A 72,089-nucleotide genomic window follows, 5' to 3' on the forward strand; every position below is an offset into this window, starting at 1 on the left:
ACTTGGAATACTAAATTTAATGATTAAATTATATAAAAGACTTAGAATATAATTATATTTTATTATTAAAAGTTGAGATTTCTTTTTTGGTTAGTTACATGAATAGCTTGTTGATACAATTGAAAAGGTTGCCTGTCGTAGTTTGAAATATGCCCTTTATGTGATAAGCGACTAACGAAGAAGGAATTACTTTTGTTTTCTTTGGATATTTTTGTGTGTGTATGTAAGGTGTTAATTTGATATAATGGACATATTTTTTTAAAGTGCGTTTAATTCAAATATGTGAATTTAGATAGTTGGTAACCACTGCCATCTTAAGTAGTAGTTGTTTATGATATTGTGAAATGAAGTTTCTAAGTTTTCTAATATTTAACTCTTTCGTTTAGCATTTCTTTTTGCAACATAAATCTTTAATACATGTAAGTCAAGACCAAAAAGTATAGTTATCGTATCGCATTATCGAAATCAAACTTAAAAATATCGAACCAAATAAAATTAATTAGGAATGACAATAGTACAATATTATTAAAAAGTAAAAATCGAAACTATTGAATCAAAACTTTTAAATCGTACTGTATCATACTATGAACACCTCTATTTCTAATTGTGTTGGATGGTCAAGGACAAATTAGTCTTTTAACTCAATAAAGAGGCAGTTCACCACAGGGAGGAAATATGAAAGGAGATGCGGAAAAATTGAGGTCCCTTTGGGGGCACCCAATAGAAAAAAGAGATAATAGCACTTCTGGTCCTTAAGTTATTGGTAAAATCTGATTGTAATTCTTCAGGATATTAATTGAGCACATTTCATTTAATTAATTGAAATGTGCACTTTTGATCCTTTTGTTTGTGAATATTCACAAATTCATCTTAGTTATTAAATATTTCACCACTTACTTATTCATGTGTTATGTCAAGTTTGTATTGTTACTTTATATTCTACAATAATATAGTTCCAAGAATTCCCAATGTAACATATTTCTCATATAAAAGGACCAAAAATATATATTGTATTTATTCATCACTCTTGAATAGGATACATGTTACAAGACCAAACTGATATTTGTTTCCATGTTTCCTTTGCACTTAAAAGGTCTTTCTTTTGGGGGAGAATCCAACTTTCTTCGTAACAATATTTATGCACGGTAATATATTATTTTACTCGTTAATTTAAATCTCACCCATCAACTATATTATTTTGTTCATTATGAATGCGACTTGATCGATCTTGCAATATCGTATCAAGCTGGTAAAATGCATGTTCCCTAAATAACCATAATTAGATATGTTCATATAAGTACATGGAAGGACGTATTAGTTCTACTTAATTACTACATTTCATAGGGTTTCTATGAAAAAAGCATTATCTCAAGAGATTAGTTGTCGTATGTGAGAGAGCTAGCAAAACGAAAATGAATGTATAACATGTTTTTTTTTTACATATATGACTCTCATTTAAGCATACTTTGAGGGCCTTAAGCAAGCAAAAGTTGATCATTGCTATAAAGTCAGACCTCTATAATAATTGTTTACCCGTAAAATTGTACAGTTGAATTTATACGTGATTTCTAGACAAGTAAATTAATTCGATCCTGAAATAACAAGATAATTGACGAAATGACAGAAATAAAGACTCTAGTAGTGAAGCCTCCGGGCGCAACAGTAATAAGAACAAGAACAGAAAATAAGAAGGTAAAATTGATTAGAGCTTTGAGTAGATTGTAATATTAGTTTGCCAGAAAATTCGTGTCCTTACAATGATAACATAGCTCACTATTTATAACTGCATCTAGGAAAGGAGGTCCTAGGATCGTGCCCTTCTTTAATGTCAATTATGAGGGCCATTGATGAAGATGTGACGGTGAGCATAAATGCCAAACTCCTTGTAACGGGCAACGTACTTAATGTTGTGGAATATTCTCCATTAAATGCTACTTGGCGAAGAGTATTTATTGCATCCTTATGAGCGTTATTCTTTCCTATGACAGATGGGACTGTTACCTTCGATTTTGGCTATCCCCGGTCTTAGGTTTTACGTGTCCCTCTTTTGGGCGACCACGTAGCATAACATACTTTACCCTATACATATAGTCCATCTGCTTTCTAGTGACATAATTTTGTGTCACCGAAAAGTTGGTAGAAATACTCTTTTGGCGGGAATTACTATGATCCCCTCTGAAGGCTTCTGACGGTTGATTAGACGCACGTCTCTCCGCATTTAATGCCCCGAACATGCGTCATCTCACGATTCAGCATAACTTTTACCGATTATCGAGGTAGTGATGGTCATGAATTTAGCCGCTAAAACTTTTACTTATACACATCAACCTTCTCCCCTTATATATCATAATTTTCCAAGTTTTCTAAAAGATTTCTTATTGTTAATAAACCTTTATTTAACTCCCTTCAAACAAAAAAACTTTCCTTTCATCCAAATGGCTTCTTCTTAAAAGAACGTTAGCTTTTCAAAGGGCAAGAACAAAGCCGAGGATGCTGCTCCTCCAACGGTGGATTCCATCATTCCTAGAAGTCTTGTTACAACAAAAGACTTCGAAGAGAAATTCCCTTTGGCTCTCCCTCGCACATGGGTTGTTGGCAGATATCCTTCTTCCATCCGTTCTTCCAGTATTCCTGTTGTGAAGGAAGACTGCCATTTCCATGATTTGGATATTGTTGCTCCTGAACTATCGAATCGAGTGACCCTTCCCAATGAGGGTTTTACATATTTTTACATGTATCCATTTACTTTAGGTGTGTTCTCTTTGAGTGGAGAGCTTGACTCCGTTATTGCAGAGTTCTGCATCCGCTATCAGGTATGTTTAGCACAAGTAAGTCCTTTTGTGTGGAGGACAATTGACTATCTTCGACGCTTGTGCCAAGAGACGTGAGAGGAGCTATCTTAAGCTCATGTGATGAATCTTTATTCCCCCAAAATCTTCCGCGAGGGAATGATAAATTTCAGCAAACGTGGCCACCATGCTCTGTTATCTAGCATGGATGATGATAACGACCGTGGGTAGATGGAACATTTTGTTGCAGTTGCCACCAACAACATCATTCCGACAACGACTTCATCCTTTTCGAAAGCATGGAACCGCACTCGTAAGCTCCTTGTTTAATATTTCTTTTATTAGGTATTCTTCTATACCCGTATTGATCCTCCATCTTTCGCATGTTTCAACAACTCGATGGGTCCCACCGAAGGTTGAAGGCTTGGACCAGTGGGTCCAGAAGATCTTGGATGCCACTACGCCTGAAACCCGCACGTGGAAAGAACTGGCCCTTAAATACGAGTGGAAGGCCAAAAACCATGGTAACTCAGACTCACCTTGTATCAATATTTTATGTGAAGAAATTGATTGACCCCTTCTATCTTTTCTCTGAAATCAGGTCTACCCATGGGCTCTATGATGGTAGGATATAATCTCGTATTGTAGTCGCTTATTGCACTCTAATTTGTTACATTTTAATTGAGCTTGAGCTTTAATCGCTAGTGTCCTGCACTAATTGTGTATTTTATGCCTTGTAGGAGAATTTCGAACAATCTAAATGTTATGGAGCTAATTTGAGCTATTTGGAGCTTTGAAATCTGAGTAAAAGCCCAAGGGATTAAGTCGGGATTGCGTTCAGGGGTCGAATACCACGTCTGGATGTCAAAATCAAAGTAAAAAGCCGGACTCTGAGAAAAGTATACACCCGCGGCGCGTGGGGCAGCGCGTGGGGCGGCGCGCCGCGCCTGTACATTATCCGGCTTCCCGATAGATTTTAACTCTCTAAACCTTCCCACTAACGTCCTGCGTGGCGCGTCGCCCCATGCGGCGCGCCTATGTAATTTTTACAAAGTACTTTCCTATTTCGCGCAAGATAAGGTATTTTCATCTGTGGACGACCCTACTTGGTATATAAGACCTAAGGAGGCTAGAGAAAAGGTGGAGAAGCGAAAGAACAAGGGATTCATCATTTAATCCTCACTCAAGATAAAAGTTTGGATCGTTTTATATTTTTCTTTATATTTGTGATGAATTATTCTATATCTATGGAGTAGTTCTCTTTAGGGATTGATGAATTTGGTGTATTGATATTTGTTTATGGATATTGACTTTAGTTTTTATGCATTGAATCGTTTTGGGTGTTTTAATTATTGCATATATATTCACATGTTCATGTAATCGAGAGAGGCATAACTTGTGATATCTTTGCATTATCTTGTGGGTTAAGTTCATTAATTCTTCTTAGTAATCAAAAGAGGCTAGTTGAATTATTGATTAAACCTAGTTAGGATGATAATCAGAAGAGGTTCTCCTAAAGACCAATCCACTACGAATTCTTGCATATCTTCACCGAGCTTAAATTGGTTCATATTGTGAGGTTGAGACTTAATCGAGAGAGGAGTTTTTACAAAACGTTTGAACTAATAATTGAGTGAATTCGAGAGAATCACTTGACATTAGAAGTGAATTAACTAGAGTTAAATTCCAGACATTTATCCTGCACCTATCCAATCAACCCCTATTTTCTCTCATTGATATCTTCTTTGCTTACGTTTGTTGCAATTGTCATAGTCAATTAGCTCTAGATTCTTAGTTAGTTTTAGTTTTAATCACATAATTCTCAATTATTGATCATCTTGGATAGAAACCAAGCTATAAACTATGAAAATATTGTTTAACTCCAATCCATGTAGATACGATATTATATTATACTATATTCGACTAGCGAGCATATTTAACTCCAAGCTATATTATTTTATTTTCCCTTTTTTACATTTGGTGTTCTTTGATTGTGCGCAGGCTACAGGTTAGATTGGTGCATAACTTGATCGTCTGGGAAGGAAGTGCTACCATACGAACCAGAAATCGAGAAACAACTACGACAGTTGAGGAAGGAAAGAAATCTCTCGGGGGATATAGAGAAGGTTGGGAAATCCTCAACCAAAGAAATTATGGCTAGAGATGATGATAATGTTTATTTGGCTGCAAGAGAGGCAGTCCAACAACGATAAAAAGTTGCACGAGATGCGGAGGAAGATGCTCTTTGAAATGCACAACTTGTCTATGAAGAGGAGAGGGCTCGGAGAATTGTTCAGAATCGACCCTTGGTTGCAGAACAATTTGGAAATATACCTCCCGAGGCGGGGAGACCACTTGGTGATTATGCTAGACCGGTCTACAACTAAGGATTGTCAAGTATTAGACCACCTCCAGTTGCAGTGAACAATTTCGAATAGAAGTAAGGGTTGCTCCAAACTTTTCAAAATTGTTGGGTCTTCATAGGGAAGCCAAACGAAGATCCAAATACACATCTGATGGACTTCGAGGAGATTATGAACACCTTCTAATACAATGGTGTTTCACAAGATACAGCTTACTTAAGGGCATTCCCATTTACACTCAAAGATGATGCAAAGCAGTGGCTTAGAAGCTTGCCCCAGGGATCAGTTAGAACATGGGAGGAGATGACCAGAAAATTCCTTGATAAATATTTCTCCTCAGCAAAGATGGGCAAATTTAGAAGAGAAATTCATAACTTCTGCCAGAAAGACTGAAATTGTGTTTGAAGCATGGGAGAGGTTCAAGGAATTAGTTCGAAAGTGTCAACATAGCGGAATTGAACTCTGGATGTAACTCCAGGATTTTTGGGATGGTTTGACACCAGCCACACGTAGAACATTGAGTAATGCAGCTGGAGGCCCTTTGATGAAAAAGACACCATAGGAGATAGTCACTATTCTCGATGAATTGTCTGAAGATGCAAATTAGTGGCCCTCTGAAAGTGCTGAAAGAAGAAGGGCGAATGGTGTTCACCAGGTTGATTCTAACACATCTGTGCAGGTACAGCTTGATGCCATGGCGAAAGAGATAAGGAAGTTGACCTTAGCTTCAATACAAAGTGAGAATAACACAGTTGTGATATATGTGGAAGAGGGCACCCTACTCATGAGTGTCAGGCCTCAACTGAGGAAGTAAATGTTGTGGGGAATTATAACTTCAATGCAATGGGTCTGAAGTACCCCGGGTTTTCATGGAGTTCACCTGGGGGTACTGCAAATGCATAGAAAAAAATAACTCTATATTCCAGGGACAAGGAGCTCCAGGCTTCCAAAATCAATAAAGGCATCAGTTTCAACCTCAACAATCCAATCAACCTGGGATAGAAGATCTGATGAAGTCCTTTATTGTCAAGACAGATGAGAGGTTAGATGCTCATGGTACAACTATCAAAGAACTTGGCACAGGGCTGCGAAACTTGAAGAAGCAAGTGGGACAAATTGCCACCATATTGTCTGAAAGGATCCTAGGTACTTTGCCAACCGATACTGAAAGAAACCACAAGAAAACGGTAAATATTATAACTCTAAGAAGTGGACAAGTAGTGAAAGAGCCCACCCCTATCCAAAGAGAGGTGGTACCTAAAAAATAAAGTGGGGAGCAACTAAAAACTGAAGTTGATAAGAAGAATAAAGGCAAGAAGGGAACTGAGAAAAAGAAGAAGGAGGAGAATTAAAGAGGGATGAATCTTAAGAGAGCAAGCACATGCCTGCTTTACCTTTTCCCCAAAAGATTTATAGAGAGAAGTTGGACAAGCAATTTGAGAGATTTCTAAATATGCTGAGACGGGTTAATGTAAACTTGCCATTCACAGAAGTACTTTCACAAATGACAGCTTATGCTAAGTTTTTGAAGGAAATCCTGACAAAGAAGAGAAAAATCGAGGAGACATCAGTAGCCAAGCTCATAGAGCATTGTAGTGCTATCTTGCAAAACAAACTCCCACAAAAGTGTGAAGATCTAAGGAGTTTTATTATACCTTGCTCTTTAGGCACTATTAGTTTTGATAAGTCTTTATGTGATTTTGGTGCCTCAGTTAATTTAATGCCTTTGTCTATTTATAGGAAGCTAGAGAATGAGATTGGAGAGATAAGGTCTGCACCAATATATTTGTAGTTGGAATACCAAACAACTATAATACCCTAGGGGATAGTGGACGATGTCTTAGTTCGGGTAGATAATTCGTATTTTCAGTAGACTTTATAGTGGTGAAGATGGAGGAGAACAAGGAGATACCCCTAATCTTAGGAAGACCATTCTTAGCAACAGATAGAGCAATTTAAGATATACATGATAGAAAGCTCATGCTTAATGTGGGTGAAGAGACGGTGACTTTCAAGATGAATGTAGAAACGGGGGTGAGAAAAGAGAAGACAGCTACAAGTGTTGAGTGGAAGGTGAAGGGTTCAAAAGAGAAGTCTGCAGTGAAAGAAAAGTGTGGGGTGTACCCCTAGAAGGCCGAGAAGAAGTTGTCTGCATGGATGTGTGCATTGGTTCGGGACATGCCACAACTTAAAGTGTGGGGTAGTGAAAATTGTATGTTGTATGTATCTGTGTTAGTAATTTAGTTTTGTTGTTTTAGTAGTAAGAGATAGAAAAATGAGAAAAAAAACATAAAACTTTAAAATTTTCGACTTTTCCAGGCGATGGGTATCATTCGACGGGTTTTTTGAGGGATTAAAGTCGAAAGAAAAGGACAAAAAAGATTTCCTTTTGTTAGGTAGTGTAATAATTCCCCCTTGGTTTTTCTTTGTGCCACGGTTCTTTTTCAAGGGTTTTGTTTGAACCGAGAGTAGTTAGTTTTTGATTTTTTAGAATAGTAGGAAACCTTGTGTATGATTTAAATTGGAAGCAATGTCTCTTGAATTTATTATGCCTTGAAAATAGTGAGTGTTTTAGTTGTGACGCTTAGGCTCAATTTTTTACTCTTGTATAAGTACCTTAAATTATATGATCTTAACTTTGCTTAACTGCTTTGACTAGAGTGTCTTGATGAGTTCGATCATGAGTGAATCATGTGTATGTGAGGTTTTGGTGTGTTTTATGCATTGCATTTGCTGTCTAGAACTTGCCATGTATGTTTGCGCGAAATAGTAGTTTTGTTCAGTTTGGGAAGTGATATAGGCATTTCTTTGTTAAGCCAGTTATATGCTTTTACCCACCTAATTGTTATGTATCGTATTTAACCCCTTTGAGCATGTAATCTTGTTTCTTTGGCAACCACATTACAAGCCTTACCCATTTATTTTGAATTGGCCATCTATTTGAACCTTTAACCTCTCGTGAGCACTTAAATTTATTATGAACTTTGTAAAAGTTGAAGTGTGGGGTGGTTGATTTGGCTTTTGAGTGGAACTAATGAAATAAGGATAAAGGTGCATTGTATTGAAAAAGTAAGAGCCACTTGAATTAAAAAAGAAAAAAAATAAGTATTTGATTGTGAAAAATATTCCATGATAGTGGTAAATCTTGATGTAATTGTGCTTAAAGAAGTTGGGAGCTAATGTATATTGATGTAAAGGCGGAGTTATGGTTTGAAATAAGTGTGGGGTTTTGAACAATAAAATGTATGTACTAAAGTGCTTAAGGAGGTGGAGTCACTCTTATATCTAAATGTATCATACCCATCCCGCAACCTACATTATAATCTATTAAAGTCCTACTTGATCCTTGACTGAATGAACTCAATTAGTAGAGTAGTACACTATGAGCAAGCCTCTGGTTCATCATTTGTGGCATATGAATGTTGTTTCTGAGAGTGAGTGAATTCCTTCTATCTTGAGTTCCTAATTGTTCTTAGTTTCTATGGAGTGTGGAACAACTTTCTACTGTGGTGAGGGCACTTGCTTCATGAAGGAAAGGTAATATCGTTGACCTCTGTATTAGAGTAAGTGAGCGGGTTATAAATAATGCGTGGTTCTTTTGAGTCAAATTTTGAGGCTATGATGTTACGTCATTGTGCTTAATCTATTTTAAATATTCTTAGTTTGATGAGTTATGAGAGTTGTTTAAAAAGGTCGTGTCTATATGAAGTGTATTTTGATTGCTCGAGGACGAGCAATGGTTTAAGTGTAGGGTGTTGATGGTAGGATATAATCTCGCATTTTAGTCGCTTATTGCACACTAATTTATTGCACTTTAATTGAGTTTGAGCTTTAATCGCTAGTGTTCTGCACTAATTGTGTATTTTATGCCTTGTAGGAGAATTCCGAGCTATGTAAATGTATGGAGCTAATTTGAGCTATTTGGAGCTTTAAAGTCTGAGTAAAATCCTAAGGGATTAAGCCGGGATCGCGTTCGGGGATCGAATACCACATCTGGATGTCAAAATCAAAGCAAAAAGCCGGACTCTGAGAAAAGTGTACACCCGCGGCGCGTGGGGCACCGCGCATGTACATTATCCGGCTGCCCGACAGATTTTAACTCTCTTAACTTTCCCACTAATGCCCCACGTGGCGCGTCGCCCCATGCGGCGCGCCTGTGCAATTATTACAGAGTATTTTCCTATTTCGTGCAGGAGAAGGTATTTTCATCTGGGCCTGATCCTACTTGGTATATATACATGGAAAAACGTTATTTTTGGGAATTCTGACACATCTAAAACCAAAGGAGGCTAGAGAAAATGTAGATAAGTGAAAGCATAAGGGATTCATTATTCAATCCTCACTCAAGACAAGAGTTTGGATCGTTTTATGTTTTTCTTTATATTTGTGATGAATTACTCCATATCTATGGAGTAGTTCTCTTTAGGGATTGATGAATTTGGTGTATTGATATTTGTTTATGGATATTAACTCTAGTTTTTATGCATTGAATCGTTTTGGGTGTTTTAATTGTTGCATCTTATTCACATAATCATGTAATCGAGCGAGGCATAACTTGTGATTTCTTTGCATTATCTTGTGGGTTGAGTTCATTAATTCTTCTTAGTAATCAAAAGAGGCTAGTTGAATTATTAATTAAACCTAGTTAGGAGAATAATCGGAAGAGATTCTCCTAAAGATCAATCCACTACGAATTCTTGCATATCTTCACCGAGCTTAAATTAGTTCATATTGTGAGGTTGAGACTTAATCAAGAGAGGAGTTTCTACTAAACGTTTGAACTAATAATTGAGTGAATTCGAGAGACTCACTTGAACATTATAAGTGAATTAACTAGATTTAAATCCGAGACATTTATCTTGCACCTATCCAATCAACCCCTATTTTCTCATATTGATATCTTCCTTGCTTACTTTTGTTGCGATTGTCATAGTCAATTAGCTCTAGATTCTTAGTTAATTTTAGTTTTAATCACATAATTCTCAACTGTTGATCATCTTGGATAGAAACCAAGCTATAGACTACGAAAATACTGTTTAACTTCAATCCCTATGGATACGATATTATATTATACTATATTCGACTAGGAGCATATTTAAGTGTGTGTTTTGCGCTCGTCACTCTGTTGTTGTCTGTAAGGATGACATTTTGGCTAATCTTGTTGATGCGGCGAGGCTGCTTCAGGAGGCGCTTACTCGAACAGGTATCTCCGGGCCTGCTTCGGGCACAATATTTCTTTACGAAGTCCCCGGCCGGAGGACAAACAACCAAAAAGAAGACGCTCCTCCGCGACCGGGGAAAATAATAAGAGGGCGAAGACTGTTGCCCCCGAGTCGTCTCTGATAGTTGTGGTGACTAGCCCTCCTCCCGGGCCAATCATAGATATTGTGATGATCAACAGCGATGGAGAAGCTAGTGATGGGGGAGCTTCTCTACATAGAAGGTGATGATCCTTATCAACTCAACAGAATGCTCAACCTGTCGAGTTAGTTACACCATCTGAGGACGATGTCTTAGCGATCTGGGGGAATATGATATGGTGAAAAATGCCAACTCTCGCTTTCGTGTCCCAGTCGCCTCGCCCGATATTTTGGGGCTGAGTACCGGGTCCCTTCCGTCTTCAGCTGATGAGCAACCAACAACTAGTACTGCGTTTGCTGCAATTGCTTCTCACTCTTCAAATCCATCTTCACCAACACCAGTAACTGCTACATCATTTCCACCTTCATCCATTCTTCCACCAACAACTGCTACATCATTATCACCGGTTGCACCTAACCACGAAGAAAGTGTTCCTCTTTTCCAGTCCCCAGTTCATTGGAATTTGGGGTAAAATTATGCTGCCCCTTCTGAAGATCCACAAAGGAGGAGAAATGTTACTCTTTCGGTCTCTACCGGATGCAACTTACTATCCCGGCCGGTGGGGCTTGTGAATTATCTGAAGCCTTTGGCTTCAGAGAAAGATTGGGAAGATATTGAGGAACTCTCGGGAGAGTGTTTGTTGAACAACGCCATGCACAACATTGTAGCGGTACATTCCTTTCTTCATTTATTATTTCTTCTATTTTTGCCTGAACATATCCTGAGTTTTGCCTTTCTTGCTTTGTAGGACAATTGTTTTGCTTCCGAGAGCCTTCAGAGGTTGATTCGTGAGAAGGAAGAAATTACCTCCGTACGGGATCAGTTTTTGGAAGCACGGGAGCAAAGTGTCGCTCGTCTCTCAGAACTAGAAGCCAAAGCCACTGAGGTCGTTGTATTGGAGGCTTGTTTGCAGCAAAGTGAGTAAGAAGTGGAAACCCTTAGCCAAGAGATTGCCCTACTGAGGGTTCAATTTGAAGAGGCTAAGGCCAAATGGATTGAAGTTCATAACGTCGTTCTTGCTGCATCCGATCATGAGGCTGCCTCCGCTGAAAGATTGACTAACTTAGAAGTAGCCTTGAACTCCAAAACTAAAGAACTTGCTGTTATGGGGGCGAAACATACCCAGCTGGAGGAGAAGTATATGAAAACTATCGAGCATAATAGGCTCTTTGGTTCAACTGTCCGCGGCCTTGATGTTATCCTCAGATCCATTAGATCCGTCCGGGAAAGCCTTTTTTGCCAAGGTAACCCAACTCAAAGAAGAACTTAAGCGCCGAGCGGCTTCCCTCGTCGTTGAGAAAACTTATGCTATGTACAGCATAAGGATAAAAACCTTGGAAGAGGCCAAAGCTGGTATCATTGACTTTGATATTGAAATTGCTAAGGCCCGTGAGCTTAAGTTGGCTGCTAGAAATGGTCTCCCGGTAGAGCCTGCTCGGTATGCCCATAAAACTCCAGGTAATTCCTTAGGCCAATTACCTTTAGCCGCTTCTAACCTTTTCTTGAGGTTTTGTATAATCACTTTGTTCATTGACTCCGCTTGACCATTTGCGCTCGGATGGTAGGGTGAAGATATGATCCTCTTTATTTTTAAATCTTTGAGGAACTTTATGACTTTTGCACCGATAAATTATGGTCCATTATCGTATGCTATCTCTTTTGGTATTCCGAACCTACAAATTATATTTTCCCACAAGAAATCCACCATTTCGCGCTCATCGCTCTTCTAATAAGGACCTGCTTCCACCCACTTAGAAAAATAGTCAGTCAAAATCAAAATAAATCTTACCTTTTCAGGGACCGTCGTCAATGGCCTGACGATGTCCATCCCCCATTTCATGAACGGCCACGGGGACAAAACAGAATGCAACGGTTCTGCCAGTTGATGTACCAGTGGTGCGTAGCGTTGGCACTTATCACACTTTCGTACAAAGTCTTTGGCATATTGTTCCATGCGGGGCCAATAATATCCTGCCCTTACCAATTTCAGCACTAAGGAATCTGCCCGAATGATTTCCGCATATCCTTTCATGGACTTATCGCATAACATAGTTAGCTTCGGATGCCCCCCAAGTATCGGGCCAGCAGGCCTTGGAAAGATTTTCTATATAGTTGGCCTATCTTGAAGCTATATCAAACTACTTTGGCGCGCAACGCCCGGGACGCTTTGGAGTCTTCGGGCAACTTCCTGTGCTCGAGATAATCGATGATTTTATTCCTTCATTCCTAGACCAAATTAGTTGCATTTACCTCATAGTAGCTATCTGTATCCAGGACCGAGATCATCAGTTGTACTACCTTTTCGGACTCTGATCCCTTTATTTCTGTCAATGATCCAAGGTTATCCAATGTGTCCGCTTCTACTTTATCTTCCCTTGGGATATGAGTAATTTACCACTCCCAAAATCGCGCCAACAAAGCCTGGATCTTTACCACATATGGTTGCATGCGCTTCTCTTTGGTTTCGAAAATCCCGTAAACCTGATTTACCACCAACTGTGAGTCGCATTTGATTTCGATGACTCAGAATCAAGTCCCCGAGACAATTCGACCCCCTGCAATCAAAGCCTCATACTCTACTTTATTGTTAGTTAAAGGGACCATTATAATGGCTTACCTTAGGGTTTCCCCCAAAGGCGTGATTAATACTATACCAAGCCCGGACCCTTTTACGTTAGAAGCTCCATCCATAAATAAGGTCCAAACCCCCAATATCGATTCTGACACCATTACTGCCTCTTTGGTTGCCAGAGACAGTAATCCCAGGCTAAAATCAGCCAAGACTTGTGACTTAATTGCAGTCCTTGGTTTATATTCTATGTCTAACTCACTCATTTCGACGGCCCATTTGGCCAATCTACCCAAGATCTAGGGTTTGTGAAGGATGTTCCGCAAGGGAAAAGTGGTCACCACGGTTATCGGGTGACATTGGAAGTAGGGCCTCAACTTCCGAGACGTGACTACGAGAGCTAAGGTCAGTTTCTCCAAATGGGGGTAGCGAGTTTTTGCTCCCATTAAATTTTTACTAAAGTAATAAATAGGAGATTGCGTACCTTCAACCTCACGGACTAAAACTGCACTTACTGCGACTTTCGAGACCGCGAGGTAGACTAACAGTGTTTCACCTTCTTTTGGTTTCGAAAGCAACGGAGGGCTTGGCAAGTACTTTTTAAAATCTCTCAACGCCTACTGGCACTCCGGGGTCCATTCGAAATTATTTTTCTTTTTGTGTAGTGCAAAGAAATAGTGACATTTTTCTAATGACCGGGAAATGAACTTGCTCAAAGCTACCAATCTCCTCGTGAGCCTTTGGAATTCCTTCACACTTGATAGTTGGTCCGGAATATCTTCGATGGCCTTGATCTTATCGGGGTTTACCTCAATTCCCCTTTGCGATACCAGAAATCCCATAAACTTACCAGAGCTTACCCCGATTGTGCATTTCTCGGGGTTAAGTTTCGTAGTATGCTTCCTTAGGATGTCAAAAGTTTCTTGCAGATGTTTAAGGTGATCACCCGTATTTAAAGACTTAACGAGCATATCGTCTAGATAAATTTCAAAAGTTTTTCCTATTTGTTTTTCAAACATCTTATTCAAGAGCCGTTAACAAGTGGCTCTGGCATTTTTCAACCCAAAGGGCATCACATTATAGCAATATATTTCGAAATTCGTTATAAACGAAGTCTTTTCCTGATCCTCCGGGTTCATCTTTATTTGATGGTATCCGGAATAAGCATCGAGAAAACTCATTAACTCGTGCCCGGCCGTAGCATCAATCATTTGATCTATGTTTGGCAGTGGGAACGAGTCTTTCGGGCATGCCTTATTCAAATCTTTATAATCTACACACATGTGAAATTTATTGTTCTTCTCAGGAACTACTACTACATTAGCTAGCCAGTCTAGATACTTTGCCTCTATGATCGAACCGATATTAAGTAAGCGAGTTACCTCTTCCTTGACGAATTTATTCCTGGATTCGGCAATATGGCATTTCTTTTGTCTTACAGGAGGTACGTTGGGATCCAAACTTAACTTGTGTATGGCTACCTCCATCGGGATACCTATCATATCCACATGCGATCATGCAAAATAATCGGCATCAGATTTAAGAAATTTTATAAAGCCATACCTGAGCTCGGGATGTAGTCCTGTCCCCAAGTGGAATTTCTTTTTCTAAGAACTTTTCGAACAACACAACTTGCTCAAGCTCTTCCGCTATGGATTTCATTGCATCCGTCTCGTCTAAAATCTGGAAATACCTCGGCACCTGATAAAATTCTAACGTTTCTGCCTCCGGGCTAACTTTATCTAATTCGGGAGCCGGCGTCGGTTCCTGTAATTGCTATGTTGCATGTTCCTTTCCTTTGCCACTGGAGATCGAAATTCCATTCATCTTCCTTGTCACCGGTTGGTCACCCGTTATCTGTTTAACTCTTTCAGGTGTTGGAAACTTGATGATATGTTTATGGTACAACTTTCATTTTGTGCAACCATGGCCTTCCTAGAATAATGTTATATCCTATATCGCCATCTACCACTTCGAAAAGAGTTATTTTTATTACTCTTTCGACGTTTGTGGGTAACAAAATCTCTCCTCGGGTTGACCCGCTCGTGAGGTTGAATCCAACGAGGAGTTTTGTGGTCGGAATGATGCTTCCGGTGAGTTTATCTTGCTCTAATACTCTCCATTGTATGATATTGGCCGAACTTCCTGGATCTACTAAAACACGTTTAATCTTAAAATCTATCACATTTAAAGAAATTACTAGTGCGTCATTGTGTGGCAGTAGCAATCCGTCTACGTCATCCTCCGTTAAAGTAATATCGTCTTCAGCGACTTCCTGGAGCCTTTTGCTATGGGTTATTAGTACCATTGTCTTTTTTGCTGCCGAAAAGGTGACCCCGTTGATTTCGTTCCCCCAGAAGATTATGTTGATCATTTGGCGTGGGGGATCTTCTACTGCTTTTGAGGGAACCGCGTTGTTCCGGTTATGACCATAATTTGTCTTAGCTCGGTCACTCAAGAATTCTCTGAGATGACCATTCTTCAACAGTGTTGCCACTTCTTTTCGGAGGTGTCGACAGTCCCTTGTCCCCTGTCCGGTGGCCATTCGTCTCGTGGTATTCACACCACAAATTGGGATCCCAATGGCTGGGATCAAATCTCATTGGTTTCGGGAACCGTGCTTCTTTGATGTTTCTTATGGCTGACACCAACTAAACTACACTGACGTTGAAATTGTATTCTGACAGCTTGGGGCAGGAAGGATCCCACGCCCCTGACGCTTATTTATCTTACAATGATCTATTATTCTGACCGCGATCAGTCCTTCTGTCGACGGCAAACCTGTTCGCTAACCGGAAGCCTCTGCCATGACCTTTGATCCATTCTAGGGCAAAAACCGGACCCTCGAAGACCGTATGTTCGTGTCAAAATCATCTTTTGCATTTTCTCTGTTCTTCTCCCGTCCTTTTGTTGACGATGGAAAGACAACCTGATCATCTTCGATCCTTATCTTTGATTTGTATCGGTTATGGACATTCGTCCAAGTCGTTGCTTGAAACTCAAGCAGGCTTTCCTTCAATTTCAGGGAAGCGTCTGAACTTCTCGAATTTAGTCCCTTGGTGAATGCTTTAGCCTCCCATTCATTCGGGACAACCGGGAGCAATATTTTCTCCTTCTGGAATCGGGTTACGAACTCTCGTAGCAACTCGGACTCTCCTTGCGCAATCCTGAATATGTCGGCCTTTCGACTTTTCTGGCCCCGGCATGAGCCTTGATGAAAGAGTCCACGAGCATCTCAAAGGAGTCTATGGAATGCTCGGGTAACAGTGAATACCATGTCAAGGCTCCCCTCGTGAGAGTCTCTCAAAATATCTTCAGAAAAACAGATTCAATTTCATGAGGAGCTAAATCATTTCCCTTCAACACCATTGTATAGGTGGTAATATGCTCCCGAGGGTCTGAAGTTCCGTCATACTTTGGCACATCAGGCATTTTAAATCGCTTCAGGATTAATTCTAGTGCCGCACTTGGCTTGTATGGAAATTGAGTATACTTCTTTGAGTCTGAACCTTTTAGCACCGGTGGTGCGCCCGAGATTTGGACCGAGCGAGCATTCACTTCCCTTATAAACCGTAATAGTTCATTCATAGAGGGCTCATTTTCATTATTGGACTCGGATCCTATCCCCATAGCCTCATCGGAGCCAACTTCGTCCCTCGGGGTGTTGTTGTCGACCCTCTGTGTTGTTTGATTAGCATCAGGAGGAACCAGATCTCATATATCCGCATTATTCAAACCCCCCGACAGTGCCTGCTTCAACTCCGTCATAACCTTATCATGTTGTGTGAGGTGGCCTAGAAGGATCGCCTGTTGTTCTTGTAGGAACCTTACCGCATCAACAACATGTTCCTCCTCAACATCATCGGGAGTTGTCTCCCGAACATGTCGAGGATATTGCCTGTCATGCACCGGTGTTGTAACGACCCGATTGGTTATTTTGAGATCTAGCAAGTCGTTCAGCGGTTTGAGGTCTTGTGTAGATTCACTATAGGTATTATGACTTGTACGTGTGGTCGAAATTGAATTTCGGGAAGTTCGGAGTTGATTTGCAAAGAAAATTCTAATTTCAGAAGCTTTAAGTTGGAAGAATTGACTAAGGTTTGACTTTTGAGTAAACAACCTCGGAATTAGTATTTGAAGGTTCCAATAGGTTATTATGATAATTTCGGACTTGGGCGTATGTTCGAGTTGAGTATCGGATCACCCGGGAGCATTTCAGTGCTTATTATGAAAAGTTAACATTTTAAAAGTTTAAGAATTTCTTAAGTTTGATTTGAAGTGGAATTTGGTGTTATCGATGTCCGTTTGGGGTTACAAGCCTTATAATAGGTTTGTATCGTGATTTGTTACTTGTACGCAAAGTTTGGCATAATTCCAGAATGTTTTGATATGGTTCAAACGCGTTCATCGAATTTTAAAAGTTTGAAAGTTTAAAGAAAGGTTTTGGTCGTCGATTCATAATTTTGATGTTGTTTTGTGTGATTTGAGGGCTCGAGAAGGTCCGCGTTGTGTTATGGAACTGTTTGGTACGTTTGGGTAGGGTCCCGGGGGCCTCGGTTTTGAAACAGATTGAAATTGGATTGAAATTTGGATTTAAGGAAATGCTGGAAGCTGTTAAAATCTGGTGTCATCACACATGCGGTGGTTTGGTCGCAGGTGCAGACACACAGGCACCGTGGAGTTTGTCGCATAAGCGGAGAAAGCCGGCCAAGGGAAGGGCCGTAGGTGCAGAGCTTTGGCCGCATCTACGCAAGCACAGAAGCGAAATGCAAGGCACAGAAGTGGGTGAAGGTGCAGGAGCGGAAGAAGCTCGCACCTGCGATGCCGCAGAAGCGGGGAATGTTTCTGCAAGTGCGAGGCTTCATGTTGGGTGATTTTCCACAGAAGCAGAGGAGTTGTCGCAAAAGCGACGCAGCATGTGCGAGATTTCGGCTGGGCAGAAGGGTTCTTTAAAATCGAGACTTAGCTCTCATTTCTCTTATTTTCCTCTTGGATGGCCGAATTTGGGGAGCTATTTTGAGGAGGTTTTCATCATGCAACACAAGGTAAGAAATTTCCTACTTGTTGTAAGTTAATTCCATGGATTCTATATGGATTTAAACATGAAACATTGTAGTAATTGTGAGATTTTTGAAGAAACCTAGAAATTTAGAATTTTTGGATTTTGACCACGATGTTGGAAATGGAATTGGGAATAAATTATATATTTGAGTTCATAATATTATGTGTAATGATTATCTTCGAAATTTTTTGGAATCCGGGCACGTGAGCCTAAGGGTTGACTTTATTGACTTTTCGAGCGGAGTTGGGAATTGTTATAAATTGATTAATTATGTGTAATAGAGTATATATTTATGAATTTGCACATTGTTTGACTAGTTTTGGAGAGACATGCATCGGTTTGAGGTGTTTGAGTGGCGTTGGAGCAGAGTGAGTTATGTGCGTTTGAGTGGCGTTTGAGGTAAGTCTCTTGTCTAACTCTGTAAAGGGGGAAACTACCCCTAGGTTATGTATTTGTTATGTGCTACTTGTTGCGGGGGCTACATACGCACGAGGTGATGAGGGTCCGTACGTAGCTAGATTCATATTATGTCCGGGTAGACTTAGGTTCCCGTCATGCTATAACTGTGCTATTTGGGTTGTCAGTTGCCTATTAAATTCCTTTATTTTACGTTACAACTTGAGACTAGACCTGCATAGAGTGATAGACTTGCTATTGTAGAGAATTGATGAGCTTCATGATTAGTCGCAGATTAATTGTACTCCTCTTGCGAATTTCTCCTACATTATGCGTTTTCATCGAAAGGTTTTCCTTAAAATTTATAACTCACACGTCTATTCGTGAGTGGGGTCAATGACCCGTTAAACCTTCTTATTCTAATGGGAATGGGCCGTTCGCCCCAACAGTGTAATAAATATATCTATGGTTCGTGTCCTTCGACCCTCGGCAGTGCGCACATTATGATGGGATCAGACCGTTCGCCTCGGCAGGATTATGTATCACACTCTCATGGGAGCGGGCTGTTAGACTAGGCAATATAATAGATGTATCTATGGTTCATGTCGTTCGACCCTCGGCAGTGCACACCGTATGATGGGATCTAGCCTTACGCCTCGACATTTCTCTAAAATGCTCTTATGAAATCGTGCGTAATATTTGACAAGAAGCCAGTGTATCTGTGAGTTTTCCTGATTTGAACTATGACGACCTATCTAGTAAGGTCCATTATATATATACTCCGATTGAGGATGTAACTACTAGCTGAGAGCTTGAGTTTATTGTTGAGAGGAGGATTGTACCACGTATTTATACTTGTTATTTCATTTATTTATTCTGCCTCACATCTGTTTACTTCTTACTGTACATGATTTATTGGATCACTAGTAAGTATCGATGTCGACCCCTCATCACTACCTCTCCGGGGTTAGGCTAGATACTTACTGGGTACGCATTGATTTACGTACTTATGCTGCACTTGCTGCACTTATTGTGCAAGTACATATATGTCTGGGGGTCTTTTGGGTGCAAAGGCGTGGCTATTGCGAGGACTTTACCATACGTTGTATTTCATGATACGATCCGCAGCCTGCAGAGTCTCCATCAGAGTATTTATATTCTCCTATATAATTTGTATTCCACACAAATGTTGTATTTTATTATATTTCCTAGTTGATGCCTATGCACTTGTGACACCGAGTTTTGGGGGCTCCTACTGGTTATTCATTATTGTAGTTCATGTAAATATTATCATTTTTTCCTATAAATTCTATTTTATACTATTTAATTAATGGAAATTATGATTTCAAAGTAATAAAATGAGTAAACTAGTTGATCAATCACTGTTGGCTTGCCTAACGGCAGTGTTAGGCGCCATCACGGCCTTTAGTGGATTTCGGGTCGTGACAGCTTGGTATCAGAGTGTTAGGTTCACTTGGGTCTCACGAGTCATGAGCAAGTCTAGTAGAGTCTTGCGGATCGGTACAGAGACGTCTGTACTTATCTTCGAGAGGCTATAGGGTTGTTAGGAGCACTTCCCTTCTTGATTCCTCATCATGCGATTTGATTCTTTTAAGGCTTATGCTTTTATTTCCTTCCTACTTAATCTTATGTGACGTGAAGCTCTTGTTATCCCTTGGGCATCGAGGAATTGTAGTGGTACTACAGATGTGGTATCAGATGTTTTTCCCTGCGTATTCGGGCAGGCTATTATCGTCTCCTTGTAGAAGGATGTTCTGTCGTTTCAGCTCAGTATCTATATTTTCGATGGTTTTGAGGCTATGCACAGATTGTTATGATGCTCATGCATTGTTATTGCACGATGTTGGTGTAATGATAGGGTGCTTGTTTATGTGTCGAGGCAGTGAATGACTTGAAAGGAGGATTTATCAGTGTATGATTTAGAGGTTTAATATTTAATTCCAGCAGAGGAAAGGCAATCAGACTATGGATGTTCAGGCTTTGGTTGATGGAGTAACGAGACCTGAGATTTTCGAGCGAGGTGGAATTTTCATTGTGATGCGGTGTCGTCGTCCTTATTTGAACGCATTAAGGTTCGCCAGTGTTATGGTCTTCTTTGATTTGCCTTAGGGGTAGGGTGTGGTGAAATAGTGTCTAAGAAGCGGTTGTCAGAGATGGCGGTGTGTAGTGGTTTCAGAATCAAATTGGTGTTTCGAATGCTGATGGCTTGAGAGAGATGATCTTAGAGGAGGCTTAGAGTTAGTAGCAATTTATTAGTCCAGGTGCTACAGAGATTGATTTTGATTTGATGCAACCTTTGGGTAGCGAAGGATGAGGAAGGACATGGTGGGAGGTATCTCGCGGTGGTTGAATTGCTAGCATGACAAGTATGAAAAGCAGAGGTCGGGGAGTTTCTTAAAGGAGATGGTTTATCCGAAGTGGGAGTGACAGAGTAGCATATGGATTCTATGGTAGGATAGCCATATGTCTTGAGAAAAGTTTCGAGCAATTTGGGAATCGTGGTGGGAAGCGACTAGGTCTATGGATTTTATTTGAGATGGGAGCTACTGCACTGAGGAAGATTGAGTATGGAAAAGAGGAGTTGGCTTGAAATGAAGAGGGGTATGAGAACTTGATTACCATTTTTGGATGCAACGTGACTTCGAGTTTGGAATGTGTTGTTAGACTTTCAGTTGATGTCAACGGGGAATGAATGGACTTGTACAGCCGGTGGACGGGCGTGGGCTCAGGAGGGTTTACCGATTCCGTAGTAGTTGTACCCAGTGCAGCGCCGTTGGAAGATGTCGGCATGGGATTCCATAGGTGGGTTATCTCCTGTGAGCAGTTTGGGGTTGTGAGATGTTGATGAAGCTTCTACGAAGAATTCTACTTGCTACCCGGTAAGAGGTCAGATATGCGATTGTGACTGATGATTCAAAATGTTCATGAGAAGCTTAACAAAAGATTTCGAGAAATTTGGCAGGTTAAAGGTGCGAGATCATGGTAATTGAGAAGGAGGAATCTTTGTGGGTTCTAGGTTGATGTAATTGTAGCTTAAAGCTAAGTGGGGAAAGCCCACCATCTATGATTGGAGCGCATGATTGTCTGCTTGTGAGGTTTCTATTTATCGGTGCATTGGTGGGTTATTATGACTAAGAAAAAGAAAACATCAGGGGTAATTCTAGCAAAGAACTTGTCAAATATGTGTTATATTTCGCCTTATCGGTTCATGTCCAGGTTTTGGAAAGACTTAGAGTTTATGCTTCTTGTGGATGTGATGTACAAGAAAAATAATTCAACCGGTTACTTCTTTGAGGGGGTGTTCATGTGCTAGGAGAGCGTTGGAGTTTGATTATATTCGGGACCAGGTCATAGTGAGTGACTTAACTTGTCACAATCCAAAATCCAACTAGTTGTGATGGCACCTGACCCAACCCGTCAGGTAAGCCAATTAACAACTATCAAATTTAATGAGATTTATTAAGAAAAGAAATGATAAAACAACTACTTTTATACAAGATTTTCCCAAGGACTGGTAGTACAAATCATGAGCTTCTACGATATAGAGTTTACAAAGCCGGTTTAAAATAAAATACACCATCTAGCTGAAATATACATGAAGGGATCTGAAATAATAAAGCTACCAAGATCAAGAGGCAGCTATGACTGGAACGCAGGTATATCTTTAGATCCAGATCCCGCCGTACGCAGCTACATCAGCATCTAACATCTGCACGCAAGGTGCAGAAGTGTAGTATGAGTACAACCGACCCCATGCACTCAATAAGTAACAAACCTAACATTAGTTTGAAAGTAGTGACGAGCTGGGACAAGGGACAAAGTCCAACACCAATAGCCAACAACAGCTCATAACAATATAATAAAAGTGATACAAGAAATAACTCAAAGATATAATATTCAACTTGTTCACAGTTTCAAAAAATAGGCATGCTTTGCAAGTATAACAGTGAAAGCCCAAATCTCTTACCGAAAGCACAAAAATATGAGTAAGTTTGTAAAATCGTGATTTTCTTTCCAAAACTTTTCAACAGGTAAATATTTCATTATCAGATGGCATGAGGAAAAGTACATATCTATGCCTATATGTCAATATGTATGAGAAGTCATGAATGACGTGATACCGTACAACATGAGAAAAAATACATCTCTATGCATGTATGTCAAGTGTGCATGTCGAATGCAGTACAACATAGTGAATAACCATATGCATACTCTCTGAGTATCAATCCACTCGGTCCTCCCAGTCACTCAGTCCTCCCAATCACTCGGCACTCGCACTCGCACTCAATAGGTACATGCGCTCATTGTGCATGGGCAGACTCTGTAGGGTTCCTTCAGCCCAAGCGCTATAATGAGCCAATAATGGCATGAATCTGCACGGACAACTTATGTGCTGCACGAACAACTCACGTGCCATAGTATCAATATCTGGATCCGCACGGATAACTCACTTGCTGCATGGACAACTCACGTGTCATAGTATCAATATCTGGATTCGCACGGACAACTCACTTGCTGCATGGACAACTCACGTGTCATAGTATCAATATCTGGATTCGCACGGATAACTCACGTGTTGCACGGGCAACTCACGTACTATAGTATGAATAACCTTACAATCAGGCCCTCGGCCTCACTCAGTCATCAATCTCTCCAGTCTCTCGGGCTCACAATGTCATGAAACTAGCCCAAAATGATGATATAATGTATCAAAAAATAACAGGAGAGACTGAGATATGATATGCAATGAATGTATATGACAAAGTACGAAATTACAATTTAAACATATAGTTCGACAACAGAAATGACCTCAGTGGGTCCCAATAATACCAACATTTGCCTAAGCATGATTTCTAACAAGAGTCACAACTCAGTTTCTCTAACACATAAAAATACATGAAAAAATACAAGTTAATTGACTATACAGCTCTACGGAATTGAATGTCTCAATTTCTACGGTGCACGCCAACACGCCCGTCACCTAGCATATGCGTCACCTCCAAACAAATCACATAACATGTATAATTAAGATCCATACCCTCAGCTCTAAGTTTAGAAGTGTTACTTACCTCAAACAAGTCAAATCCAATACTGAGCAATCCAAACGATACTCCAAAAATGTCATCTTGCGCGTACCGTCCTCCGAACGGCTCTAAACTAGCCACAAGTAACTCAAATACATCAAATAATACCAAAGGAACAAACACAATCGATAAAGGTCAAATCTTTAACCAAAAGCCCAAAATCAACCCAAAAGTCAACCCATTCAATTACGAGTCCAACCATACTAGTTTCATCCAAAATCCGACTCTGCATCGATGTTCAAAACTCGAAAATTCACTCTATGAAACTTTAGACAAAATCCCCTAATTTCTCTCTTGGAATCCTCAATCAAATGTCAAAAATGAAGATAGATTCATAAAATATAATAAAAAAATAAGTGGATAACACTTACCCCAATCCATATGGTGAAAATCGCTTCAAAATTCATCTAAATCCGAGCTCCATAGCTTCAAGCCTTCAAATATACAAATATGTCTGAAACCTTCGAAATAGAGTACTTTATACACTGTTTCAGGGATATCCTTAGCGATCGCGGTCACAAACCTCGCGATCTCGATTACAAACTTTTGCAGGACAATTTTTACCTTATGCGATCGCGGTCATTTCCTCGCGATCGCGATGAATAAACTTCCATTTAACCCTTCCCAACGCTTCTCAGATAGCATGTAGTGTATTATCCATAACTTTATGTACAAAACTCCAAATGACAAATGGTTTAATTTCTAAAAATTAGACACAAAAGGCTACAACTTTTATTTTTAGATTATCTCCAAATTCCTTATAGATTGCAAAGAATCTATAAGAAAATACTTACTGAGCTAAAATGCTCATTATTACAAAATATCCGAATATCGGACACAAGCATGCTCAGTGCATAATATCATCCCTGGAAGGACCGACAGCGCCATACGCTACAAAACTCAAGTACAACTAAGGTGTGATATATGATATGAATCTCGAGAGCCATCCTGCTCACATAACACCATCGCTACGCGAAATCTCATCACATAAGAAAATTATCAAGCCATTTCGCAACTCACACGGCACAATATAGTATTACATGAAATAACCGACAACAAAACGACATCCAACGTCCGAATACTCTACCATAGAGAGCTTTTATGCTGAAATGAACACATTCGGCCTGGTATAGAGCCCGTATTCATATTTAAATCTATCCACATACCTCAAGCCGATTTTGATCTCACTGTACTAGGCTAATAACCTTTCAAGGATCCATAATAACCCTTTTTCCCATAACACACAAGAATAGCCATCATAATTAGAACAACTTCCACAGTCCACAACCAAATGAACAGAGCGCCCTCCAGGCATAAATTCTCGTTATAAGCTTCCACAGTTGGGTCAGTGCAGCAGAGATTTTCTTCTATGCGATCATGTGAAGGCTTCCGCGATCGCGATTCACAACTCCATTTTTCCTATTTTTCTCTTCGCTATTGCAACTAAATTCACGTTATCACGATGTACACCCCTGTAGCCAAAAATCAGCAACTAAAAATGGCCTAGAAATGGTCCGAAACCACCCCGAAACTCATCCGAGCCCCTCGGAACTCCATCTAAATATACCAACAAGTCCCATAACATAACATGGACCTACCCGAGGCCTCAAATCACACATAACAAGATCGCACCTCAAATTGAACTTAATAAACTTTGAACTTTTTAACTTTCAAAACTTGTGCCAAAACATATCAAATCAACTCGGAATAAACTCAAATATTGCACACAAGTCCCGAATAACATAATGAAGCTATTCCATTCCCTTTATTCACAATTCAAATCTGATATCATTAAAGTCAACTCTCTGTCAAACTTATAAACTTTCCAAACTTTCAAATCTCCAACTTTCGCCAATTAGTGTCGAATCCTTCTAGAAGTATTCAAATGTAAACCCGGGCATACGCCCAAGTCTAAAATTACCATCCGAACCTAACAGGGCCCTTAGAACTTTATTCCGGGATCATATTCACAAAAGTCAAACTTAGTCAACTCTTCCAACTTAAAACTTCCTAGTTGAGTGTCATTCTTCTAAACTAATTCTGAATCAACCGAAAATCGAAACCGACGATATACACAAGTCATAATACATCATACGGAGCTACTTATGTCCTCAAACTATCGAGCATAGTGCAAATGCTCAAAACGACCGATCGGATTATTACAATAAGTATGCCTTAAGCTTATATATCTTGATTTTCCATTATATATTTTATTGTGAGCTACACACATAGTAGTCTCACTATCACAAAATATTGAAATGGCTGGCATAGGTTGTGGCCACAACTTTATATCTAGTAACATATTTCTTAGTCATTCCGCTTCTTTTCCAACAACTGCTAATACAATAAATTCGGATTCCATAGTAGAATGAGAAATGCAAGTTTGTTTCTTGGATGCCCAACTAATGTCACCACTCCCCAAGGTAAATATCCAACCTGAAGTAGCCTTATTATCATGTATATTTGTAACCCAACTCACATCAGAATATCCTTCTAATACGGTAGGAAAACCATTATAACAAATGCCCAATTGTTTTGTTCTCTTTAAATATCCAAGTATTCTAATTATAGCTTTCCGGTGAGTATTACTTGGATTGATTGTAAACTTTGAAAGTTTACAAACGAAAAATGCTATATCAGGCCTAGTGCAGTGCATAACATACATCAAACTGCTAATTGCACTTGCATACTCTAATTGAGCCACTGTTTTTCCAGTATTTTCAGTTAGTTTGATACTTGAATCATATGGAGTTTTATACTCCACTATGCCCAGATGACTGAACTTGGTAAGAATCTTATCAATGTAATGAGTTTGTGATAAAGTCACTCTCTTATCACTTTTTTTGAACCTTGATACTTAAGATAGTATCTACTTCATTGAAATCTTTCATTCTAAAGACTGAAATTAGATACTTCTTAGTTTCAGAAATTCCAAGCATGTTCGTACCAAAAATTAACATTTCGTCGACATAAAGACAAATAACAACTCCATAATCTACTGTAAACTTAGAGTAAATACATTTGCCTGCCTGATTATGTACAAAACCATTTGATAATATTATGCTATCAAACTTTTTATGCCACTGCTTTGGTGCTTGTTTCAAGCCATAGAGAGACTTTATAAGCTTACAAACTTTATGTTCATTACTAGGAAGAACAAATCCTTCAGGTTGTTTCATATATATTTCTTCACTTAAATTTTTATTTAAGAAAGCAGTTTTAACATCCATTTTATATACATATAGATCATATATAAATGCCAATGACAAAAGTACTATATTAGATGTTATTCTTGCAACTGGAGCATATGCTTCAAAGTAGTCAACGCCTTCTTTTTGCGTGAAGCCTTTTGCAACTAGTCTTGCTTTGAAGGTTTGTATAGAACCGTCTGCATTATATTTTCTCCTGAATACCCATTTACAACCTATAGGTTTAGATCCAGCAAGCAAATCAACTAAAATCCAAGTGTTGTTGGACATTATTGAGTCCATTTCATCATTGATCGCCTCTTTCCAAAAAAAAAAAACCAACATCTCTTAAAGACATGGCTTCTTTGTATATTCTAGGATCTTCTTCTATACTAAACAAAATAGGTATCTAATTACAAACTTTAGTTCTATCTCCCTCCACTAGAAAAACTATAGATTCCGAAGATATAAAATCCGGATCAAGAGTTTTTTCTCTTCTAACTCTTTGGCTTCTTCTAGGCTTTAATTGAATATTATCACTTTTCCTTTTATTTAAAAATATTTCAGAATGTGACATCTTTTGTGTATCATGACTACTTTGATATTGTGCAATTAAATGCTCATCAACAATATCATTAATGAATCTATTTTCTAAAAATTCAACATGAATAGATTCTACAACAACATTAGATTCTAGATCAAGCAATTTATATGCTTTCGAATTTTGTGCATGTCCAATAAAAATACTTTTTATTCCTCTAGGTCCCAATTTTGTTCTTTTGTGATCATGAACTCTATAAAATGATATACACCCCCACACTTTAAAATAATATATGTTAGGTTTTCTACCATTCCAAAGTTTATAAGATGAAACATGAATACTTTTTGAAGGCACTTTATTTAATATATGACAAGTAGCAAGTAGTGCTTCACCCCACAGATTGTTCGGTAAATGTGCATTTAATAACATAGAATTAACCATGTCTACTAAAGTCCTACTTTTTCTTTCCGCCAATCCATGTTGTTGTGGTGTATAAGGTGCACTCATTTGATGTATTATTCCATGCTCTTCACAAAAATTACTAAATTCAGTAGGAAAGTATTCTCCTCTTCTATCACTTCGAATAATTTTTATTTTCCTACTCTTTTGATTTTTCACAACTGACTTATATTCCTTAAACTTTTGAAATGCTTCATCTTTTGTTCTAAGTAGATAAACATGTGTGAATCTAGAGAAATCATCTGTAAAAGTGATGAAGTATCTTTTACCTCCTCTAGTTAATTCTCCATTTAATTCACATAAGTCAGAATGCACTAAGTGTAATAATTCTGTAAATCTTTCAACTTTACGAAATGGTTTCTTATTCATTTTCGCTTGTAAACATATTTCACACTTTCTTCCATGTTCAGTTTTGCAAGTGATATAACCATTTTTGGATATATAATTTAAAGAACTAAAATTTAAATGGCCTAATCTAGCATGCCATAAATTAGAATCAGACAAAACGGTATAAGCAGAAGCATAATTTATTGCATTAACATGCCATCACAATGGTACCCTTTTCCTAAAAACAGACCACTCTTAGACACAATTACATGATCAGACTCAATTATAATTTTGAAACCTCTCTTAGAAAGTAAACTAGCAGAAATCAAGTTCTTCATAATTTCAGGAACATGGAACACGTTCAGAAGAGTCAACTTCTGTCCAGATGTAAAGTTGATTTCAACTGTTCCTTTTCCTGCAACTTCAGCTGTAACATGGTTGCCCATCAGCACCTTTTCAGAATATTTAACTTCTGAATAAGTCTTGAACATATTCTTGTCGTGATAGACATGAATTGTTGCACCGGAATCCAACCACCAGTCTTGATTCTTTGTGGTTGTTGCAGCCATGTTTAACTCTTTAACCATCCCAGTTGGTATAGCAGAAATCATAGCCACCAGCCCTTGTGAAGAACTTTCTACTATGTTTACCTTCTCTGAATTTCTTGAATTTCCAGATTTTTCAACATCTCTTGAATGAAAATTTATTCCTGCTTTCTTAAACATGCAGTCTCGAATCTTATGGCCTTTCTTTCCACAATGATAACAATTCATATTGTTTCTCTTTTTATTAAGAGACTTCTTTGAAACTTTCAGATTTTTATTTTCGTTTCCCAACTTATTCTGACTAACAGTATTAACTGTAAAACTAGAGGCATGAACAGTTTCATCACGAGCACGAGTCTCACTTTCAATTTGAAGATGAGTTCGAAATTATTCTATAGTTAATTTATCAGTAGAATGCAGAATTTTCTTTCTGCAGTTATTCCAGGAAGAAGGCAATTTCGAGAGAATCGCACCTATTTGAAGTGCATCGGGAATTTTGACTTCAAGATCACTTAGTTTTAAAACTAAGATTTGTAACTCGTGTATCTAATCCATTATAGGCTTTGTATCTACCATCTTAAATTCAAAATACTACAAAGATAAGAATGTATCGATATATCGTTTCTCGTTTTCACATGCAATCTACAACGTCGTCCAGATTTCCCTTTAGATTTTAGATTGGAGTACAAATCATACAATCGATCAGTCAAAGTATTCAGAATATGATCTCGGCAAAGCAGTTCATCTTCTTCTCGTTTCTTCCTCTCTGCTTTGATCGCATCAGTATCCTCCGGGGTAGGTTCTGGCAGTGCAGCCAACAATGGATCAATGACATAAAAGATTTTCAGCGCAGTGAGTAAGAAGATCATCTTGTCCTTCCAACGAGTGAAGTTTGATCCATCAAAGCGATCCAATTTGATTAAGTCTTTCGGATTCTCAACAGTAGCCAATAATTTCTCCATAGCAAAAATAACTCTTGAAAATTGTTAGAAAAAATAGGTAAATAACAGAGAATTAAAGACTTTGAGGCGTGAAAGATCGGTATCTTTCAAGAGTTATTGCATGTATATACTTTAGAGATTACAAGCAATTCTCTATCAGGATACAACAAAGCCTGAAACATACGTGCAGATTTAATTCGCTATTTCTGGACGTCTTCCGTATTTATAGATAAGAAAAAGAGACTTTTCTGAAGAGTTGCCCCTTTTCACGAATAGCCGCAACTTTTCTGTTGATTCAAAATTTAAATTTTAAATAACAAAAAGTTGTTCCAAAATAAAATACGAAAATAAGATCAAAGCCAACTAAATGGCTTGTGGTCATCGACGTGGGACTCCCACATATTTACAAAGCCATCGACGTGGGACTTCCACATATTTACAAACTACCCTAACAGCATAATCTAAAGTAAACAAAGAATCCGACTAGCTATTCTTGTAAAAATTCCAAAATAATGTAGCAGTAACAGTAGCCAGTGAACACGACATGAGTCATGGTGTCTTTTTGCTAAAATGAGTTACCTTTTAATTTGTATTCAAATGAGAGCTGATATTTGTGGCAAACGTTAAATCATGTAAAGATCGTATTAAAATTTTCACCTAGGAGTTAGTTCTTTACTTCTAATTTTCTGAGCTTTTCTGAGTCAAGTTTCGATGATTTTAAAGTAACGATCGACGACTTTCTCGACTTATTTATATCAGCTCTCCATCATTTCTTGCTTCACTTATAAGAAATATTGGAATATCTGCTTATCATGTAAAATCGTGTAATTTCTTCTTGTGCAGAACTGACAAGGAAAAGCACAGAATATAAATGCACTTCCTGTGAAAATCGAAGTGAAATCACATGGCTCACTCCTAGCAGGATCGGATCCAAAACTTAAATGATTTGAGTTCAACATTTAAAGTCATTTGTATTAAACACGTTATATTTTTAAAATTATGGGTTCAGACCTATAATTTGTTGCAATTTTAATACAATTTTACACATACATCTATGTTACGCGGTGAAAAACCGGTGACGGAAATGTACATCCGCCTCAAACTCTTGGAGAGACTTACTATGAATTCTTCAGAAGATGCTTTAAAAAATTACTGTAACATCATTTTGTGATTCTTGCATTTTGAATTGGGCATAAATCAACGGTCACCCTGAGGTGTTGAATGGCTATAACTAGTTTTAGTAGATTCGTATCATTAATGTTACTGAAAGTCTGAATCTGCTGACAACCTACAATTCACTTTACTTTTCTATTTTCTTTCATGAGCCATTTCCCTCTATTTTTTCCCTACTTTTTTTTCACATAGTTATTGGAATTGATCTTGAGAGACAATTCGAAATGTGTGAGTTTTAACCACTAAGCTATCTTATTGTACAAACATTCTTCCCCGCCATTTCTGTTTCTGATTCTATTCTTGGCCGACATTGCAAAAATAGGACAACATAAAGGGTGGTCTTAAACTTTTGGCCCAACTAAACAAAACCTTCAAAAGTTAATCTTTGTTACCAATAGGGCATAAGTTCTACGGTCAAACTTTTCTATAACAGCCATCGTCTATAACAACACTTCGCTATAATGATCAAGTTTTCTTTGGAACCAATTTCTCATATTATGTCAAAGATATATTCTTTATAACAGCACTTTGCCTAGCAACCCAAAAAATTCTAAAACAAACGAGGCCGTTATAGAGATATTTGATTGTAGTTATAGTGTGTAGAAGTTAGTTTTGCCTTTGAGGCAGGATACCGGGACATTTCAAGAAGTTACAGACCACTTGAGCGGAGTAAAAATTCATCACCCTTTATCAGGGTCATTCTTGCAAATAATCCTATCTAGACTATTGGTTGAACACCAAAGTCCAAACTAAAGAACTTCCATGGAAGAAGCCCAGTCCATGAAAACATGAGCTGTTGGCCCATACATTTTAAAATGGGGTAATTATCATTTAGACCTCCTTAATTTTGGAATGTCACTAGAACTTCTGTAATTCGAGTATATGGTGGATATACCCATTCTTTTGCCAAGAAACTATATTAGACAATAGCAAAAAGAGTACCAACTTATGCCATTTTGGTCGTTTCTACTGAAAACGTAAAAGAGAATCATGAAATTGGAAGTTATTTGGAAAAGGGTTAAGAAATATACACTTTAATAGTACAATTAAGCTCTTTTACGCCAAATGTTTGATCATCAATATGCCCTGCAGAAATGCAAATTATGAACCAAATGGTAGATGAAAGCATACATCTGGTCGTCAAAAGTATATTCTTAGATTTTGACGTTGTGCTCCAGCAGGCTTTTCCTGGTTCAAAACTTTAAAAGTTTAACCACACAATCTTAGTTGGTGTAAACACCGGGTGCGAGTAAGTTTTCATATCAATTCAGATATGCCATTACAACTGAAAAGCAGCGCATCTCTTTAATTGGTTTTTGTGGACCTTAACTTCATTTGTTTGTTATTGCTTTTGTATTGTTCCTGTTCTAGATGGTCGTTTTTTCTTAAATCAAACTAATCTATCATCTATATTGCTCCAATATAAGAGCATGTCAAAACAAACAGCCACCAAATATGACCAGAAATACAACTAGCAGAAACACCTGGAAGAAAAGGCTAATTAATTGGTTTCTTTCAAAGATCAATTTGCACATACAAACATTTAAGAGCACTGTCCATGATTTTCCTTTCCTCTTAAGACATGGACTCCATCTACCCATGTTACAACTCAAAGAACAGATTAACTGATTAGTACATTCAATGTAAATAGTAAAGCACCTGAAAGTAAAATGCCCTTGACCCCATGATACAAAGGTACGTTTAGCCCATGGCATACTTCTGAGTCCAGCTCCTTGCAGTAGTCTCATACTTATTCCTGTCTGTCTTGTACATGTGTGCAATCTCCGGGACCAAAGGATCATCAGGATTAGCGTCCGTCAAAAGAGAACATATTGAAAGCAACACCTAAAATTTGAAACAAACAGTAAATAAGTGGTGAGGCACATAACAGACATAATTCATGATCGAATACTCTTTTTTATATTGCCCTTGAGATATTTAAAGCTTCAGTAGTGCAAGACATCCTGGTGAAGCAAATGTATCGGCTGATCTTCCTAAAAGAAATTTTTAAGGTATCTGATAAACATTCAATATGTTTTGAAGGTCCTCTTCCCTTTTTGTAGATGCACCAATAGTGGGAAAGGCAGAACTAGGAGGAGGATTCTCAACAGTTGACACAACTTTGTTGTGTTGAATCAATGAAAAGCCTTTTTATCTAAAGATAGAAGGCAAAGGAATTAAGTTGAGCATATGAGTAAGATGTTTGAATTGGTATTCAAATAGCAAGTTTAAAGGGCAAAGCCAGGCCAATGATTCCAAGAACCTAAAGATCTCTAGTCGATTATATGACTCCAATTCCAATGTGGACCTTGAAAAGAAATGCCATAGATTGGTATCGAGAAACTTTCCCATAAATTAGTTGCAGCAGTATGCATTTCCCATGGCATTAAATGGAACTGTAAAATAACTTTTAACTACTGTAATGTTGAGATTTGAAAAATATAGCCATCTCATGGGTTTGGCTACTAACAATAATCAAGTGTTTGTTTATTCAAAGGAATCCTTTCTAGTGGCATTACACAAGGCTGCAAAAAAAAGTTACTTTATGGCAAAAATCTGTTTTTCTTCAACAAACATATTACTACCTCAATCTTTATATTTCTTTCAAAATAAAAGGAAAATAAAGATACAAGATTGCCCCATAGAAGTTCAGAACAATCTATTGAAGTACAAGGGTAATATGAGCGTGTGGAAACAAAAGCACCAAAACACTGATAATTTTTTTTATAAGTAGTACTTCAGATATAAACAACTTAGATGTAATAAGAAATGAACCTTGGAAATTGTTAGGGCAGGGCTCCACTGCTCCTTTAAAATGTCAAGGCATATGCTCCCGTTGCTATTTATGTTTGGGTGGAAAACTTTTGTCCTGAAAGCCACCTGCCAGATTCATCAATGGTGAGTGTATTTCAACCATGTTCATCGCCAATGACCAAAGTATTAGAAAGAAAGGAATACGGAATGTCACCAAATCAAGCACAACAGCTAGGGGGAAGATGATATTTATGACTACAACTTGATTTAATGGGGAGTCCTTGATTTTTCTGCCTTAGTTATTCTATTTGACATGTTTTATGATATGAAGACACATTTGACCTGTTCTGTCAGGTTTTTTAAAACCGGATTTAATATATATTGACGTCTGTTTAACTCAAAGACTTAGATGATCACCAAAAATCAATGTTTTATACGTGGTGGCCATTATTTATTCACTTAATACGAATTGCAGAACGCAACTAAAATTGGCTTTTCTCACTTGGTAGACTTGCAACGTTTTTGTGCTAGTAAATTTGGTATATCTTTCACTTGCTAAACGATTCTTAATGAAGCACTCCCTTTCTATAATATTCTCTAGCATCACATGCTTTTTATCTCCTTCAGGCCGCTAAGATTACTCTAAGCATCGGAATACACTAAAAAAGAAAGTAAAATAAAATGATCAAAATGCACAAGGAGGAAGAAGTTTATTTCATCTATAAAACCAAACACTAGTTTCCAAACAAGAGATCACTGTATAAAGAAAATAAAAGATACAAATAAAAAACTCTTTCATGTGAAGTACCAACCCATCAAGCAAGAACTGTTGGAAACTTCAGAAGATATATACCGCAAAAACAACATAAGCATGCTAGCTCCAAAAGAAATATGAGCTGAACTTGGTCCTCTCTTCAACTAACTCATGTATTTAAGATTAAGGAACTGTGCCTATCATTCCCGCAATTTGACATAAAGGAGCAAGCTTAATCGATCAGGTTAAAGTTACAGATCTACTAAAATGAAACAATGTATCCTAGCATTGATAACAATATCAAACCAGATTCACTTAGTTGCTAAATGGTCCCCGCAACTCAATGTCAAACCCACTCTTGCAACTACTTTATGGCCAATTTTGAAACTTCATTGAATTAAATGAAAATTGGGCCTAACAATCACCTACACAAATACAAGTTTCGGGATCAAGCAAAATAGCTCAACATAAGTTAGGAGGTAAGCCAATCATATCAATTACGGATAAACTTATTTGATGGACAGAATCTCTTTGAACCAAAATTTCTAGGTTGTTAAGGAGCATAATTTATCGATGAAGTCGTGCGTATCAACAGTTATTACCAATCTGTTATTTAAGGAACAGCAAGAGCTCAAAATGCACCTTAGGTGGCTTGAATGGATAATCTGGAGGAAAATGAATCGTCACCAGAAAAACACCACCAGAAAAAGGACTGTCTGGAGGACCCATGATCGTTGCTTGCCAATGAAACATGTCCTCAGCAACAGGTCCTGAGAAATCCGGTGTTATCAGAAAAACATACAAACAACAAACCCAACAAAAATATCCCCTAGAGAGGTGTTAAAGTTATTGGTCAACGGGGTGGGGCCTGGTATGGATGCAGGATCAGATTATGGCTTTGATATTATATAGAATCCAATCATTGACAAAAGAAGGAAAGAATTGGACTTCTGGTTTTTGCTTTTTGAAGAAAGTAGAAGAAATAAGCATATTTTGATGTCGAGAACAAAACAATTGTTACAGCAACTTTATTAAAAAAAAGGATCTGATGTTAAGCATAAAGAGTTTATGCCAAAGGGCAAAATTTCTTCTTAGTACTAGCCCAATCAAATTTGAATACTTATTTCATAGGAATTATTCAAGAGAATAAGAAACCGCTAAATGAACCGGCAGGTGAAGAATGCAAGGCTCTTTTATAGACTAGCACATCCAAAGGCAACCATAAACCATCTACATAACATAAGAGCAGCAACACAAATCAAAGTCCCTGCACTATCAGTGCCAAACAAATACTCCAGTCCTAATCCACAATGCACATTTGATGCATCAGTGCACGCAGAAGTAGAAATACATGCTGAATAAACTACTGCACAAGATCGGACATCAGTAGAAGAAAAAAAACAAGATTTCATTTTCAAAATTTTGCCAGCAGAGAGCGCATTCTTACACCATATCTCTTTTCTGTAAAACTTACCTATTTCCTCGCTATCCTATTCAATTATGTCACTGCCAAGCCACTATTAAGCACTTGCAGTCATACATATGACGCACAAAAACCAGAACACAAAAGTAATATCTTCCATTCGAGTGACAGAAATGCAGCCATCACGTGTTTAGGGTCCATAACGCAAGCTATTAAACTGGCATAAAGCCAAAAACAAATCTCAGATGCAAAAAAAAAAAAAAAAAAGATAAGAACTTCGTGGCAGCCAAATCACACTGACATCACATGACATAATCTTGATTAAGGTACAAGCAAAGGGAAAGCGAACGTGATAGCTATGTTAGGTTAGTGTGAAATTTCTTACATTGTAGACCAATGGCTAATGATTTGGCAACGAAACTAAAAGGTCCTACTGTAAAATCCCCGCAATGATTTCTCCAATGATCCAACCATATGTCGAATAATTCAAATGACAGATTTCATTTAGCAAACAGAACTCAAACAAAAGCAAATGGAAACGCACGTATGTATAAAATGCACAAAAACCATAGCAAGAGAAATGGGATATTTACCAGCACTACAAGAAGTAGGAGGATCCTTTTGAAGATCTTTGAGCTCCTTCAAGATCCGCTTTGAAGCCATAGCGTCTCCTGCAAATTCAACCACAGATTCTCCTAATAAGATCCATCTCAATATATAACATCCATATAAAAACATATATTGATGTAATTTTGCTTAGAAAAAAAACAACAGCAAAGAATTGATGAAATTGAGGAAAAAATGAGACCTGAAAGAGATTAGGATCCTCCTGTGAATAAACAGTAATAAAGCAAACGACGGAAGAAGAGAAGATAAAAATGCAGATTCCATCAGGAAAAAGGATCATTTATATAGGCCCCGCATTTATTTATATATTTTAAAGATTTCCATTTTCCGCCGACCCATCATTGTTTATTAATTTATTAAATGAATTCTGATAATCATTCCCACTGAATTATTGACTCAAAACCTTTGTGCGACATCAATTGGAGGTTTCATGCACATTAATTCATGTATGATAATTTAAGTTCATAATAAATTAGTCACTATAAATTCTTCATTTTCATGATTTGAACTTATAAATCTCAAATTAAAAGATAAAAAAAGTCTAATCATATTTCTTGTTGCTTATTGAATTATATCTACTTCTTTCCTTGTGTACTAATGACGTCCTTACATAGTGTAATTATATATTTGTGACGTTGAGTCCTATTATTCAGACGTGAGTGAGTGAACTTTTCAGTGTTAATAAGTTCATTTACCGAAATATAATATTCTTAGAACGGCATATATCTAAGGAATAAGGAGAATATAGTAATTGGTAAGTTCTAAATTAGGGAAATACTTATGTCGAATTCGCTCCACAACGAACAATACTTGTATGATAATATAAAGTTGAATTTTACATTAAGTCATTATAATAATTGCAGCCTGAAAGGATAGATCTTGTACTTGTCAATAAGGTTAATCAAAAGAAATATCCCATTTATCATTGTTCAAAAGGAAAACAAACATAAAATAAAGAGCTCCTCAACTACCAGGAAAAAATTTAACGGGGAAAAAAAATAAAGAAAAGGAAAAGTACCGGACAATACTACTTTAACAGTTACTCAACTTAACAAACACAAAATTATATTCCCAACAACAACAACTCAGTAAAATTCTACTAATGGGGTTTGGAGAAGGTAATGTGTACGCAGACCTTACCCCTAACCCGAAGGAGTAGAGATGCTATTTTCGAAAGACTCTCGGCTCAAAAAAACAAAAGGACAAAAGGACAAAACGAGACAATATTAGTATCACTACAACAATCTTATGAAAAATAAGAACACCATGAAATCCAGAAGAAAGATGCAAAGCAGCAAAAGCGATAGCTAGTAAATAGGTCTTTCACTGAAAATCGAAATAGTAAAACACAACATTGTCACTAGTTATCTTAGACAAAAACTCTACCAGACTAGTCTCATAGAGGTGCGAAATAAGGCAAGATTCAACTACCTCCTAACCTACAACTCTACTACTCGACTTCCACGTCTTCCTATCAAAATTATATTCCCAATGTAAAATAAAAGGTTGAACGGTTTAACTATACATAAAAATAAAAAACAGTTTTCGATTATTTAAAGCTAGAATAAAATAGAGTTCAGAGTTGGAATGTTGGATACATTGGAGGGAACGTAAGAGTTGAAAGCAAGGAATGAAGGTGTGAGCTGGATACAGTGGATTGGCAACTGGCCAACTCGGCTCGTGGCTTTCACCGTTTTCTACTTAGTTTAATGACCAGTGCATTGCAAATGTAGACATCTCTCAAAGGAGAAATAACAAAGTTATGGGTAGTTTATTTTAAAAACAATACTTTTCTCAAAAGTTTTTTTTTTGTTGAGAAGCCTTTTTTATTTAACTTATCAATTGACTAGCCATTAATGTTTGACTAAATTTTTATAAGAATATTTTTCTCAAAAATTCTTTTTAGAAAATTACTTTTTTTCTATTTCTCAAAAAATACTTTTGTTTCTACACAAAGTAACTTTTTTTCTTCTAAAAGGTAAGTCAATATCTTAACTTTTTTTAAAAAACTATTGTGGGAAAAAAAAGAAGCACTTTTGCCAAAAAGAAGTACCGTCAAACAAGTTATTACGTAGATTCTGCGAATCGGAGTTGAATTAGAAGTAAACTAAAGCTGCTTCTTTGGTAATAAACCGTCCGAGTTTATTTGACCATTGACTATTGACAGATCAATAATTTAGCAACTTAGCGCAAACTCAATGGTATAAGCTGCATCTATTCAAGAATGGGTCTAATGGTGAATTAGTCCTAAAAGAACTGGCCGTCCCTCTCCCTCATGCACAACAATTCTTGCCCACTGGCCTAGTGATGTCGAGCTTTATGCTATGTTGATGCTTATTATTGTTCTTCTTCAACCTTTTTAAATGTTTTTATTATAAGTTCAAAGAAATATATTTGTTTAGAAATAGATTCAAATTTGTTCATGAACTTTGTGAAATAGTCCAAATTTATTTTCCGTTAGTTAATAGTTGAAGAATAATAATAATAAATTCTTCAACTTACATTTAGGTTGATTTGAGATTTGAGCGTGATGCAATTGATTATTGTTTGAGTTTTACTTGGGCTAATTTGAGGCTTAAGGGTGGCGCAATATTAACTATTGTTTGAGTTGTATTTGCATGAATTTGAGGCTTCAGGGTCATGAATTTAAGGACCCGTTTCGCCATAGATTTTGGTGGCTTATTTTGAAAATACGAAAATCAAAACAATGTTTGTTCATAGAATATGTATAGTTTTTGAAAAGAGTTTTGAAAATTTTAAGTTCCAAAAAATATGTTTAATTTTTTCTTCCACTCACAAAATTTTAACTTTTTTTTTCCAAATAAAATGTATGTCCAAACACAACTTCAATTTATAAATATTATTTACTCACTTTTTAAGTTGCAACTAAATTTATGTCCAAACGTTGGCTAAGCTTGTGGGATAGAGACTTAATTGTCAGAGGATCTTAGTTCTAAAGCAGCTGGTGAGATCGCGGCTAGAAGAGGGACAATGTTATTCAATGTTTAAGGGCAAATTTAGATCATTTTGCATAGTTTAGGCCTTAAGGACAAATTCCTTTGGCAAAAATTGTTCGAAAACTTCTTTTGTTAGTTATGTATAGGTCAAAATCTGCCCTAAGGATATTTAGCGTAATACGACATTAAGGAAAGAGTCGATCGAGGTCGACTAGGAAGCAGCAAGATTCATGGTCGAGATGTCAACCATGACCGAGGTCGAGCATTGTGTAAAGAACAGTAACAGCTAGTTTTCAAAATAGAATATTAGAGAGACTGCACTTGTACTCTTAGGTTTTTTTAGGGATATGTATCAAATATATAAGGAAAAAAGAAAAGGAAGAGGGGGATGTAATATTCAATTGTTAAGAATATTTTTCAGAAGAAGATTCTATCTCTCTTGTAAAAATATAAAGATTACCTTTTTACCAAGATTCTTGCTCATATTATTCCACACATTTTCACCAGATCCGAGGATTGATCAAGAAAATCTTGGATTTTTCTGCCATTCATCATTGTTAGGAGAAACATTCGTTCAATCCATCCATTATTGGGTGAATCATTCCTCTTATTTATTTAAATATCATTTATTGCTAGTTACACCTCGCAATAAATAACAATAAATGGTATTTAAGTAAATAGGAGGAATGATTCACCCAATAATGAATGGGTTGGATGAATGTTTCTCCTAACAATGATGAATGACAGATAGATCAAACTGGATTTTTTGTTGTTGTTGTTGTTGCTAGTTACATCTCCGGTATTGCTCATACTTTAAGAATATTTTGTACTTATTGTTACAAACTCTTTACAGGATCTGTCCCCTTCTCCCACACGTTTTCAAGATTTGCATCTAGAGTTATTATCTTTAATTGGATTTAACCCATTATTACTTAAATTTAATAGTTTAGCCAAAAATTATACTTTTTGGTCAAATAATTTGGCGCCACCCGTGAGGATTTTCTCTCTGCATGCATAGGTCTAATATGGCAGGTAACAGAGAAGAAAGAACAAGAATAATGAGTGATATCCCAACCAACCTCATGAACATCATCCACTAAAGCTCTGAAACAGTGGACGAGGACACGACGCCCAATACCTCTCCTAGGCGAGGTGGATCACCCCTTCCCCACTGCAGCATCACAAAATCTCTTGGTAAGATAGCCTTCACATCCGTGGAAGAGGAGGAACCATCAGCGATAAAGAAGCTCCTTGAGGCATGGCTAACTGATACACTGACCAGCGTCCTCCATAGGCCTATTCGATACGCGGCCATAGAAAATACGAGAACCTGTGTTACGCCACCAGTGGACGAGCAACATGATCAATCTCCTCCTCCCACAACGACAGGTAATACTCACGATGATATTAACAATGTAGGTGACGACTCTCTCACGGCCATTCTGAAAAGGATGGAGGAAATGGAAAATGAGAACAACATACTTCGGGACCAAATGAGAGAACACCAAGAAAGGGTCGATAAAATACCGGGCGCTCCTTGCTGAAGAGAGATGTCGGTCGGTTCGTCGAGCAGTCGTACAATGATAGTGCTGCCCCACATGCTATACCGAAGACCTTTAAAATGTCGCCTTATCTAAAAATATACGATGGCACAACCGACCCCGAGGATCATGTGACCCACTACGTCACCGCCGTGAAAGGCAATGACCTCGCCAAGGAACAAGTATCCTCCATTCGGCTAAAGAATTTTGGCGAAACCCTCATGGAAGGCGCATTAACCTGGTATTCGCAACTGACTACACGTTCCATCGAATCCTTTGAGGAAATAGACGATAAGTTCGTAATGGCCCATGTCAGGGCCAAGAAAACTGAGGCAAGAGTAAATGACATCTTTGCTATCAAACAGTCTCCGGGAGAGGGGCTGAGGGACTTCCTCGCCCGTTTTAACCGAGTAAAAATGACCTTGCCCAATGTATCGGAAGGAATGGCGGTAGCAGCTTTTCAAAACGGGCTAAGCAGAAATGGTTCAAGGGCGACAAGAAAATTATTAAGTCGACTTATGAAATATCCTCCAACAACTTGGGACGAAATACATAACGCATATTATGCCGAAGTCCAAGCAGATGAAGACGACCTCAATGGGCCGACCCATCGGCTGATCTCGGTGTAAGCAGAATCCAAAAAAGATCGAAGAAATGATATCAGAAGAGACCTTGTGGCCTCACGACCAAATCAGGAATGACATCTCCCATACATATGATCATCGGCAGCGGGGACGACGCTTCCATCAACTGTGTGAAGTTCACCACAACCCACAAGCTCAAACGGTTGATCACCCACGAACGGTATGATAAACTCGAAGAAAGTATCATATTCGATAAGTCAGATACCGACGGTTTGGCTTTCCCTCACCATGATGCTCTCGTTATCACTTTATGAATTTTAGATACTAACGTAAGATAGATTATGGTAGGCGATGGAAGCGGCTCGTGTATTATCCATCCTCGAGTACTCGCACAAATAAAACTCAAGGACAAGATAGTGCCACGCTGCATCACACTAACATGCTTTAACAATATAGTTAGGCGAACATCCGGCGAGATTTGTAATGACCCGACCGGTTATTTTGAGAGTATTAGCCCCAAACCCCTCTTTATTATTCCCTCTATTTCGTTTTTGGGTTTTGTGATTTGCCGGAAGGATTTATTTTTGGTTTTGGAGTGTTATGGGACACACAGTCCCTAAAATGGAAGTTTAAGTCGTAGGAATTGACTGTAGGTTGAATTGTGTGAAGACAACTCTGGAATGGAGTTTTGATGGTTCCAATAGCTTCGTAGAGTGATTTTGGTCTGAGGAGCATGTTCGGATGTTGAATTGGAGATCCGTAGGTCATTTTAACGTCTACTGGCGAAAGCTAGAAAATTGGATGATTTTTGTGAAGTTTGACCGGGAGTAGACTTTTTGATATCGGGATTGGATTTCGAATCCGGAAGTTGGAGTAGGTCCTTAATGCCATTTATGACTGGTGTGCAAAATTTGAGGTCAATCGGACTTGATTTGATAGGTTTCGGCATCAGATGTAGAAGTTAAAGTTTTAAAGTTCATTAGGCTTAAATCGATGTGCAATTCGTGTTTTTGGCATTGTTTGATATGATTTAAAGGTTCGACTAAGTTCGTATGATATTTTAGGACTGGTTGGTATATTTGGTCGACGTCCCGGGGGCCTCGGGTAGTTTTCGGATGGTTAACAGATTAATTTGGACTTGTGAGAATGGCTCAAGTGCACCAGTTATGGTGTAATCGCACCTGCGCAAGATTGATCGCAGGTGCGAGCTCGCAGAAACGAGCATTTGGGCGCAGATGCGGGGCTGAAGGAATTGGCACAGGTGCGGTGTGAAGGCCGCGGAAGCAGAATCGCTTCTGCGAAAGAGTGATCGTAGAAGTGGACGGGTGCTTGGGAGGTATGTCCACAGAAGTAGACGAGTTTGCCCAGATGCGCACCCGCAGAAGCGGGCTTTGAACTGTAGAAGCGAAATTTGGCAAGGAAGCTAGGGCCGCAGAAGTGGCTGGGAGGCCCGCAGAAGCGAGTCCGTAGGAGCGGATAAATAGACGTTAGGAGCGAGGGAAACCGCAGAAGCGGGTATGTTGTCGCTTCTGCGATGCTGCAGATGTGGCTAAGTTTCCGCAGGAGCGGAAGTGCTGGAAGAACGCTTAAATGCAAGGGTTCGCAATTTTTCTTCATTTTAAACATTTTGAGCTCGGGTCTTGAAACTTTTTGAGAGCATTTTCGAGGAATTTCCTGGGGTAAGTCTCTTGTTCTCATTTTTATCAATAATCTTGTTTACCCATTAATTTTTCTACATAGTTTGTGTGTGTTTAAGGGGGAATTTGGGAGTTTGAGGCTAGAGATTTGGGGAGTTTAATTTGGGATTTGAGTGGCGACTTGGTGTTGGATTTTGATAAAATTGATATGGTTGGACTCGTGATTGAATGGGTGTTCGTATTTTGTGACTTTTACCCGATTCTGAGACGTGGGCCCGGGTTGACTTTTTGGGCCGAGTTTTCAATTCTTTGCTAAAGTTGTAGTTTCATTATTTAAACTACTTTCTTGTCGTTATATTTATAGTATGTAATTATTTTAGCTAGATTCCAGCTGATCGGAGTCGGAAAGTCGAGGGAAAGGCATTCTTATCGATTGATTGAGCGAGATTTGAGGTAAGTGACTTGTCTAACCTTGTGTGGGAAAAATGCCCTTAGGATTTGGTACTGTTGTAACAATTTGTGATATGTGAGTATCATGTATGCGAGGTGACGAGTGCGTACACGGGCTAATTGTGGAAATTCTGGTTCTCGCTGAGTAGATTTCTTTTAAATTTCTTAACTAAGTTGCCTTAGCATGTGTAACTGTCATGTTAGCCTAGTATCGCATGTCTACGTGTCTTAACCTTTACTCAAAATTCGTGCAACATGCTTAGTTGAATTTTCTATTTCCTTGATTATTAAATTCGGTCTTTAACTATAGGATTCCTTACTTTAAATTCGTTGCTCCATAATTTATGAGTTGCATATTTACTTTTGGGACTATGGGGCAGTACCTCGGGAGATCCCTCTGTCGTGCATATTTACTTTTGGGACTACGAGGCGGTACCTCGGGAGATCCCCCTATCGTGCATATTTACTTTTGGGACTACGAGGTGGTACCTTGGGAGATCCCCTTGTTACATATTTACTCTTGAGATTACGAGGCGGTACCTCGGGAGATCCCCCTGTTGTGCATTTACACTTGGAGTTACGAGGCGATTCCTCGGGAGTGCCCCTGTTGTTTTTCTCTATTTGTTGTGTTGTTACTTTTCTGTACTTTCTCGTTGTTCATTTCTCAGTCACTTCATTGTATTATTATATTTTCTGCCTCGTTTCCTTTTATTCCAGTATAGCCCTGACCTGACCTCGTCACTACTCTACTGAGGTTATGCTTGACATTTACTGGGTACCGTTGTGGTGTACTCATACTACACTTCTGTACATCTTTTGGTGCAGATCCAGGTTCTTCCTACCAGACTAGATACCAGTGAGTTGGACTGTATGTGGAGACTTCAAGGTATATCTGCCAGCGTCCGCTGACCTCGGAGTCCCCCTCTATCCTTATTATAGTGTTTTCCTGATTCTCTTTAGACTCTAATGTATAGAGACACTTAATATTTCTCTTAGAAGCTTGTGACTTATTTCTACCGGGTTTTGGGAGTTGTAATTATTTAAATCACAATTTCTATTTATATATCATGTGTTGAGATTTGAGTTCCGTTTATTATTCAGTTATTCCGCAAATTGTTAGGTTTACCTAGTCTGAAACACTAGGTGCCATCACGACATTCTATGAAGGGAAATTGGGGTCGTGACAAGATCACACTCCCCGTCTTAGCGGGTGGCGTCACTCTGGAAACCACATTCCACATCATGGACCAGGACATGACATACAACGCAATAATAGGGCGACCATGGATACACACCATGAGAGCCATCCCCCCCAGCTTGTACCAAGTCATCAAATTCCCAACTCCATGGGGAATATTTAGTATACGAGGGGAGCAACGCATAACCCCGGAATGCTACCGCATCGCCCTAGACTGAACGACCACCCCACAAACAAAGGATAAAGAAAAAGAGGCATATCAATCAACAGGGTCGAGGTCGGTATGCTATGACAGTGATGACATCATCAGAGACCCTGATATGGTCGATGCCACAGGATCGACCATAGAGGACCTCAACCCCATTCAATTAGACAGCAACGACTGATAAGTGGGGATTTTGACTACTTATTAGCGCATTTTAGCTTTTATTTTAGTCCAAAAGCGTTTAATTGTGTTCCCGAAAACTAATAAAATGTGCTTAATTGCAGGAATATTGGAAGATGAACTTCCGAGATGAAATCCAACACAAGAAGGAGTAATCTGAATTTAAAGACATAAAAGGCACAGAAACTCAGAAGTGCGGACCGCAGAATTCCATCTACGGTCGCAGGTTATAAAAGAAATTCCATAAGAGATTGGTGCAAAGTGCGGTCCGCACATGAATTGTGCGGCCGCAAAAGCTAAGCCAGAAGCAAAGTTCAGAGGAGATGCATTCCAAGTCTCCCAGAAGTGTGGACCACACAAAAATTGTACGGTTGCAAATACAATTATGCGAGTCACAAAAGAGCAAGATGCATCCACAGTTACAATTCTGTGGACCGCCGAAGGAGTGCATTGCGTCCGCAGTTCAGAATTATGCGGCCGCAGATTTCCAATCCTGTCAAGCTGAAGAAAAGTGCGGACCGCACATGGAATTGTGCGGCCGTAGAACCTCCGAAAGGTCATTTTTGTCTGAAATTTCTAGCCCTGTATAAATAGATAAGTTTCACATTTTTAGGTTAACTTTTGACATCAACTGCTACAGTAGCCGTTTTCTTTTACTCTTTTTAGTAGTTTTTCATATTTTGAGCTATTTGAACATAGATTTTATCATTTTAATTAGCAATATGAGTTTAATTATCATTTCTTCTTCTATTTCTTCCATTCCAAGCATGAGTAGCTAGATGTTTACTAGGGTTGTGACCCAACCCTAGTGTGTAAAATTAATAGGTGTTTAATTTATATTTGTTTATGGTTGGGTATTTATTATTTAGCCTTGTTCTTGCTTTTATTTGTGGAATTAATAGTTGTAAACATTAGTTCATGCCTATTTGACTTGGTCTCTACTTGAGAAAGGGAGACTTGGTCTAGGAAAACTTGGCTAATAAAAAAATGTGTCAATCGAGAGATTGATAAGACCAATTAAAGGGTTGAACCTAGAGATTGTAACAATCCGACTTGAGCTTTTATCAATCCTTTTGTCCAATACCCATTTGGAGTTGAGAAAGTGAAATTGGGCAAAATCACTCTCTGACCGAGAGGTATTGAGTGGATAATTGAGTGTTGATAGCTATAATACACCCCCCGACTAATAAAACAAGTTTTAAAGTTTATATCCCATTAGGCAATCAACTAGGAAAAGGTCATAGCCCTAGGCTTTTACAACATTTGAAAAACAACAAAAATAATTTCCTAGTTTTATTTCTCAACTTGCAATCGTAGTTCAAATTAAGTTTCAAAACAACCAAATTTTGCGGAAGAGTAAATTTAGATATTCAAATTCACACGCTACTATATATACTACTAACTCCCATCTATAGCTCCATGCGGAATTCGACCCCGACTCTTATTGGGTACTATTATTGCATCGATCGTTTTCATAACCTCGAATTGAGGTGTGAACTTGGACGAGATCAATTTTTGGCGCCGTTGCCGGGGAGGAAAAAGCGGTGTTAACTATATATTTAGGTGTATTTTTGAAATATATTCTTTTTCTTCATTGTTACTAACGTGTTGAGAAATTGTAGGTGCAATATCATGGCAAACAAAGATCTCGGGAACGTAGCTTTGGGGGATGTGGACATTGAGGATGATCAAATGGATGAGATTCCTCTTGAACCTCAAGCAAATAGACGAGGCCGAGTGGCTCAAGACAACGTACCTGCTCCACCCCCACCTCCACTACGAGCGGCTCCACACCGGGTGTTTTTAAAAAAAGGGTATGCAAGTGCTATAATCCCTCCCCGTATTAGGGCGGGCAACTACCAAATAACCAATGTGATGATCACTTTGCTCGTGCAACGAGGGTTCTTCACCGGTACACCAGGTCAAAATGCATATAAACACTTGAAGAGGTTCGTAGATACGTGTTTGGGGAGTAAACAAACTAATGTCTCCGAGGATGCTTTGAGACTAAGGCTTTTTCCCTTCTCTCTACGGGGGAAAACTTTAGATTGGTTGGAACGTTTGCCAAATCATTCCATTCATACTTGGGATGAACTAGCAGAGAAATTTATTTCTAAGTACTTCTCTCCCGGGCACATGGCTATTCTTCGGGATAAAATTCTAGCATTCAAGCAAGAGCCCAATGAACCACTACAAGAGATATGGGAAAAGTATAGAACAATTGTGAAAGAGTTCCCTAACAACGATATGACGGAGAACATGATGCAACAAACTTTAAATAGGGGGATCAATACCACCAACCATTGTGTAGTGAATTAACTTACCGGTGGAAACTTCATAACTACACCTTATGCGAAGGCGTGTGATATCTTAGATAAGATGGCAGATACTTCTTCGACGTGGGAACAATATGGGGCATGCCATGGCCGTTACTACAAGAAGTGGAAGAGGTGTGAATGCACCCACCTCAAGTCAAAGGCAACTTGTGGATGATGAGCAAGTTGTAGAAGAAGAGGAGATCTCATCCAATGTAGTGCAAGCAAATAATGAAGTGTAGATTGATATTGATGACACGGTGGAAGAGAATCAAGAGGAAGTGAACCCGTCTAGGGAGCATGTGATTGACATACCGGAACCGATAGTGCAAAAGGCTAAGGCACCATTGCCTAATCCACCTATTCCGTATCCTCAAAGGCTTGCCATGCAAAATGGCGAGAATCAATTCAAAAAGTTCATTGATATTATGAAGAGTCTCTCGATAAATGTGCCATTAGTTGAAGCCTTGGAGCAAATGCCCGGATACGCAAAGTTCATGAAGGACTTGGTGACAAAGAAGCGGTCGATGAATTTTGAAACTATTAAAGTCACTCACCAAGTGAGTGCAATTGTGCATTCGATGGCTCCTAAGTTGAAAGATCCCGGTACTTTCACGATCCCTTGCACAATTGGAAGTGCCGAGTTTGCCAAAGATCTTTGTGATCTTGGGGCGAGTATCAATTTGATGCCCTATTCGTTTTTCAATACCTTAGGAATTAGGCAACCAAGACCCACATCTATGAGATTGCAAATGGCCAATCGTACAATGAAGAGACTGTTGGGGTTGATTGAAGATGTATTGGTTCGTGTCGATAAGTTCATTCTCCCAGCGAATTTTGTTATTCTTGATTGTGAAGTGGACTATGAGGTGTCGATTATTCTTGGAAGACCTTTCCTTGCTACGGGGAAGGCACTTGTTGATGTGGAAGCCGGACAACTCACTTTCCAGTTGGGTGATGAAAATGTAGTGTTCCATATGTGCAAATCTATGAGGCAACCGAATAGCAATGAAGTGTGTTCATTCGTGGACTTTGTGACCGATGTGATTATTGATGATACAAGTGTCGCGGTTAATGTGGGTGATATGTTGGAGGCCGTCTTGCTCAATTTTGATGATGACAAGATGGATGGCTTCATGGAATGTGTTAATTCTTTGCAAGGAATTAGGTCGTACAACTATGCACCCCTATGGCTGTCCAATGGGACGGGACGTCCCGTACCGTCCCACTTAATTTTAAACGGGATGGCCCCATGTTAAACGGGACACGGGATGGGACGAGATGGCCATTTCGTCCCGTTTATCCCGTCCCATTTCGTCCCGTTTCGTCCCGTCCCGTCCCGCCCATCCCGTCTGTCCCGTCACGTCCGTCCCGTCCCGTCCCGCGTCCCTTTTTTTTATAATTATAGTCGTTGGGCAACAGCTATAATTGCAAAAATAGCCATTCCCAACGGCCAAAAACGGCCATATTTGGCCCCCCACTCCCACCAAAACACCCCCTACCCCCAAACTTTTAATATAATCCCTAAGTTTATTAAATTACACTTTGGTCCTATTTTCTACTATAAATACCCCAATCCTTCTTCATTTCTTCCCACAAAAATAAATTATTCTCTCTCAAATCCCTTTCATTCTATCTATATTATTCTCTCAATTTTTTTGCAATCAAGTGATAAGTTTCAAGTATTTGGACAAATATTTGGAGTAACTTTCAAGCTTCAAATTAATTTATCAAGTATTTGGAGCAATAGTTTGGGCAATTTCTTCAAGTTTCAATATTTAATCACGGTGCACTCATTCCATCTCCTAATTTTAATATATATTTTTTACGCATTATTTTAGTGCTTAATTTTTGTGTTTTACTTTACGTGTTCTATTTTCGTATTTCATTTGTGTTTTTAATTTTTGTGTTAACTTTTTAAATTTAATTTCGTATTTAAATTATGGCACCTAAAAATGTATTTGGCGTATTTAAAAAAATTAGTAAAAAAAGTAGTAAAGGTGAAAGTAGTAGTAATCCTAATCCTAGTCCTAATCCTAGCCCTTCTCCTATAATTAGAAAACATATAGATGAAATGACTCATGTTGATGAAACTTCATTTTCTCAACCCCCGCATGTTATAATATTAATTTCGGAGAATAACTAGATTATGAAACTTTACAAAGACAATTCGGCAAGGATATTTTTATTGAGGACAAAGAAAATGAGGATGAAGAAAATGAGGAAGAAGAATTAGATGAAACACCCACTAGTCCCGCAACACAAGCTCCAACTCAGAGTCAATCTCGATTTGGAGCTTTACCCCCTGTACCTCCTGTAAGGGGTAAGCCTAAGGGTGAACGTCCCAAAACATCACTTGTATGGAAATTTTTTAAACATGATAAAGTCAATCAACGTGCTACATGTGAAATATGTAAGCAACGATTTGTGCACACCAAAAGTGGTGGGACGAGGGGCTTATCTAGGCACTTAGGTAGGGACCACAAAGCTTTATGGATACAAGCTAAAATAGAAGCCGGACAAATACCGGATCCTAGCACTGGTACTAGCACTCCTAGTATATCTGGCGGGGGTTCTAATTTTTTACAACAACAGCTTGACCCTGCTTCTAGTACGATTTTATGCCCATATAACAAAGATAGAGATCGTGAGAACTTAGCAAAAATGGTAGCTGTATGTGGATTACCTTTTTCTTTTCCTTCTCACCCTGCTTTTGTTCATTATATACAAGAAACTTATAATCCTTCTTTTCAAGGTTTTCTTAAGACTACAGTTAGAAATGATGTTTTTAAATTTCAAACCGAATATCTTCAGTATATTCGTTGTGTATTTTTTCACTTAGATTGTAAAGTGTCCATCACATCTGATATAGGTCGTAGTCCTAATGGTTGTGATTATTTAACTGTTACATGTCATTGGGTTGATCATCACTTGAACATGCAAAAACGTATTATTGGTTATAAATTTGTTGATTCAAAACACACTGGAGCATATATTGCAACTACTGTTCTACAAATACTTAATTTTTATGGACTCATTGATAAAGTTTTAACTATCACCTTAGATAATGCTTCTGCTAACACAACTGCAGCAACTAGCTTAAGAACTAGATTTTGTCCAATTAATCCGGCAATTTTTCATGTTAGATGTGCATGCCATATTTTTAACTTGGTTGTAAAAGATGGTATTAATTTATTTTCTGATGCTTGTAGTAAAGTACAACATGCTTGCGGCTATATTTTTCGGGCTAATAAAGCGAGTAGAATTCGTGAATTTGCTCAACAATGTGCTAGTGCTAACCTTCCATATAGAAAAGTTCCAAAAGATGTTTGTACCAGGTGGAATTCTACTTATGAAATGCTTAAAGTTGCTTATGATTATCGGGTGCCTATACAAAAGGTATTTAATATGCATAATGGTATCCCCGCTGATCAAATTATTGATTCTGATTGGGATCAGATCAAAGAGCTTACTAAATTTTTAGAAAAATTTTATTATGCTACAAAATAATTTTCTGGTATATATTATCCTACTATTACACAAATATTATAGTATATTTGTGAAATTTCTGTTGTATTTGGTAAGTATAAAACAAATCCAACTTATGCACCGGTGTCACGACTCCAAATTCCCTCCGTAGGATGTCGTGATGGCACCTAGTCTCTAAGACTAGGTAAGCCTATCAATGCGGAATAATAAAAATATCTGAAATAAATAAACTACAATTCAAACAATTTCAACTCCCAAAACCCGGTAGAAATAAGTCACAAGCTTCTAAGAATTTATTCTTAATGTCTCTATATGTCAAGGTCTAGATAAAATATAAGGAAGCAACATAAAATGATAGAAGGGGACTCCGGAGTCTGCGGACGCTGGCAGATATACTTCGAAGTCTCCGTGCGCAGGTAACTCAATGACGTCTAGGCTGGTAAAATGTACCTGGATCTGCACAAAAAGATGTGCAGAAGCGTAGTATGAGTACACCACAACGGTACCCAGTAAGTACCAAGCCTAACCTCGGTAGAGTAGTGACGAGGTCAGGTGAGGCCCTACTGGAATATAATAATGGCATGGTAAAATGTTTATCAATGTAGTAAAATAAAATGACATTGAAAATGAATCAAATAGTATGTCACATTTAATGACACCAAATAATTGCAAATAATATCTCGTGGAAATCAAAACAGAATTTCCTTCAACTTTATGAAAATCACAATAATAATCAAAGGCAACTATGGCCATAAATCAATATCAATAAGGGCACTCCCGAGGTACCGCCTCGTAGTCCCAAATCATAAATAAATTCACAATATCTCATTTCCTTATATCACCGCGGGAGCCTTCACAATTTATTTAAAGAAAATATTTTTTTCGAAATAGCATCCCGCGTTTTAGCCACCCTTATCACACCGCATGACTTCTAGTAGTTCCCCTACTAGCCACGCGTATCAAGCCACCCTTATCTCACCGCATGCGTTTCAACACCCAGACCTTATACCACCGCATGCGTATCAATATCACAATATATCACAATTTGCACCTCAAGTGCTCAAATAATTTAACTTGCCAAGATAATTCAACAACAATATTTTTTCACAATAAAGAGCTCACGGCTCATGCCAAAATAAATCATCAATAATAGTTTGCCACAATAAAGAGCTTACGACTCATGCCAAAATAAATCATCAATAATAGTTTGCCACAATAAAGAGCTCACAGCTCATGTCAAAATAATTCATCAATAATATTCTTCCACAATAAAGAGCTCACGGCTCCCTCACAATGAGTATAAAAATATTCAGGAGTAAATAATTTAGGAAAATAATATTTTAAAATCTTTACTACGTTGCTTCAATATCAAGTTTAAAAATGTCAAATACTTCATATTAATAATATTTAATTTAAAGAAAATCAACCTTCAAATAATGCACAGAATAAAAGAAACCAAGTTTCAACTAAACAGGTAAAACAATTAGTAAGAAAAGATCAAACAAATTTGAAGTATATATCTCACATCAATGATGAAGAATATAACAAGATAAAATAATTTAATAAATGCGCAACAGTGATCTACACAATTTAAAAATATAATCTTTCGCAATTTAACCCGTGTACACACTCGTCACCTCGTGCACACGACTTTCAACACATTTCAATAATCACATCAATACCAATCCTAGGGAAAATTTTCCCCACACAAGGTTAGACAAGTCACTTACCTCGACTTGCTCTAATTTAACCAAGTATTATGCTTTTTCCTCGATTTTCCGACTCCGATCGACTCGTATCTAGTCATAATTAATTCGATACAGTCAACAAAAATTATAGTAATCACTTTCATAAGAAAATATTGCATTTTCACTAAAATCCGAAATTAGCTCAAAATTTGCCCGTGGGGCCCACATATCGGAATCCGGCGAAACTTATAAAATCCGACAACCCATTCAATTACGAGTCCACCCATACCAATTTTACCAAAATCCGATAACAACTCGACCTCCAAATCTTAAATTTTCGTTTTAGGAAGATTTTGCAAAAATCTTGATTTTTCTTCCATAAATTCACGGATTCATGATGTAATTGAGTATGGAATCATGAAATATAATCAATATAGGATAAGGAACACTTACCCCAATGTTTTCCCTTGAAAATCGACCAAAAATCGCCCAAGAACCGTGCTCCAAAAATCCAAAACGAAATGAATGAAATGACCATTTTTGGTCCTTAAGTTTCTGCCAATCCATCACTAAAAGTCCATTTTTCGTCACTAAAAGTCCACTAGAAACAGCTCTACCAGTCTTACTTCAATTGATCATAACTTTATGTCCAAATGTCCAAATGATAAATGGTTTAACTTTCTGGAAACTAGAATCCACCGACTACAACTTTCATGTTTTGCAATTATTCCGATTCCTTATGAATTGCGAGATATAAGCTCCCAAAGTCAGCTGCATGCATCAGACTTTCTGACGAAATTTCTGGCGAAACTGCTCTACCAGCCTTCATTCAATCCATCATAACTTTCTGTACAAATGTCCAAATAATGCATAGTTTAACTTTCTGGAACCTATAATCCAATGACTACAACTTTCATGTTTTGCACATTTTCTGATTCCTTATGTATTGAGAGATATAAGCTTCCAAACTTGGCTCCACGCACGGAATTTCTGCAACAGAAATTTCTGCAAACAGAAATTTCCAGCACTTTGTCCGAAATCCAATCCGTTTACCTTCCGAAATCCACCCGAGACCCTCGGGACCTTAACCAATTATTCCAACATGTCCCAAAATACCATACGAACTTAGTCAAGCCTTCAAACTACATCAAACAACATCAAAACGACGAATCGCACCTCAAATCAAAATCAATGAACTTTGAACTTTCAAATTCTATATCTTGTGTCGAAATACATCAAATCAATTCGGAATGACTTCAAATTTTGCACACAAGTCATAAATGATATAACTGAGCTATGAAAATTTTCAGAATCGGATTTCGACCCTGATATCAAAAAGTCAACCCCTCGGTCAAACTTTCCAAAAATTCAACTTTCGGCATTTCAAGCCTAATTCTACTACGGACTTCCAAATAAAATTCCAATCGCGCTCCTAAGTCCAAAATCACCATACGGAGCTGTTGGAATCATCAAAATTCTATTCCGGGGTCGTTTGCACATAATTTAACATCCGGTCACTATTTGAACTTAAACTTTTAATTTTTCATCAAAATTCCATATCTCTGGCTAGGGTCCTCGGAATTTGATTCCGGGCATACGCCTAAGTCCCAAATCACGATACAGACCTACCAAAATTGTCAAAACACTGATCCGAGTCTGTATGCTCAAACTGTTGACCAAAGTCAACTCAATTGAGTTTTAAAGCTCTAATTCACATTTAAATTTATTTTTCACCTGAAAACTTTTCGGAAACTTTTTACGGACTGCACACGCAAGTCGAGTAATGATAAATAGTGCTTTTAGAGGTCTTAAAACACAGAATTAATTATTAAATTTAAAGATGACATTTTGGGTCATCACATTCTCCACCTCTAAAACAAACGTTCGTCCTCGAACGGAGTTAGAAAAAGTACCTGAGCTAGTGAATAAGTGTGGATAACAGCTGCATATATCAAGCTTGGCCTCCCAAGTCGCCTCCTCGACCGGATGACCCCTCCACTAAACCTTTACAGAAGCAATGTTCTTTGACCTCAGCTTTCGAACCTGCCTATCTAAAATAGACACTGGTTTCTCAACATAAGATAGATCCTTGTCCAACTGTACGAACTGAAGTCTAACACATGAGACGGATCGCCGTGATATTTCCAAAGCATAGAAACATGGAATACCGGATGAACCGCAGAAAGACTAGGTGGTAGTGCAAGTCTGTAAGCCACCTCTCCAACTCTCTCAAGAATCTCAGAAGGCCCAATATACCTAGGGCTCAACTTGCCCTTCTTCCCGAACCTCATCACACCCTTCATAGGCGAAACTCGGAGCAATACCCGCTCACCAACCATGAATGCAACATCACGAACCTTCCGATCCGCATAACTCTTCTGTCTAGATTGGGCTGTACGAAGTTGATCCTGAATCAACTTAACCTTTTCCAAGGCATCCTGAACCAAGTCTGTACCTAAAAGTCTAGCCTCGCCTGGTTCGAACCAACCCACTGGAGACCGATACCGCCTACCATACAAGGCCTCATACGGAGCCATCTGGATGCTTGACTGGTAACTGTTGTTGAAGCAAACTCTGTAAGTGGTAAGAACTGATCCCAAGCACCCCCAAAATCTATCACACACGCACGAAGCATATCCTCCAGTATTTGAATAGTGCGTTCGGACTTCCCGTCCATCTGAGGGTGAAATGCTGTACTCAACTCTACCTGGGTACCCAACTCACGCTGTACTGCCCTCCAAAACCGTGAGGTAAACTGTGTACCCCGGTCAGAGATGATAGATACTGGTACACCATGAAGTCTGACAATCTCGCGAATATATACCTGAGCCAGCTGCTCTGAAGAGTAAGTAGTAATCACAGGAATGAAATGAGCTGATTTGGTCAGCCTATCCACAATCACCCAAACTGCGTCCAACTTCCGCTGAGTCCGTGGGAGCCTAACAACGAAATCCATAGTGATCCTCTCCCATTTCCATTCTGGAATCACTAACTTCTGAAGCAATCCACTAGGTCGTTGATGCTCATATTTCACTTGTTGACAATTTAGACACCGAGCTACATACTCCACTATGTCTTTTTTCATCTTCCTCCACCAATAATATTGCCTCAAGTCCTACTACATCTTCGCAGCACCCGGATGTATGGAGTACCGCGAATTATCAGCCTCCTGGAGAATCAATTCACGAAAACCATCTATATTAGGCACACATAGCCTACCCTGCATCCGTAATACATCTTCATCTCCAATAGTGACTTCCTTAGTATCGCCGTGCTGAACTGTGTCCTTAAGGACAAGCAGATGGGGGTCATCATACTGACGTTCCCTGATACGATCATAAAGTGAAGACTGGAAAAACCACGCAAGCCAAAATCCGACTCGGCTCGGAAACATCCAATCTAACAAATTGGTTGGCCAAGGCCTGAACATCCATGGCTAAAGGCCTCTCTACTACCGGTAAATATGCTAAGCTACCCAAACTCTCCGCCTTACGACTCAAGGCATCGGCCACCACATTGGCCTTCCCCGGATGATAGAGAATGGTGATATCATAATCCTTAAGCAACTCTAACCATCTCCGCTGCCGCAAATTAAGATCCTTCTATTTAAACAGATGTTGTAGACTCCGATGATCAGTGTAGATTTCACAATGGACACCGTACAAATAATGCCGCCAAAAATTTAAGGCATGAACAATAGCTGCTAACTCCTGGTCATGTACAGGATAATTCTTTTTATGCACCATTAACTGTCTAGACGCGTAAGCAATTACCCTACCGTCTTGCATCAACACTGCGCCGAGACCAATACGTGACGCATCACAATACACAGTATAAGATCCTGTACCTATAGGTAATACCAATACTGGGGCTGTAGTCAAAGCTGTCTTGAGCTTTTGGAAGCTTTCCTCACATTCCTCGGTCCATCTGAATGGAGCACCCTTCTGGGTCAATCTGGTCTTAATAGTTGTTCATAATCAATTACCGAATCATCAATTAACTTCATGTTAACAAAAATCTCGTTGCAAACCTTCACAATACTGATAACTAGATGCGAGGCATGAAGACCTCATAATTAGTTATCCGAATTAACGAGTCACATTTAACGCCACCTAGGCGGGCACCTACCTCGTAGGTTAAAAATTAATAATTACAATAAGAATTTGACAATTATGCACAGAGAATTTCATATAAGAATTTTCAAATAAGCCTAACAGGCATGACTCCCTATTAGTACTATAGTATAAATTTAATTTCACAAGGGAGAACTTAAACACAAGAATTTTTCTCACAAGGATCTCGTCCTTATATAACTTCCACCACAACTCGTAACCTGGTTTAAACATATCAATTTATATAAAAATGTGAGGATCTCATCCTCAGTTCTGAATCGCAAGTAATATGCACATCATGCCAATTGAAAATTTCTATTTTCTCCTTTTAAATAATTTCTGTTACACCAAATCACAACACATAATGAACCTCACACCGATAGGGTATATAATTCATAATTTGCAATTAATTATTCGGAATTTACATCAAAATTTACCAAAATGAGTAACAGAAAGCCACATTTAGCCTCGCAGCTCTTATTAGTGACCAACACGAAATGATAGGCGTAGTCATCTCCATAAAATCTCCCAACAGGGGTAAACACATAAGTAAATTATAGAATTATGAAGCTCACTCAAAAGTGGAGCACAATAGGAAGACTCGTTTCGATATTGAGAACTGAATCAACTTAAGGAAATTATTCCTTTATATTAAATCGAGGTCGTACCTATAACGACACCATCTGATGTAGCGACCTCCGCCATACCTCAAAATAAATATATCAACGGCTGGGTCTCCACCTCTAGGACGCCTTTTACCCGTCTGTCCTCCACCCCTAACTGGTCGTGTGGGTGGTGTAGTAACTGCAATTGAACAAGTAGCCTGAGTGCTTTGATGAAATAAGTCTTTCCCAAGTTTTTGACAATTTTTCTCATGATGAGCCTAGTATCACCGTATTCATAACAACCCTTTTTCCATTGTAGGAACTCATGTCGGTGGTACATTAAAAGAACTTACTGGAGCACCCCGAGTAATCCGATGTGCGGACTGGGCTGGCCGACTGCCCGAGCCCCCTCCATAATGATTTATACTTGCACAGTAGAATCCACTGAATCCCCCAGAACCTTGAGACGTCTTGGTCTCCTTAGTTGTTGTTTTTTCCACCCCGAACACATTCTAATATCTTGGCAATTTGTACAACTAGCATAAATGAAGTATCAGCTTGTAGCTCCCGAGTCGTACAAAATTTTACGATCATAATTAAGTCCTTTAATGAGTCTGTGGACTCGCCCTCTGGTTGTAGGAAGCAAAGTAGGAGTATGACGGGCTAACTTATTGAACTTGATGGCATATTTTGACATCGTCAATGGTGACATGACGCAACCGTTCAAACCCTATGCGCCACGCATTACGGAGAGTCAAAAAAACAAACTCTTTCAAAAGTATTTCTGAAAACTGAGCCAAGTGGGCGGTGTTGCATTGGCTGGTCTGCTCTCTTCATAGGCTTGCCACGAACACCGGTGGAGAATTATATCTCCCAAGGCAAATTTCTTCTTTTGCTATGCTGACTCAATACTGTTGAGCTGACCAATTGCTTAACATACTCTTCGACTCTTCTTTGGGGTAATCCTTACCCTTATTTATACACAACAATCACAAAAGTAGAGCTCCATACAGACAAATCTTGTCACGAACCACATAGTCCAGACTCTCGTCACCAAGTGTACTTACCCCGAAGCACCCCAAAATCTGCAACAGTGACGTCCACGCTGAGTATACCTTCTATAAATTTAGAGTTCTTTCTATAATGGTATTGAAGTATAGGATTATTAAGGAGGCGGACATACCGCAAGTCCCAACCTTATCCTCTACAAAATCTCAGGTTTTAAACATATGTAAATTTTAGGGAACCTTTCAGTACCACATATATATATTTCAGGCCAAAACTGATATAATACATGACCCCGCAATCCACCCATTGGTAGTGGACGGCATGAAGTCATAGGCCACAACGTCCGATGATCCACAATAATAACCTTTACAACTCGTATAAATCAACCAGACGCCAATGTCCGTTGCACCCCGCACATGATTCACTAGGTGATCTCTCAATACGCCCACATCTTCAGTCGGAACCATACGTTAAGGCAATGTTTGAGCATCTCTGGCTCCCTCGTAGTCCATCTGCGGCATCACGAACCGTCGACACACAACTGATATTGAGTGCGCAATGTCATACACGAGTGGATACAAAGGAATATAAGATATATGTTTCAAGCTAAATCAATGCTGCACGATAAGGAGTCAAAGAAGTGAATATTTTCTAATAGTTCCATAGCCTCTCGAAGATAAGTACAGACGTCTCCATACCGATCCGCAAGACTCTACTAAACCTGCTTGTGACTCATAACACCTATGAACCTAGTGCTATGATACCAACTTGTCACGACCCCAAATTCCCTCCGTAGGATATCGTGATGGCACCTAGTCTCTAAGACTAGGTAAGCCTATCAATGCGGAATAATAAAAATATCTGAAATAAATAAACTACAATTCAAACAATTTCAACTCCCAAAACCCGGTAGAAATAAGTCACAAGCTTCTAAGAATTTATTCTTAATGTCTCTATATGTCAAGGTCTAGATAAAATATAAGGAAGCAACATAAAATGATAGAAGGGGACTCCGGAGTCTGCGGACGCTGGCAGATATACTTCGAAGTCTCCGTGCGCAGGTAACTCAATGACGTCTAGGCTGGTAAAATGTACCTGGATCTGCACAAAAAGATGTGCAGAAGCGTAGTATGAGTACACCACAACGGTACCCAGTAAGTACCAAGCCTAACCTCGGTAGAGTAGTGACGAGGTCAGGTGAGGCCCTACTGGAATATAATAATGGCATGGTAAAATGTTTATCAATGTAGTAAAATAAAATGACATTGAAAATGAATCAAATAGTATGTCACATTTAATGACACCAAATAATTGCAAATAATATCTCGTGGAAATCAAAACAGAATTTCCTTCAACTTTATGAAAATCACAATAATAATCAAAGGCAACTATGGCCATAAATCAATATCAATAAGGGCACTCCCGAGGTACCGCCTCGTAGTCCCAAATCATAAATAAATTCACAATATCTCATTTCCTTATATCACCGCGGGAGCCTTCACAATTTATTTAAAGAAAATATTTTTTTCGAAATAGCATCCCGCGTTTTAGCCACCCTTATCACACCGCATGACTTCTAGTAGTTCCCCTACTAGCCACGCGTATCAAGCCACCCTTATCTCACCGCATGCATTTCAACACCCAGACCTTATACTACCGCATGCGTATCAATATCACAATATATCACAATTTGCACCTCAAGTGCTCAAATAATTTAACTTGCCAAGATAATTCAACAACAATATTTTTTCACAATAAAGAGCTCACGGCTCATGCCAAAATAAATCATCAATAATAGTTTGCCACAATAAAGAGCTTACGACTCATGCCAAAATAAATCATCAATAATAGTTTGCCACAATAAAGAGCTCACAGCTCATGTCAAAATAATTCATCAATAATATTCTTCCACAATAAAGAGCTCACGGCTCCCTCACAATGAGTATAAAAATATTCAGGAGTAAATAATTTAGGAAAATAATATTTTAAAATCTTTACTGCGTTGCTTCAATATCAAGTTTAAAAATGTCAAATACTTCATATTAATAATATTTAATTTAAAGAAAATCAACCTTCAAATAATGCACAGAATAAAAGAAACCAAGTTTCAACTAAACAGGTAAAACAATTAGTAAGAAAAGATCAAACAAATTTGAAGTATATATCTCACATCAATGATGAAGAATATAACAAGATAAAATAATTTAATAAATGCGCAACAGTGATCTACACAATTTAAAAATATAATCTTTCGCAATTTAACCCGTGTACACACTCGTCACCTCGTGCACACGACTTTCAACACATTTCAATAATCACATCAATACCAATCCTAGGGAAAATTTTCCCCACACAAGGTTAGACAAGTCACTTACCTCGACTTGCTCCAATTTAACCAAGTATTATGCTTTTTTCTCGATTTTCCGACTCTGATCGACTCGTATCTAGTCATAATTAATTCGATACAGTCAACAAAAATTATAGTAATCACTTTCATAAGAAAATATTACATTTTCATTAAAATCCGAAATTAGCTCAAAATTTGCCCGTGGGGCCCACATATCGGAATCCGGCGAAACTTATAAAATCCGACAACCCATTCAATTACGAGTCCACCCATACCAATTTTACCAAAATCCGATAACAACTCGACCTCCAAATCTTAAATTTTCGTTTTTGGAAGATTTTGCAAAAATCTTGATTTTTCTTCCATAAATTCACGGATTCATGATGTAATTGAGTATGGAATCATGAAATATAATCAATATAGGATAAGGAACACTTACCCCAATGTTTTCCCTTGAAAATCGCCCAAAAATCGCCCAAGAACCGTGCTCCAAAAATCCAAAACGAAATGAATGAAATGACCATTTTTGGTCCTTAAGTTTCTGCCAATCCGTCACTAAAAGTCCATTTTTCGTCACTAAAAGTCCACCAGAAACAGCTCTACTAGTCTTACTTCAATCGATCATAACTTTATGTCCAAATGTCCAAATGATAAATAGTTTAACTTTCTGGAAACTAGAATCCACCGACTACAACTTTCATGTTTTGCAATTATTCCGATTCCTTATGAATTGCGAGATATAAGCTCCCAAAGTCGGCTGCATGCATCAGACTTTCTGGCGAAACTGCTCTACCAGCCTTCATTCAATCCATCATAACTTTCTGTACAAATATCCAAATAATACATAGTTGAACTTTCTGGAACCTATAATCCAACGACTACAACTTTCATGTTTTAAGCATTTTCTGATTCCTTATGTATTGAGAGATATAAGCTTCCAAACTTAGCTCCTCGCACGGAATTTCTGCAACAGAAATTTCTGCAAACAGAAATTTCCAGCACTTTGTCCGAAATCCATTCCGTTTACCTTCCGAAATCCACCCGAGACCCTCGGGACCTTAACCAATTATTCCAACATGTCCCAAAATACCATACGAACTTAGCCGAGCCTTCAAACTACATCAAACAACATCAAAACGACGAATCGCACCTCAAATCAAAATCAATGAACTTTGAACTTTTAAATTCTATATCTTGTGTCGAAATACATCAAATCAATTCGGAATGACTTCAAATTTTGCACACAAGTCATAAATGATATAACTGAGCTATGAAAATTTTCAGAATCGGATTTCGACCCCGATATCAAAAAGTCAACCCCTCGGTCAAACTTCCCAAAAATTCAACTTTCGGCATTTCAAGCCTAATTCTACTACGGACTTCCAAATAAAATTTCAATCACGCTCCTAAGTCCAAAATCACCATACGGAGCTGTTGGAATCATCAAAATTCTATTCCGGGGTCGTTTGCACATAATTTGACATCCGGTCACTATTTGAACTTAAACTTTTAATTTTTCATCAAAATTCCATATCTCTGGCTAGGGACCTCGGAATTTGATTCCGGGCATACGCCTAAGTCCCAAATCACGATACAGACCTACTAAAATTGTCAAAATACTGATCCGAGTCTGTATGCTCAAACTGTTGACCAAAGTCAACTCAATTAACTTTTAAAGCTCTAATTCACATTTAAATTCATTTTTCACCTGAAAGCTTTCCGGAAACTTTTTACGGACTGCACACGCAAGTCGAGTAATGATAAATAGTGCTTTTCGAGGTCTTAAAATACAAAATTAATTATTAAATTTAAAGATGATATTTTGGGTCATCACAACCGGTCATTAATGAAATGATTACAAAATTTAAAAAGTATTTTTTCCTATTCCCCAAGTTTATTTAATTTCTACTATACTTAACCCATCTTTAAAATTAAGAGGTGCAATGGGACTTGTTCGTAAAATTTATGAGAATTTAGCAATTCAAGAAAATGAACAACCATCTCTCGAAGAATGCCAAGCAAACATATATTCTTATGTTAGATCAATGTTTGATAAATATAAATCTATGGAAACAACAGGTGGTGAAACTGCTCCTTCTACTTCTAAGTCTAGAGTAGAAGTTCTATGGGAAGATATGGATGATATAACAGGTTTTGATTCCTCTATTGATGATGAACTTGATTCTTATCTTAATCAAGGATTGGAAAGTATTAAAGACGAAAAAGGCAACGAACAACTTTTGGCATGGTGGAGGGAGCGTGGCAAGGCTTTTCCAACACTTTCCATAATGACCCGAGATATCCTTGCTATTCAAGCATCATCAGTAGCATCAGAGAGTGCTTTTAGCGCGGCAAGATTTCAAATCGGAGATCATAGACATTCATTAGCGGAGGACAGCCTAGAGATTTCCGTATTATTCAGAGATTGAATTAATTCAGAAAGAAGAAATCTTGGTTTTGAAAAATTAACCACTAGGGAAGAAGAAGAATACAATGAGATACTTAGCACTGGGAGCGATGACGGCATGGAACTCATGGAACATCAATCAACATTGCCAATTCCAGAACAATGTCCGAGAGAAATTATAGATAAGTTACAAAGAAGTTATATAGGAGCTTACAAATATTAGTATGATAATTTTTTATTGGCTAGTACTAAGAGGCCTAGTTCAAACAGAACCCTTCCTAGAAGGTGGTTGCGTAGATTAGGTGCTCTTCAAAAAAATTATATTTGTATGTGAGATTTGAAAGTTCTATTAATAAAATAAAAGGCTCTAAGCGTTGAATTTATTTTATGAATTCTCTTACACTCTTACTTAGTTACTTAATGGATTGAAATTATATTAAATAAATTATAACTCTATTATATATTTATAATTGCTAGAATATTTTATTACAAGTCTTTTATTTTAATATTTTATAATTCTTTACTTAGTTTCCTAATTTTTATTTAATTTTTAAATTTATTGAATAAGTCAAAAAACTAGATGTTGCAAACTTTAAAAACTTAGTCATTGCCAAAAGAATATCCGTTGTCAAACTCAATGCTTAAATAATTTTTTTAAAATGGCACTTAAGGCCCGCGAACCCGTCCCGTCTCGTCCCATCTCGTTTATTAGCGGGACGGGATGGGCCTACCGTCCGTCCCGTTTGTTAGCGGGACGGGATGGGCCTACCGTTTTGTCCCGTTTGTCCCGTCCCATTTCATCCCGTTTGTCCCGTCCCATTTCGTCCAGTCCCGCCACCGTCCTGGCTAAATGTTGTCTCGTCCCGTTAATTTTGTCCCGTCCCGTCCCGTTGGACAGCCATATGCACCCCAAAAACTTTCCTTGGATCTTGAGAATAGGAAAACTCCTCCTACAAAGCCTTCAATTGAAGAGCCTCCGATCTTGGAGTTGAAGCCATTGCCTCCACATCTCAGGTATGAATTCATTGGCCCTTGTTCTACTTTACCGATTATTCTTTCCTCTTGCTTAACTAATGTGCAGGTTGACTCTACATTGGCGGTGCTCCACAAGAGGAAGAAAGTTATTGGGTGGGCTTTGGCAAATATTCGGGGAATAAGCCCCGCATTTTGCATGCACAAGATTAACTTGGAGGAAGATGCAAAACCCTCCATTGAACATCAAAGGAGACTCAATGAAGCCATGCAAGACGTGGTCAAAAAGGAGATTATCAAATGGTTGGATGTCGGGGTGGTCTACCCTATTTTTGACAGTTCGTGGACTTCTCCGGTGCAATGTGTCCCAAATAAATGGGGCATAACAGTGGTCACCAATGACAAGAACGATTTGATTCCCACAAGAATGGTGACCGGGTGGAGAGTGTGTATGGACTATCGGAAGCTAAACAAAGTTACAAGGAAAGACCATTTTCCACTCCCTTCCTTGACCAAATGCTTGATAGGTTGGCCGGCCGTGCTTTCTATTGCTTTCTAGATGGATATTCGGGCTACAACCAAATCCTTATTGCCCCGGAAGATCAAGGGAAAACAACTTTCACTTGTCCCTATGGCACTTTCGCTTTCAAGCGGATGCCATTTGGCTTATGCAATGCACCGACGATTTTTCAACGGTGTATGATGGCAATCTTTACGGATATTATAGAAGACTACCTTGAAGTTTTCATGGATGATTTCTTGCTAGTCGGGGATTCCTTTGATGAATTCCTGGCAAATTTGGATAAAGTATTGGCAAGGTGTAAAGAAACGAACTTGGTGCTAAATTGGGAGAAATGCCATTTCATGTTCGAGGAAGGCATTGTCCTTGGCCACAAAATTTCAAAGAATGGCATAGAGGTCGACAAGGCGAAGATAAAGGTGATTTCTAAACTTCCACCTCCAACTTCAGTTAAAGGCGTGAGAAGTTTCTTGGGTCACGCGGGGTTCTACCTGTGCTTCATAAAGGATTTTTCTAAAGTAGTGAACCCATTGTGCAAGCTCTTAGAGAAAGATGCTAAATTTCACTTCAATGATGATTGCATGAGAGCCTTTGAATTGCTAAAGTTCAAGTTGACAACTACTCCCATTATCACCGCTCCAAATTGGAGTATTCCTTTTGAGCTCATGTACGATGCTAGTAATGTAGCGGTTGGAGCAGTTTTGGCGCAATGTATCAACAAGATTTTTCATCCGGTCTACGATGCTAGTAAGACCATGAATGATGCCCAAGTAAATTACACCGTTACTAAAAAAGAGCTCCTTGCCATTGTGTTTGCAATTGAGAAGTTCCGCCCATACTTGATGGGTGCAAAGTTTATTGTTCATACGGATCATGCGGCACTTCGCTATCTTATGAGCAAGAAAGATTCAAAAGCTAGGTTGATGAGATGGGTGCTATTGTTGAAAGAGTTTGATATTGACATCCAATATCGAAAAGGGAGTGAAAATCAAGTGGCGGACCACTTGTCTCGTTTGGAGGAGGAGGGGAGGCCGCATGATGGTCTTGAAATCAATGACTCTTTCCCCGATGAGCAACTCTTGGCTATTTCAATGAAGTAGGTGTCATGGTTCGCGGATATAACAAACTTCCTTGTGTGTGGAATCATCTCGGATGAGCTCTCTTCAAATCAAAGGAAGAGGCTCAAACGGTATTGTCAAGATTATTATTGGGACGAGCCATACCTTTTCGGATTCGCACTGATGGGGTAATTAGAATATGTGTACTGGATGAAGAGCAAGATGTTATTCTTGAGTCTTGCCATTCTTCGCCTTATGGTGGTCACCATGGCGGAGCAAGAACGACGGCTAAAGTGCTAAGTTGTGGTTTCTATGGGCCCACTCTCTACAAAGATGCAAGTGATATGGTGAAACGATGTGATGAATGCCAACGGGTCGGTGGAATCTAGAAGAAAAATGAAATGCCTCTCACTACTATTTTGGAGATTGATATTTTTGATGTGTGGGGTATTAACTTCATGGGTCATTTTGTGAGTTCTTGTGGAAACACCTACATCTTGGTCACGGTTGATTATGTGTCTAAATGGGTGGAGGTCGTTGCTCTACCCAACAATGAAGCGAGAAGTGTGGTGGCATTCTTGAAGAATAATATTTTCATAAGAGTTGGTACTCCGCGGGCTATCATAGCGATGGGGGGTCGCATTTTTGTAAAGTTACGACTCCTTATATTTACAAGCTAGCGATCAAGTGGAAGTCTCCAACCGAGAGATAAAGAGCATCTTGTCCAAAACAGTGAATGCTAACGGGATAGATTGGTCAAAGAAGCTTGATGATGCACTATGGGCTTATCGAACTGCTTTCAAAACTTCTATCGGGATGTCTCCATACCGGTTGGTGTTTGTCAAAGCTTGTCATCTTCCGATAGAACTTGAGCACAAATCCATGTGGGCTTTAAAGAAGTTGAATCTTGATTGGGATGCAGCCGCTAACTTGCGGGTTGCACATTTGAATGAGTTGGATGAGTTCTGATACCATGCCTATGCAAGTTCGTCCTTATACAAAGAGAAGATGAAATACCTTCATGACAAATACATCCAAAACAAGGAGTTCAAGGTGGGAGATCTTGTGTTTTTGTTCAACTCACGATTGAAGATGTTTCCCGGAAAGCTGAAATCTAAATGGAGTGGCCCCTTTGAAATTGTGGGCGTGACACCTTTTGGTGCATTGGACTTGAAGAACAAAAATGATGAGGTATTCCGAGTCAATGGTTACCGGGTGAAGCTTTTATTGAATCAAGCTGATGATGGCCACGTGGTGACAGTTATTCATTTGAAGTGATGGTAATCTACGTCGTGTCGCGATGTTAAAGCAGGAGCTTCTTGGGAGGCAACCCATGTTTTCTTTTTCTTTTTCTTTTCTTCTTTGTAGATAGGTGTTATTTTGTGCTAACTGGATTTGAAGTGTGTTGCAGGAATGGGTGTGCTTTACAGGAATTGTTCTCAGAAAATTGGCTAAGTGTGGAAAAAGTATGGATCGCACAATTGTGAGTGCTACAGCAGAAGGCAACTGCAGCCGCACAATTTTAGTACGGACCGCATAACTTGGAAATGGAAAATGTAAACTCTTTGAAGTTTGATCTGTTATAGAAATGGCAAATTTGCGGTCGCACATCAAATTCTGTGGTCCGCAACCAAAATCTACGGTCGCACCCCAAATTGTGCAGACTGCAGATCATCAAGGGCATTTGAGCCCTAGGTAACAGAGTGCGGACCTCAAAAGGAATTCCGCGGCCGTACTCCTCCTTTGTTCCTCAAGCCAGACCGTCAGTATAAATAGTAGCCTTAGGGCTACTGTACATTTTTTTCCCTCTCTGAGCACTCTAAACTCTAACACTTTGAAATCATTTGTTCAATCATCTGCCACACTCCATCCACATCTATGATCACTTAGTTGCACTCCTTCATATTTGGTATGCTTCAATTACCCATCGACTTTCTCAATTTTTTAGTTTAATTTACAATTTATTTTAGGTAGTTTAGGCCATTTGTTAATAGATTTAAATTTTACTACCATGTGGGGTTTAATCTGTAATGGGTCAATTGCTAATTGCTTTATGGGGACTGGGTAAATTAATTTGCATGCTTACTTGTTAATACTATATTGAATTTGTGCAAAAATTGAAAACCCTAGGAAGTCTGATCGATTTAGGTATGAAATCTGCGGTCGTGCAAGAAATTGTGTTGCCCGCAGAGGTTGAGATTTAGGGTCTTTGGACAAGTAAATTTTGCTGCCACACTTGAAATTATGCGGACCGCAAAAATCCCACCGCGGCTACAGAAAAGTGTGTGCGACCGCAAAACAGCCTATTCTTTGTGTTCAGAGAGTTGACATTTTGGGATGTCCAATGTGTGGCCGCAATGATAATTGTGCGGACCGCATTTCAAATATACGGTCGCACTCATAATTGTTCGGACCGCAGATTCAAAGTTGCGGTCACAAGTTCAAATTGTGCGGTCCACACAGTCTAGCCTGCGGCCGCACTTGGAATTGTGCGTACCGCACTTCCCCACCCTGCAAATATGTTTTACACTGTGTGTTCACTGTCTGTTGCACTTGACTTATAACTCACTCCTGTTGTTGCTTGTTATAGAAAATGGTGAGATCTCGAGGCCGTGGAGATACGTCAAAGGGGAGGGGTGAACCTTCCAAAGGCCGAGGCAAAAGTACTTTACCCCTCGCTATCCAAAAGATAATCGCAAAGAAGGCTACAATCAGCCGAGGAAGAAAACGAGAGCCCTCCGAATCTAGTTCATATGCCCTATCTCAAGAAGCATCGAATGGTGACCCAGTGCAAGAGAAGCCTGTTTTCCAATCACAGCCACAGGGAAGGTCTCAACTCCGGGACGATCCTTCCTCCTCACACAGCACCTCCGAGGGTTCGGAGAGTGACAGTCAGGCTTTAGAGCCCTCTTCTACACCTGTCCCTGAGGCACCAGCGGCTACTGTTGACAATATTTCGGATGATGGCCGAGGGGGTGATACGACAGTTGCCGGCCTTGAGAGGTCAAAAAATAAAGAGGTCTGGAAGGACTGTTTTGTAAGTCTAGCTACCTTCATCAGCTTCCGTGGGTGGTGGCCTGTGAGATCGCTCACTCTTGAGTGACAATTCCAACTCAAAGATCTTGACAAGTATAATACAGTAGTATTAAGACAGTTCCGAGAGTGGAAGGGGTGGATGTGGTTCACCCAGACAGTTGTGGACTCCAAGGAATATCCGGTCCGTGAGTTCTACGCCAATGTGGCGCACATAAAGAAAGGGACCAAAGTGACAAAAGTGAGGAATCTAAAGGTGAGATTTGACCAGCACACACGGAACACCTATTTGGGGTTTGAGGATGTGGAGCCTGCACTATACTTGGAAAAACTGGCGATGGGTGATGTAGCTCGCCCATGGCTAGCTGAGCTTCTTACAGCCCAGGGGCTACCACCACCATAAATCACTGTAGGGGTTCCTATTCAAGGAAACACCCAAAACTTCAAGGCAGAGGGATGGCAGACCGTCGTATAAAACAGACTAGACCAGTGCCGGAATGAAACTAACCTACCTATTCCACGGGCAGTTCTAGTCACTTCTATTATGGCTGGGTACCCGATCAATATAGGTGTTGTGATATCGGCCAACATGTCAGTGGTCGCCAAGCGAGCTGAAACCTCCTACCTGTATCCCAACACCATCACTGAGTACCTTACGGATGCATGGGTAGAGTCGAGAGATTTTGACATGAAGGTTCGGGCTAAGAAGCCCTTCTCATGGTATTATCTGATGGATGCACACAACCCGAAGAGAAAGGGTCAGTCGACCACCACTATAGGCAAGTCTGACTAGCCATCGATGGTAGCTGTAGAGAAAGCCGATATGCCATCCACTTCAGTAGAGCCTTCAGCCAATGCAACTACCATGCCTCCACCTTCAGCCTCAGTGCCTTCAATTTCTGCTCCACTCTCTGTGCTGCGAGTCTCTCAAACATTGGTGAGCCTCAACAACTGGATGTAGACAGATACTGCAAAGCAATCTGACATATCCGGTCATGTTGCAACACAGTCATCTATTCCGGCACTCCAGATTTCCCCCACAGTTGAAGAAAGCTTGAAGAAGATTCTGCAAAATCATAACACTATTATGGCCATCTCTAGTACAGCATAGGGCAGTGATCGAAGAGTTGGGTAAAGAGGTAAAGAAGATGAGAAATTTGCAAGCCTCTAAGAAGTCAGTGGACGAGCTTCAGAGCCATGTTACCAAGCTTGCAGCAGCCGGAGACATTCCATTTGATATGCTGATAGACCCGCACCACCCAGGCCCAGATCCTACAGCACCAGCTAGCCAGTCTGAGGAGCCAGACACTACTGAGGCAGTCCGTCAGATGTTCACTAACCCATTCACTCCCGGCCTTGAGGATGATGAGATCCAATTGGATGAGGATGAGGTCGGTGCCAGTGCTGGGGACACAGAGAGATGGCCACAGAGCCATATAGAGTTTTCTTCACTCTCACCCTTCTTTTACCCTTATTTTGTTAAGCATTGGGGATAACGCTTATTTTTATTTGGGGGGGGGGAGTTTCTTTAACACATCTTGATGAGTATGTATTTTGATAACTATGAGACATTTAGCCTGTAATTAACTTGTTATTATTTTCTTCTTCTTTCTCATTATGTATATATTCTATCTTATCTCTCATTATGTATATTCATTACGCTTTCAATAGTTTGCTTTATAGATTCTTTATCTTTATGTTTGTCTTCTTTCTTTTTTTGAATTAGTAGATTTTTTTTATTTAATAACTTCTTTTTATGTTTTAGTGGATAATAAGCCTTTGGTTTTCTTAATGACACGGTTCTTTCCAAAGGTGATTTTTGTGTGAACTGGGTGACTCTTCCCAACGACGGATGGCGTGACAACCTTCTTAAGGGATTGAGTCTGTTTTCAAAGGTAGTAGTAGTAGATTTTTTTGGATTTAATAACTTCTTTTTATGTTTTAGTGGATAATAAGCCTTTGATTTTCTTAATGACACGGTTATTTCCAAAGATAATTTTTGTGTGAACCGGGTAACTCTTCCTAACGATGGATGGCGTGACAACATTCTTAAGGGATTGAGTCCATTTCCAAAGGTAGTGGTAGTAGTAGGGGTGGCAGCAGTGGTAGTAGGGGTGGTAGCAGTGGTGGCAGCAGTGGTAGTAGTAGTGGTAGCAGTAGTGGTAGCAGTAGTGGTAGCAGTGGTGGTAGCAGTAGTGGTAGCAGTAGTGGCAGCAGTAGTAGTCATGCTCGAAGAGTTAAACATGCTTCACTTGGTACCAACACACTTAACTGCATGCTTATGGTTAAAAATAAGATTTTTGGAAAGAAATAGCTCTAGTTAGTGACTTTGTGACTCTTGTGTTGACTTAGGCTATCATCGAGTGGTTTAACCGAACCATAGTAATTTTCAATCTTAAATATGGTTATTGTGGGCCCTCAACTCTATCTTTTTAACAATCCAGTTGCGTGAGAGGTGAGATGTTATTGTTGCAAGTCCAAGTACCCGTACGAATGGTCTAGAACTTGCCCCGAATGTGTTTCTAGGCAAAATTTTAAGTTTTGCTTGGATTGAGAAGTGATTGTAGGCTTTCATTGACCCGCTTGAAGTTTTCCATGGCCCACCAATGTTGTTATCCCTATTCAACACATTTGAACCTAAAATCTTTCTCATTTGATAACCATGTTACAAGCCTTTACCCGTTTTGTCGTGACCCTCTCTTGGCACCCGAGCATTTCTTAATATAAGTTTGGGGGACAGACGAGGAACTTGAAAGAGGTATCAAGGCACAAAAAGAAAAAAGAAATGATGAGAAGAAAAGGCAAGAAAAAGGAAGAACAAAAAGAAAAATGCAAAAAGAAAGTGAATAAGGTGAAGAGTTGAAGGGATTCAAAGAAATGTAATGAGGAAAAGCATGGAGAAATTAAAGAAGGAGAAAATGAATATCATGATCAAGAAAGATTAATGTTAAGTCTCCCTAGTTCCCCTAAAGAAAAGAAAATGCCTTAAAGAATTGGCAAAGCATGAGCCAAGAAAAGAAAATGGAGTGCTTAAGGAAAGATGAACCCGTTCTATCATAGCATATCCAACCTTAGTCCAAAAGCCTTCATTGCATTTCGAAAAATCCCTACGTGAATTCAAGCCGAGTGAGCGTACATTAGTGGTGATCTACATGAGGGGCAAGCCTATGGTACTTAAATCTGTACTTGTGACATTCTTTTGAGAGAGATGAGTGAACCTTTGAGTGCTAAATTCTTAAGTGAGTTAGGCAAAGGAGAGTAGAGGAGGGGGAGTTTGGGATCCACAATGACCTACATAAAAGAGCGAGCTTCCTTGATGAATAAAGTCAACTCTTGATGCTCAAGTGTCACAATAAAACTATTTGTGCTTAAAAGTTTAACATGTTGCCTTGTTAATAATTCATAA

General features: G+C 38.8%; 1 protein-coding gene and 1 non-coding gene across 2 annotated transcripts; both read right to left on the bottom strand.

The window, feature by feature from the left end:
* Nucleotides 1–5,503: 5,503 nt before the first annotated feature.
* On the bottom strand, nucleotides 5,504–5,608 carry LOC142180485 (small nucleolar RNA R71). Its single transcript, XR_012709108.1, has one exon. It is a non-coding gene; the product is annotated as a small nucleolar RNA R71 (small nucleolar RNA).
* Nucleotides 5,609–32,304: 26,696 nt separating this feature from the next.
* LOC107804942 (SUMO-conjugating enzyme UBC9) lies at nucleotides 32,305–36,665 on the bottom strand. The gene is made up of 5 exons (XM_016628897.2): nucleotides 36,559–36,665; nucleotides 36,344–36,421; nucleotides 34,970–35,097; nucleotides 33,595–33,699; nucleotides 32,305–32,664 (listed from the first exon to the last, which is right to left on the bottom strand). Exons 2-5 carry the CDS (start codon nucleotides 36,411–36,413, stop codon nucleotides 32,521–32,523), a joined length of 447 nt encoding a protein of 148 aa, XP_016484383.1. The 5' UTR covers nucleotides 36,414–36,421; nucleotides 36,559–36,665; the 3' UTR covers nucleotides 32,305–32,520.
* Nucleotides 36,666–72,089: the final 35,424 nt, after the last annotated feature.

Source organism: Nicotiana tabacum, chromosome 4 (assembly GCF_000715075.1).
Source record: "Nicotiana tabacum cultivar K326 chromosome 4, ASM71507v2, whole genome shotgun sequence".
Classification (NCBI taxonomy): Eukaryota; Viridiplantae; Streptophyta; class Magnoliopsida; order Solanales; family Solanaceae; genus Nicotiana; species Nicotiana tabacum.

Coding starts and splice junctions, on each gene's coding strand:
- LOC107804942 (XM_016628897.2), bottom strand. CDS start 36,413: ATGGCTTCAAAGCGGATCTTGAAGGAGCTCAAAGATCTTCAAAAGGAT. Junction 35,098..36,343: donor TCCTACTTCTTGTAGTGCTG/GTAAATATCCCA, acceptor CGGATTTCTCAG/GACCTGTTGCTGAGGACATG. Junction 32,665..33,594: donor CTGCCCTAACAATTTCCAAG/GTTCATTTCTTA, acceptor TTCAAATTTTAG/GTGTTGCTTTCAATATGTTC.